At 33.8% G+C, this 64,896-nt stretch overlaps 2 protein-coding genes across 2 annotated transcripts in view; one reads left to right on the top strand and one right to left on the bottom strand.

The window, feature by feature from the left end:
- Window positions 1-3,266, top strand: part of LOC108725661 (dipeptidase 1) — a 109,643-nt gene extending 106,377 nt beyond the window's left edge. The window contains 5 exon segments of the mRNA XM_018452845.1: window positions 38-337; window positions 769-971; window positions 1,792-1,952; window positions 2,247-2,376; window positions 2,804-3,266. Coding sequence (XP_018308347.1) covers window positions 38-337; window positions 769-971; window positions 1,792-1,952; window positions 2,247-2,376; window positions 2,804-2,935 — 926 coding nt within the window. The 3' untranslated portion in view covers window positions 2,936-3,266.
- Window positions 3,267-5,311: 2,045 nt separating this feature from the next.
- CalpC (calpain C) lies at window positions 5,312-39,099 on the bottom strand. Its single transcript, XM_018452492.1, has 16 exons — window positions 38,695-39,099; window positions 25,394-25,537; window positions 22,524-22,593; window positions 17,907-18,189; window positions 8,676-8,862; window positions 8,530-8,604; window positions 8,257-8,426; window positions 7,851-8,023; window positions 7,559-7,653; window positions 7,243-7,475; window positions 6,586-6,755; window positions 6,419-6,477; window positions 5,990-6,137; window positions 5,793-5,909; window positions 5,638-5,696; window positions 5,312-5,536 (listed from the first exon to the last, which is right to left on the bottom strand). The coding sequence occupies exons 1-16, from the start codon at window positions 38,701-38,703 to the stop codon at window positions 5,510-5,512; spliced, it is 2,019 nt and encodes a 672-aa protein (XP_018307994.1). The 5' UTR covers window positions 38,704-39,099; the 3' UTR covers window positions 5,312-5,509.
- Between the last annotated feature and the right edge of the window lie 25,797 nt (window positions 39,100-64,896).

The following is a 64,896-nucleotide window of genomic DNA, read 5'->3' as shown; positions in this document are numbered from 1 at the left end:
CTCTCAGCACTTGCAGTTCGCTGCATCGTCGAGAGGTAAGTGCAGCTAACCGTAATGGGAGTGGAATACTCGAAAATAATGTACCGCGATCGACAGAGTGACAATTGTATTCAACTATATTTCTAACTTCTAGAGATTTTGGAGGCTCACGGGAGGGGCAGAATAGCTTCTCTGATTGGAGTGGAGGGTGGGCATAGTCTAGGAAGTAGTTTAGCCGTTTTAAGAACACTTTACCAGCTGGGTGTACGGTACCTTACACTGACACACACTTGCAACACTCCGTGGGCGAAAAGTTCGTCGGTGGAAGACGACGATGAAGATGGTAAATTAGATACAAGTTTGGAATAAACATTTTCTTCAGAATGAACAGAGCTGAAACTTGCGAACTTAATCTCATAAAGATTCATGAATCCACAAGTATAGTTAAAAAAATTAAATTGCAATAAAAATTTAAAATAAATAAAATATCTTTGATCAACTTTTTTTCTGAAACTGTACATATTTTTAAAAAAAACCTATATGTATAATATTAAAATATTGTATTAAAATTTTTTTTCTACATACAGTTTATCGTAGCATTTTGCTATTTCATCAGAATCAGAAGATGTTATCGAAAATTAATATATAATATTAATAAATAATAGATGATATATATATATTATATACAATATATATATAGCCTTTTAAAAGATTTATATCATAATCTTTTTAATATAGATTCCATAAAAACATAAACAATAAAATAATATTGATTTCAATATTTTTCAGGCGGAGGCCTGACAGCATTCGGCGAGACGGTAGTTAAAGAAATGAATAGGCTCGGAATGTTAATAGACCTCAGCCATACTGCGAGGGCAACTATGAGGGATGCTCTAAGAGTCAGTAAAGCGCCGCTCATTTTTTCACACTCTTCTGCGTTCGCTATTTGTAATTCCTCCAGAAATGTGCCCGACGATATTCTTAAGCAACTGGTAAGTATACAGAAGTTTTCTATAGTTTGTAAAATCCATCTAATATATTGTTTCTTATTTTCCATTAATTGTCCCCATTAGAAGATAAAAAGGATTCTTTAATTACAGTATATACATATATATATATATATATATAATTTATATAATAATAATCCTATAATTTTCGAGAAATTTAAACAAAATTTTTGTGCATTCCTTTTTGCAGAAACTATTTCAATAATTATATATACAACATTAATAATTGTTAGAATATCGTTGCGAGTTAAACGATTTTCTTGCGGTAAAATTCGTGCTTCGTAAACAATTAACGATACGAAAGACCAACACGATGTCGAAGATAAAAATCTTTTTCTTTTTCACTGCCTGCCTTCTCAGATCTTCTTTCAGCGGGCAAATAATTATCCCAGAACGGCGCCAGGAGTTCCAATAGCAGCTCGAAACATTTACTAGCGGCGATTCCTTCCTATTGTCGAGTTTCGTGCTCCATTAAGGAATGTTCGGTTCACTCTAGCTCGTTAAGAGGCGAATTATCAAGGTCGAAAATTAACGGCACCGAGACGACGGTGAATGTGGTACCGCGATAACGAGGTCTCCCTTTCCAGCGCTCGTCGATTCTATCGATCCCTCTGTCGCTCCGGGGGTTATACGTTTCGTTTTCGAAAGGCACGGCTAGAATATAGTTTTCCCCGTGCACTAGCGGAAAATTACGCGTTACACCTCTCATTGAGCTGGCTTGAAATTCCTGGTGCGACGGTGCGAGGCACGTTCAAATAGCGCAACTGTAGAATGACGCGCTCCATTCTCACGTGCTTGTTTCCAGGCTGATAACGGCGGACTAGTGATGGTCACGTTTTACAATTATTTTGTGAAATGCGGACCTCAAGCCAGTGTTTCGGACGTGGCCGAACACATTTACTATATTAGAAATCTGATTGGCGTGGATTATATCGGAGTCGGCGGAGATTTCGACGGCATCAACAAGTACGTTGAAAATGAGATAAGTCAGTGCGAAATTAATTAATAATATCTTTGAAAATATCGCACGCAGGCATTGTGCCTTGATCCTCAAATAATTTGCATGCGCGATGTTCCTTCGGTGATAACTTAAGCCAAAATTCAATTATCACAATCTCTACAACGTTAACTATCGTAAAAGGATTGATCCTTTACCTGAACAAATTAATTTTTAGTAAATTATATTGCATAATTTTTTAGCAAACAGAACATGAAAATTGCATTTCTAATTACGTGTGAAACCTCTTTTTCTCTCCGTAGAACTCCTCGTGGTCTGGAAGATGTTTCGAAGTATCCCGAACTATTCGCCGAACTTCTCCGGAGTGGCAAGTGGGACGTGCTTGAGCTAAAGAAAGTCGCCGGCTTGAATTTACTGCGAGTTCTCACACAGGTTAGAGTCGATTAAGGTTTAAGATATAGTTGTATATGTACCTTATATGGCGCTCCTGCGGGTCTTAATATCGTCATATTTCTACTGTAGCAATGCGTATTGCTAGACTCGCTACATTACACGACTACGCAACTATAGCTTTCCTTAGTCGTACACATAAATTGTCGCTTTTATTTAACAAGCGTGAAAAGAAATGATAAATTTTTATTATACAATGATTGTTATTATTATTTGCTAGCAGTTCACAAGTTTATAATAATCCATAAAAATGATGCAAAAAAATATCATTTAAATATTTTCTTAAAATAAAAAATAGTATAATAATTCTATAAAATATTATTAACATTCTATAAGGTATTATAAATATTATCAATAAGGTAGTACATATTAATATAATGAAACACCAATATTAGTAATTTTGCATCAGGTAGAACGTGTGAGGGATGATCTGAGGACAGCTGGGATTACACCGCTTGAGGAATATCTTCCAGACTCACCGGACACGATTGGCAACTGTGCGCTGGATATTAACTCCGTGCAAAGGGTCACGGAAGTCTGATCGATCGACTGTATGCATTGCCCGACGACACGCAAATTAATCTTATGCCAGCACGACCGTTCCACGCAGACGGGTATGGCCGGAAGACAACCAGTCATGTCGAGAGCATGGATTCAAGGCGAAAATTCGATTATCTCGTTTACTACGATCTGTACGCTTGCGAAAGTTCTTCGAACCTCGTGTGAAAGCTCAATTGAACGTCGACATTTGCAAAAGCTCAAAATAAACCTACCTCGATACCTGTTTCACAAAGGCGACGAGCAGCGGATATCGATTATGCTTTACTTAGAAGAAGGTATATTTGCACGTTATATTAAAAAGTAATTATTAAATTATGTGTTATCAATAAGTAATCATAAAAATATCAAATTTTTAACGTAAATTGTAACAATCTTTTGTACTTAGAAAAATCAAACATTAGTAATAATAAAAAATCTATTTGAAAATAATTTTTTGTGATATGAATCTGAACCATACTTCTTTTGTAACGATTTTGTTTGTAAAGATATAACGATTTTATTTATAAAAATTACAGATTTATAAATTATAATTATATCTGTTCGTCGCCGTTAATTACCCATAATACACAAACAGACTTTTCTATTTGATAAAATTAGCGAATTATAACAGGCTGGTCGTTACTTTAAGATCTATATTATCTTACTGCAAATATCTTCATGATCATGTAAATATCTAAATGATAAGCGATGCGCCATCCAATATTCGCGTAAAGATAAAGCGTCATTTCGCCGATGCACGAGACTGTTTCTAAACTTCGATGTCTTCCTCTCTTGGAAACGATCGTAATATGTGTGTGAAACTGTGAACCCCGGCTGTATACCTTTGAACGTCTTCCTTTCCCTCATTGCACCGACGAAAACACGTGCTCTACGAAGCGAATGTCTGTAGAAGGAAGAATCGATATCGTGTTCCTACGAGCAGCATACATGACGCTCACAATTTGCAGAATTCTGAAATCTCTTTCTTGCATTTATAGACACTTTTTTATTTATTCGAGCTTGAGTTCTGATTCTATCCAGTTGTTCACATTGTTTCAAATTTATATTTTTACATAGAAAGAATTTTTAATGGTATCGTTTCGAAATATTTCGTTGTAGTTTACAGAATTTTTATTTATGGACCATATATACACATAGATGATCTCCCAATTAGATTTAGAATAATATATAAAAATTATTTTTTAACATTAAAATATTTTTTACAGTTGCTTTACCATATATATTTCAAGAATGTGATTTAAAATATGTATGTATAATCAATGAATATAGCATAATAAGATATCAATTATTATAACATTACTTTAACAATTATTTGAAATTACTAAAATCCTTATATGAATTGCAGTAATTCTAAATACTTAAAAACACTAATAAAGGAATTATCTATCTCTGGACTTTCCAGTGTCAAAACTCAAACTTACACATATCAAAGTGAAATATTAAAATTACTCATATTTTATACAGCAAAAAAACATTCTAGTTTTGCACAAATTTCCCACAATAAAACTCGGAGTTATAGAGTTATCAGAATATCAGCTCGAGAGTCACGTACAATTCGAATATGTTGCTCGCAGTGACAGATGTCGATGTTGCAGGACATAGTTGATAACGAACGTACGTGTTTTTCGACGCATGCCGGATTGCAATCTATCGTTACAACGCACCCGGCAGTCTCTTTGATCAAAGCATCATCTAAAGTCTAAAGACGGGACATTTGAAATTGCCTGGAATAATCAATCGATTACGGATAGAATCGCTTTTATGTCAGTTTTGTTCCTGGTAATTTTCACATATCGCCGTCCACCTATCTGTGTCTCGTGTGCACTTATTATATAATTCGCGTAGGATGAAATCCTCGATCAAAAAGTGAAACTGTGTATGAGTTGAGTCGACTCGGACAAGAAATTAATCAGTTTGCGCGAATTATACCTTACTCCGCCGCGTTGGGAGTAGGTGATAAATTCTAGGATATCAAAAGTTTCGTTGTATCTCTCGAACGAATTCTATAAATAAATGTTTCTATTGTAACTTTGCTACATTCTTTCCTCTCCGATATACATGCACATATTATAGTCTTTATTTAATAACATATATACTTGAGTTTAAAACGTTTACTTTTGATAATTAAATAATCTTCAATTGTGAATAGTTTGGTTCTCAATCTTAATATTTTATCCAATTAAACGAAAAAAATTACGTTATTTATATTTACTCGAAAAAACTCATAGCTTATTAAATCTGATTAGATATGTATATATCAAAATCTAATAAAAAGTAAACAAGAACTATGCAAAATAAACTTAACTTTATTATCCGTGCGATATTCTTATACAAACGACGTATTATACATAATTTCTTAATCGTAATATGTAATAATTACATAACGAAATGATGATCAGTGATAATGTAAAAGACAATGATATTATTTTACAAAGTGTAAATAGATGGGCACTAATCGTTAATATGGCTAAAACTTATATCTAACGTCATGAAATAGAGAAAATGTTATTTACAGACAATTCACAAGGTACATGATTTACGCTGACTGACATTTTTAACACATCAGAGACGATCTCAGCCACTGTAAAAAAAAATCCGCAATTAGTATAATTTCTAATGACTTATGACTCATAATCATAAAAATAAATAATAAGATAATCTATTAACAGGATTTTTGTGTACCTCCGACAAGCTTAACTTTATTGTCCCATTTTGCAAAGGATCCTTGCTCTCGAATATTCCTAAATAAATGTAAAACACTCAATTAATACAAAATATTTAAGAACTTAAATAAATCAAATTATATAAGCTAATTAAACGTCTCATAATAAACATACCAAATGCGTCGCTCAAATGTAAGATTGCCGAAACAAAATCGCCAAATCGAAGAGTACCGTCTTTCCTCATGTATCGAAGGATCAAAATGGATAATACATCCGTATTTAATTGAAAACCTGAGATAGAAGGTTTCATTAAACCACGACGAAATAGAATATTTATTTCAAGCACTGTATTACATTTTCTTTTTACGTACCAACTTCCAGTAGAGCATCTCGCAATCTCTCCGCCTTGAGTATACCCGTCTTTTCCTTTGTGTGATTCTTAAAAGCAGCTTGCCAGTACTTTAAACTGCACATAAGATCTTTGAAATCATTAAACTTCAGCCGGCCACTTCCAGAACTCTATTTAGAGACGTAAGAAATGTAAGGAAATTAATTGCTTATTATATATCTCATAAATTACCAGAGAGAATAAACAGACGATTTTATTTAAAATTATAATGAAATAATTAATGTATATGGTCAATTAAATAAATTGAACACGAAGCTAAAGTTCTAACTTTGCAAACAATTATCACATAAAAGCTGTGGTCTGCGGTTAGACTGCACAGTTATGGCGGTCAAAAAAATACTAAAAAATCATTATAGCCTAAAAAAACAAAGTTTTTATTATAAAAGGATACATCCATAGTGAGCACTACTTGTCGACAGACTTCCATGCAGGCACAGCTTTTGATATAATCTAGAAATAAAAAAAAATACATTTATTTAAATTAACATCGCGTAACATTTTAATGCATTCTACTTTTAGCAAAATATGTATTTTACGACGGAGAGAAAAGCATCATACCATTTGGTAAACAAGCTTCTAAAAGCTCCTGCAGCTCGAAAGCGTTTACGGTTCTGTGCTCGTCAGCGAGCTGCAGAAATACAGCTTCGTATTGAGAGAAGCCTTTTCCTTCGAGGGGAGGCGCCTTAACAATTGCCGATTTCATTAACGACGGCGGAGTGTCTAACAATCTGAAACATTAATGGTATAATGTGTAGAAAATGGAATTTTACTGTTCACTCTTTTATTCCAGGATACAAGACATATTAATGTGCAATAATCCAAAAGTGAATATTTTACGTATTTAAAAATTTTAAACAAAGCAATTTTAATGATAAAATATAATAATATTACACATTAATAAATAACATACACGCGCAAAAAGAAGAAAATACAAATATCAATGATAAACAAAGGCAGCAAATTATTTAACTGAAAAAAATATTCAATGTATTGCGTTTCCATAACAAAAGAATGTATGCTCAGAAGAGGCAATTACTTGATGCATCCTTTGAAATATGGTCAAGAAAGGATTTTAAAACTATAGTTGAAGGCGGGCGTATACATGTCTTCACGTAAGTTAATGTATTCTGCACATTAAATGCACCGAGACGATCATTCGATCCTTTGTACCGCCTCGTGCAAACGTATATAACATCAGCAAATGCATATACCTACTTGAGTTTTAGAGGCTTACTGCTGTAGACTCGTAATGTGAAACTCGTTTCTTGAGTCGGCTCGAAGGTCGTAGGTACTAGCAGGTAACCGCCCTGCTCGAGCTGACACCTGTGGCTCACCTGCCGACTATTCGTATACTGAGAATTAACTAAGGACTTGTTCTTCTTAAAAAACTGTTTGTTTATCGATTCGGTACTGTTCTTCGGCAATGTATATGCTGTGAATCCAATTACCTGAAGACAGCGAAAGTTTGATAAGCCAATTTAATTTAACAAAAGACACATTGAATGTACGATATTTTGGAAACACTTCTTACTTTCGGCTCCATAATTGAATGCTGATTTAATGAAACGATGACTTCTTCCATCTCACTTAAAATCAGATGTAATTGTGGATTTATGTGAAAAGTTTCTATATGAGAAAGAAAACATATTCGTTAGATTATTTATATAACTTGGTTGAATAAGTAATATAAAATGCACTCATTTTTAAACTGTTTAGAATCGCTAATATAATTGTAATCTCAATGACAATGTTTAAGATATATAGATATAGATATATATATATATATATATAACGTAGATTCACGAGTGATGGAATAATCAAACCTTGATTATTTCGACATCCTCCTGCGGTAACGCCTCTCCTCCAGCTGCCTTGATACAATTTCATTTGCCAAGTATGTTTACTGTGTAACGACGGCTCATCTCTCGAAGTTTCAGCATCCAGATGCACAACTTCCAGGTGAGTAAACGTCTTAACGAAATCTGAGTATGATATCCTGCTCGTAACAATACGTAGTTGAAACATTTCGTAACTTCACCGAAGTTTGGAAAGCTACCATACTATTAACTGCGGGGACTATTCAACAACATTTGATTCCAAATTGTCCCAATTTATATTTAGTAATAAATCACACAATTTTTTTCATCTAGACTAATTTAATACATTTTCTAACGTTATTTTTATTTGTCTTACATTATAAAATTATACGCTACTGTTTTGTGAACCTACCAAAATTCTCCTTCGGCCATATTTCTCACAGCTAACCGTTCCCTTTCCATTGCTGGCACTTCCTCCCATTCAAGCCCACCTCTCGCCCAGGCACCGACATATTCCCCGCCAGGCCCAAGAGGATTCCTTAATTTTACTAATTGCACTGCTTCCCCTCCAAAAGTTTCCACCTGCAACACGGAAATCGATATCGTTCTTTCAAATATCTTGTATTACTCCCGCTGCTCTTATAAATATAAATTATATAAAAATGCTGGTGACTAATATACTAACCCTTTCAATCGCATACAATCTGTAATTGATTCCCATTTGTATCCCATTAGCGAGTTTTTCTGTGCTGGCACGTATCTAAGGTAGAAAATACGCATGTGAGCAAAGTGTTTGAAAGAATCAAATGCTATCTTTGAAATATCTTGTACCTGCTGTTGTTGATTATTATTTACTGTACAAGTAATAAGAGACGTCATGTCCAAAAGTTTTGACAACGCTCGTCCACAAGCTGTGGGATCCTGACGAATTGCGATGCTTTCGGTAATGCCACCCGTGAGATCAGACAAGCCATCCAGTAATGTACCATATTTAAGTGCCTCGTAAGAACCGTGAAGTCTGAAAACAAAACCGGCATTTAAATTATTTTATATTTATACAGACATGAAACAATGTTTCTCTTACTTAGAGCAGTTACAATATTATCTTTCCCATAATCAATAAAAATATAGATAATGTTATTTCCAAAAAGCATCAAACACTTTGAATAAATTTGTGTAAATAGTCCAGTACATAAATATTACTTAATAAGCTTTATATATGCAAAAATATTATAATAAATAACATAACAAGATATTTTATGACAATAATCTGATATCAAAATTTCGCCAGGCTTAATCCATGCTTAATATTCTTCATCTTTTCACGCATGCTAATTTTGTTAAATCATCTAAGATGTGGGAATAATAAATGATTGAATAGATATACAAAACTAAATACGTAGAAAAAATAACAATTCTCGATCTTGAAGTAATAAATAACGTGCATTAATCATAAGAAAATTGCCATCACTCATTAGCCATGAGTTTATCGTGACAACAAAGATCGATCAGTAATTTCTCATACTATTTTACACTGATACCTTGATAGAGAAAACATGGTATGGACTTTCTTAATCACTGAGTACTTAGTTGGATGAGGGAAAGCGGATGAGAGTCGTATTTTTTCCCCTTACGACCTCTTAGACTCTTAGCACTGACACTACATTACACTATACACTTCCTTGACGCCATTACAAACAACATAAGAATTGCTTTCATCGAATCAATTTGCGAAGAATCAATGTGTAACATCGTAATCGCAGACACGATCAGAAATATTATAGGATTGTTAATTGAATGTTGTTTCCTCTTACGTATAAAGAAATTTTCAATATTTTCATGTCACAATTATGAATACTTTCATTCAAATAAATCTAATTTGATTAATCTAGTGTCTCGTGTGACAATATCTCATAATTAATAGCATTCGTGTTCGAGAAATGTAATACATATTCAAATATTATTTAGTATCACATTTATAATTAAAAAATTCTTATTTAACATTTTTTAGCACTAATTATTTTTCATATTTATAATAAACTTGAAATAAAATTGAATTATTACTATTAGCTATATATATATCATGATTTCACATGTGTAATTATAAATCTAGTCCAATATTTACATATTAAATGATATTTACATATCATATTTTTTCTACAACCGAGAAAGTTCGTAGGCTTTATCTCTAAAAATAAATATCGGTATGTAGATATAATGAAACCAAAGCGTATAAAGTACTTTCAAGCTAATCTTGCGCATGGAACCCAACCAAAGAGGAAACATAATTTTATTAACGTTCCATGATCGTTGGTATTGCAACAATTTCTGATAACGCTTTCAATATTGAATCCGATGGAAAATGTAATCGGTATTTTATGCGGAACCATTCCTGACCTATGCGACGCACGAGTAAAAGGGAAGGATGATGGTAGAGAGAAGTAGAAGAAGAAGGTCACGAAGATGCTCGACGAACTTGTCGGAACTCGAGAGTAAGATCAAGGGAGTGTACATATATGTGTATAAACGATATTATCTTCCTTGCATGTGCCGTTCCTGCGGGAATTAACATTCCGGAGATAACGGAGCTCGCACAGTTCACTTCGTTTCAAACGCCTTTTCTTTGTTATCGCGCGTGCGGTTTGCGCGTGTTCGAGTCAATCTGGAAACCGTAACTATTCACACGCACGATTGCGGGTGTTACCTGGGTATTTTCTCAAGGAAAATATACGTAATATCCAGGGAGAAAGATTTCGAGCGTACAAATAGATCGTTGTTGCAGTCAACTTGCGTTTCTTTCCATTCCCCTCCCTCCTCGCCTTTTCTTGTAAGACCATAAGAGCAATATGCGAAGTTCATTATCCACGATTAATTAACACCATGTTACTGATAATTCAAAGGAAACGATCGTTGCGTGATTAATCGAAGATACGTAGAAAATCGTTAATATTTCATAGGAATAATTAATTGAAAGAAATAAATTGGAAGATGGAGCATAATAAAGATATAATCATTACACAATCTTCCTATAAATATTAATTTTTTACATGTAAATATTATGAATAAATAATTTTTTATGAAATACATTTAACAAATAATAAAATTAATAATGAACTTCATTTTTGATAGATGTTAATACATGGAGAAGCGCATAAGAGTTCAAGTAACGAGGTCACCGCACTTTCGACCGAAGGTGCAACCGCTGTGGCTATGTAATTCTATCTTTGTCACTTTGTGACTCAACGGTTAACAGCACGCTTGCCTGTTGATGCACTTCCGTTTCGCGTTTGTCTAACGGAGCGATGCAGTCGCACGCGTATATGCAACGTCATTGTCACGTTGCTTCGCTCTATTACCAATCATCTATGTCATCATTGTCAATCGCTTTCCGCTATTACTACGTACTCGTTACATCCTACTCGCAGTAGCATCCTTGAGATCATTGCATGACAAAATGTGATGTATAATCACAAAATTACTCTCCTTTCGTTCATAGTGAAGAGTCTAGAGGATAATCTCCTAGGCTCAATTTATTTATTGTCTGTTTAATATTTTTCACTTTTACTCATTTCTTTTTAACGCATTTTGTGATCATTTTCATAAATAGATAATTTTATACAAAAGTTATATTATTCTAATCAAAGTGACACTATAAAAATTTACAAGATCGTGATATATATTTATCATCACGTCATAATAAATAACACAAAACAGGTGAAAAGCAGTGTTTCGTGATAATTACCATTTGAATGTGAAAAATAATAAAACAACAAAATATTAAGTTGGTACAAAAAATGTCAATTTTTCTGTATTGTTATTAAGAGCAGTCGTAACTTCGTTAAAAAATGGATGAAATTTGAATTTAAAAAAAGAGTTTTAAAGCTTGAAATCTCTACTTTCGAAAGGTCACTGTATTTTTTGAGTTTATGTGAGTTTAATCATTTTTACATATAGAAAACTACCAGCTAAAAAAAATGAAAAAATTATTTTTCACTGTATAGATCTGCCCCCTAAAAAAATCGAGAAAATTTTTTATTATCTATTGTGAAAGATTGAAATTTTCTCTACAAAATTGTTTTTTAATAATGTTCCTACGATTTTTTGTTTCTGAGTTACTCGCGGATTAAGTAAAAATAGCATTCGGACTTTGACTGCTCATAACTTTGTTAAAAATCATTATATTGCAATCAAAAAATATTGATTCTTAAAGCTGAAACTTCACTCTATCAAATGGTATAATCGTTATGAGCAATCAAAGTCCGAATACTACTTTTACTTAATCCGCGAGTAACTCAGGAACAAAAAAACGTAGGAATATTATTAAAAAACAATTTTGTAGAGAGAGAAAACTTCAATCTTTCTCACGATAGGTAGTAAAAAATTTTCTCGATTTTTTGGGAGGCACGTAACCGACCTACAAAGTGAAAAGAAATTTTTTCAATTTTTTCAGCTGGTAGTTTTCTATATGTAAACATTATCAAACTCACATAAACTAAAAAATACAGTGATCTTTCGAAAGTAGAGATTTCAAGCTATTTAAAACTCTTCTTTTAAATTCAAATTTCGTCCATTTTTTAACGAAGTTTTTTACGACTGCTCTTAATAGCAATACAGAAAAACCAACATTTTTTTGCACGAACCTATTAAAAATATTAAAAACCTAACAGCGAAATATTAATATGTATATGTATGCATAAATGAGAAACAGAAATTAGAAATTCAAGGCTGTATCTATTAAAAATAGTAGCAAAATATATTCACCAACCGATCATATAAACACTGTTATTTCCGGCCTGCTGAATCATTAATAAGTTCTTTGCAACATCGACAGCACTTTTTACTTGCATATCGTTTCTCGACCGACAACTTTTCATACACGCGCACGTCACGCGATTTGATCTGTCAGATCTCGCTTCATTTTTTTTCTTACGTAAACGGTTGGTATATCTTTCTCGCGCGTATAGAAAGCGGCGATCGAGAAGTAATTCGACCGCTTAGCGAATCTAGCGTGCATGATGACTCGCATGATTTTACGAACATGCGAACAGCGAGATCTTAATGATACCGAAGAGCCGAACGGGGCAAGATCGACTTGTAGCTGTCCGCACCGGCGAGCATCCACCTTCGAGGGATTATCGGCATGCTTTCGCGGCCGTTTTACGCTGGCCGATACGAGCGTGGACTGTGGTCACCAGTGCACTGACCTCCGATTCATTGCTGGCAAGCAGCGATACCGACTACTTGCCGAGTGAAAGTATCGGGGCCCTGTGTACCCTCACCAAGCACACTCTCGCGTCAAGCGTGTGCGTGCACGCGAATCACGCACGTTCAACGTACGATCGGGCAGACGAAATATCTCGGAGCTGCCTGATTTCTTTTCGAGTCGAGTGCCTTCGTTGCGAAGTTAAAATGGAGAAAACACGTGCTAAGAACTGTCACGGAGATCCGCTGTTACATGTATCGCGTTTGCAAGCATATTAGTACTGAAATAAATTACTTCTTACATAAAAACGTTTCTCAGTAATATAGCTTCGCGAGAAAGTGATTCTATATAAAAAAGATAAACCCAGAATAAGAAGTTCATTCTCAACGGAATTTAATAACTGTTCATTTTTACAAGAAATATATTTTTCTGTGCTAAATCGAACTTCAATTCTTACTTCAATCGCTGAATAAGTAATAGCTTAAAACTACGAAGCTACAATAAAATTACAATTTTATTTTATTATGTATAATTTATAAAAATAAATATTTTTTCACACTTTGAAATTTTAATTTTATATACCGTATATAATTACATTCCATTCCACGGGCATGTTCGCGCAATTTGTGATATTTTCCAACGACTTTCTACAAAACGAATGAAATATACGATAGGGGTCTGTTCGGCCGAGCGAGATTCGAGGGGAGCCTAGCGATGTTTTCTAATGGAAATCGATGGAGAAGCATGTTGCGCATATATTCCTCTTGCGCATATTGGCACGCGAAAGAGCGCATGGGCTTTCTAACCGATTCTCGATGCCGCTACTGGTTTAATAAAATTGGCCAATCGTTCCGGATCGGCCAGATTTACAGGGTCGCGGTGAAAGAGGAAAGGTCGACGAACGAGTCTGTTTCTCTCTTTCTTTCTCTCTCTTATTCTTTGCGATTCTCCGATCGATACCGGCATGGATATGTTGTCGTTGAGATATTTACCGGTTCACGTATACAAAGTGACACTGCTTGCAGAATTAATTCATCGTCGACATATCGCGATTCCATCGAAGAATATATGGCACTGATGCGAAAGTGTGTCGATACGTCTAAAAATTGAATAATGATATAATATTAATCCATATTTGTTTTGCGTTTACAGTTTGCTGCACTGAAAAAAAATATAGTCAATTTTAATAAATATTTAGTTCAACACTGCCAACTAAACATTTACTTACAGTAAATAGATATTTGTTCAGTAAAAAGAATAATTGTTAAATCAAATTAATGTTTCTTGTATTAAATAAATATTGTGTATCTTTATGTTTAATAAATATTTAGTTGGCAGTATTGAACTAAATATTAAAAATTTGTTAAAATTGACTATATTTTTTTCCAGTGTGTGCATGCAGCATAATCACACATTTGTTATGACTGATACATAGCGATCTTACAACGTTTGCGCGAATAATTTCGCAAAAACCAACACAGTTTGCAAATATATATATCAAAATGTATATGCTATTGATAGATTTGGCAATTAATACAATCTTCTCTAATGGTTTAACACATATCATTATGAGACACAAAATGAAACTACATTGTGACTAAATTATTCAACTAATGCTTGCACGATGCATCGCGCGATTATTTCATACTGTAATAACTGAAATTACGTTATAAAATTTTTTACCGTGAAAACTACCAGGCATACGCATGATGCGATATTTCCTGACACGGAATCATAAACATTATCGCGTTAAACTTATTACGCGTGCATAACTTGCAACATGCAAGTATTACACCACTTGTGCAGGGTCACATATAATATTTTCATCATCGCGCAATCATTATTGTAATCGTAATTACGATCGACATTTGCAGTAGAAAATTACTTTTCCGTGAGTAAAGTCATGTTAGCAGTTTCAAATTGCGTTTTAAATCGAAGCTGTGGCATCAATTAACAGCACTGCATATTTCAACGTTGACGAGCGGAAGTTGCTAAGAATCTACTACGTGCGATCAATTATTAACGATTCACGACCTCGGTATGATGTTTCATAATTGACGCAATATAATGCGTATAACATATAAAAAATGAAATACGTATCAATTATTTAATTTATGTTATGAAATTCAAAAATTAAACTTGACTTATACATTGTAAACATACTACTCGTAATAATATGTTATCAAAATTTATGAAATTCTTATTTTCATTTTATAAAATTGAAAAGACTATATTATTATTATTAATTATAAATGTAAATATAACATCATAATACTTAACTTTTAAATTCCATGTAAATTTGATATAAAATAGTACATCGTATTCTTTTGTAACCATAAAAATAATTTTAAATAAAAATGTTTATACAGTTGCAACATATATTATTGCGCCCACCCCTCCTGAAAAAAGATAACGCAATTTTTCCCGCTTGAAACCCGTCATCATCCTGTTCTGCTTTCACCACGAGAGTCAAGGCGCAGCCACGCTCTCTCATTACGCACGTGTATGCAGTATTGTGACGTAAAAGTGGTGCGTTTGATGATGAAATTATAGCAAAGTACGTTCACGGTTGTTAGCTGAGAACATATCACTATTTGCCAGCATAGTGTTTTCTTAGACACCGAGATTTATGTGGATTAATATTATTTAGCCAATTGATGCATCCTTAACACAAGAAAAACCAAGTCTTTTTTTATTTTAAGCATCCATGTACGTAAATCTCCTCGAGCGTAACGAATGTACATATTCATGAAACTCATCATTATTTAAATAGATATAGTTAAACAGTATGAAAATCCTGCTATTACTGACTGATCCTCATTTAAAACTTCTTAACAACTTCTTTAAGAACTTGTTAATATTTAGCAGCGATATGTATAAGCTTCCAGTATAATTTAAATCTATTAAATGTAAAATTTGAGACATTACTTTTTTAAATGTAGATTCTCTGTACCCTATACAAAATGCCATATACTTTGATTTAATATTGTTTTCTATAATTTTAAATAAGTATTATAATCAATATTTCGTATTATAACAAAATTACTCAAAATTTAATTAAACATTAAATAGAAAATTATTTTGTATTATTACAAAATTATTCAAAATTTAATGAAACATTAAATAAAAAATTTAGTGATAAAGAAAATATATTTGAATAATTATATACGTATATAAATATTATATAATAATAACGTAAGAATGTTATCTGCAAGATAAATTATATAATACTCTGAGACTAGTTCATTTCTACTGTGGGGATGGGAAAACTATCACTCTTTATTTCGAAGTAATTGTTTCTCTATTGTCTAAAGATAATAGATAAGTAAAGACATATAATGGAGAAATACACGCGAAATTTCGCGCAAAAATCGTTAAATAATTGTTTCTCGATCGTCGTTTACTTTCTCGGATCTCTTTTGTCTGACGAGAGACGAGATCGTCTTTCTTTTTGATACCATCACCTTGCAAGCAGTTTCGAGAGCAACGCCCAGGCGAGGGTTTACACTCACGATGGGGCAAGAAATCAAGAAGAAGACAGCAAGAAAGGAGGAGAAAGAGAGATGTGCAAGACTGGGATAACGAGGGAAAGGAAATGGTAGAGAGGATGGTACGTACGGTCATCAGAGAAAGATTAAGAAGAGGAGCAAGGACCTCCGACAGAACCGGTCATCGTCGTCCATCCGTCCACGTAAACTCATCTTCTATCTCGTGGCGAGAGATCGCGCGCCTCGATTACTCGCGTCATGGATCTCAACGTATCGCGAAATGATGTTGCGGGATGAAGTTTCTATCCATCGCCCCACAAACGGTTCAATATCATCGTCTCTCTTCGCTCCGCTTGTCAAAATACACGACAAGCCAAATCACAATATATTTGTTCGATAATATACATTAATTACACATTATACGTTAATTATATATTTGATGCATGCAAAAAATCCTGTTTCTCTGTAGTCATGTAAAATTATTTCAGACGAAATTATACAAACTCGTGTAATGACAAGTTTCAGTCTCCACTCATTTGATTTTGTTCCAAACTATATTTTTCTTGAAGATTATTTTTTAATTTATTTAATTCTATATGATAAATAATAATTTTACAGAAATTACAGAATTGTGATGTAAAGGTATCTTGTTATATTTTGAGAAAATATTACTTATTATCAGTTCATTTCCTTATACGGTTCCATCTAACGCGTTTGGCCAAATTTAGAATAAATCTCAGAGTCCGGTCGAGGCACTCGCATTCACGCACACTACATCCACAGCGATGGTGATCGAGGTTCATCGATCGAACGCACTGAGATCGATCTTCGCGCGAGTTCACCTTGAACAGCCACCTGGTGAACGCCTACGCCGCCCACGGCAGCTCGCCGTTTGTCTCAAACTGGCTCGAAAACTACCTCCGTAGTAAGAAACATAATGTCTCGTCTTTCTACTTCTATGGTCTTATGCGAAGATCAAAGATTACGAATGTGAAAGTTCTTGTTAAATTAGATAGATAAAAAGTTCCTTATGAATTAAATAAAATCTACATTCTCTTTTGCCATGAAGATTCTTTATCATTTAAAAATATCACTTATTCCACAAATATATTGTAATTTATTATTTATATTTTATCGGTATAGTTCATTTAAAAAATTCGCTAATGATAATATAGTAATTTCATCAAGAAGATTGAAGTCAGGGCCACATAATCGCTCAACTCATCAATAAATAACTTTCTCAATTACTTGTATTATCTGGGTCAACAAAATACTATGTTTATTGTAGATGAGATTTTTCTAGTTTATCTACCTGCGGATTCATTTGCCCGTGAAGATTTGACATAAAAAAAATTACCGAAGAAAACTTACTTAGCGTACGCTTTCTCCAGCAGCGCCGGCCAGAACTGATCGCTATGGCGACTTTGCACGAAAGCTAGTCTTCCGTGAACCGCTGGTAATCTGTCGTCGACCAGAACCTCCACCCATGCACCACACCACCACAATCGAAACCTAAACACCCCGGCGTATTCTGCAGTCGGTGAGCCTGGTGGTTCTCCACCGCTGCCGAAACCTTGATCAGCCGGTACCACCCTGTAGAATAGACCCTTGCTAAGGTGCAGCACTCCCAAACATGACACCAGCCATTTGTCACCTGTAAGTGAAACGATAATATCTTATAAAATGACCTGTTTGTAAAATTTAAATGTTCCATAAAGCAAGAACTAAAAAATTTTAAAAACATTTTATTTTAAACAATTCTTAGTAAGAAATTATCCAAACATGGACTTCAGCTTTTTCAAACTTTTTGCAACTACTTTCTTATTATTTTGTCTTTTTTTTGTTCAATAATTTTAACAAGAAATCTTGCCTGAAAATAATTTACGTAAAAATCTGTAAATTAAATACGGTAATTAAAAAAGATTGAAAAAGTTAAAAAAATTGTCGATGTAATATAATTATTTCTGTTATATCTACTTTTATAATTGTATTTCAAAATTATTGTATTATCTAAATTCTTAATAGATTACGATAAATTAAAGGATGAGATTTTAATCTATCGCAATGTTCAACATTCTTTAAAACATTGGCAAATTGCATGAGTAATGAATTTTCTTTAAAGATCATTAAAGATGATGAAAAATGGAACGATTTAGTAATGTTCGTCGAACGTGTCTTAATGTCGTGAGAAAATTGTCTATTTAGGATCCAAGAACGACACTGCACTTTATCTTACTGCATTCACTCACTTTACTTTCGTTTTCGAAGGTCTAATCGCTGATCGAGCGTTCGGTTTTACCGTGTTTTTGTCATTTGACGGAAGGATAGGAAAATGGGAACAAATTACTCACGGAGTTACATTGCCCACTTTCGATAATGACCCTTGTGTTACATTTGGATCAGCTCTAGAGAAGCATTAAGAGGATCCTAAAGTCGTCTGTATTACCGACTAAATCATATAATTTTTGTATAACAAATACTCTTTTTCTCTTTCACTGATTCGAAAATTCTTTTCTAGGATTAAAGTATATGCATTAATACGTGTCTGTGAGGTGGAGTTTATGCTGAGAACGACCAAAAATTTCGAAATTAATGTATTTTTTTACCATATCTTAGTGTAACATGGCGTCTCAAACAAATTGTGACAACATTTGCTTGATACGAAAGTTTTATAACCTGTACTTACACCGTTGGAAAAAATGTGTCGAATTTAACATAAACCGTATGTCCCAAACGGTCCATTCAAATTTTTAAGTTAATTTTACATAAGATGAATATGTAGAAGATAACATAAATATTATGTAAAAGAATAAATACAAAGAAAGATAATATCGACACAGTCTGTAAACAAACCGTGGGAAATTTTTTTTTTTTTTTAGAAAATTAACATTTATGATATGTTAAATTAACACATATTTAATTCATTTGTCTTAGAATTTACGTTTTAAAACACATTATTTTTATGTTACTTGCTCATTTACTCATAAATTGTGTCATTTTGATACTAAGAAACGTTGAATATCAATTTTAAAAACCTTTAAATAACATAAATCACATTATGTTAAATTAACACTCAAATATGTTAAAAAATTCAAGACAAACTGTTAACACAGAACGTGAGTGAACCGTTTTCAACACAAATACACAAATGTTTTTACTATGTACGAAATAGTAATCCACAGACACGTAGTTCACACTAGAGTCCTATGCTATCAAAGAAACGCAAATGGGTTTCGCTTGCTGAATAATAATAATTTAATTTTATAGTTCTAAATAATAATCCAAGATAAAATCTGTTATATCACTTTCTCTTATTTTCATTCATTGTCATTTTAATCTTATAACTATTTAATTTATTTTCTTATCATTTAATTTATAATAGATATAGCATAAATAGATTTTTTCTCAATATTAAGTAAAATAATTTTATTTTGATATATAGTATATAACTTCTTATAATCTTTCGTTCTCCGTATGCTACGTTTAAGTCAAGATATGCTTGAAATACTTCTCTACTTCGATTAAGATTTATTATAATCGATCGAAAGACAGATGTATCGACACATCGAACCGCAAAGTTTAATCGCCAAATTTTGCCGTACTGCTATGTAGGTCAGTACAAATTATTATATGTCGTCATCTTGCTCGGCTGTGCGTGCTGTTGCGTACATGTTGCGTACAACGGGACACGCACTTTACAGTGAACGCAGTTATATCTTCAGGAATGCGCCTGCATGGCTTACTCGAGGGCGCTCGACTTCCGGCGGCTCAGTACAACACTTGTGAATTATATCCGAGCCACGGAAGAGATTACGTCGCAGAACGTTTCATGGTGCATTAGCTTGCGTCCGAGGTAAAGTCGTACTCCGTTTTAATTTCCTGAATAGGTTGCAGTCATGAGCATTCGCAGGCAGAGCGAAATCCGACGAAAGCAAGATTATTGTTGCAGCGTATTATAATAAGCAACAGGAATTGTACATCTCACTGTACGATGAAACTTAAAATTAAGCTGGTAAAAAGCTGAAGTTTTCGGTAAAAATAATAATATATAATAACTGTATAATAAAATAAATAAAATAAATAAGTTGCATAATAAATTATATTTTATTATATATATATATATTTTGATATTCGTGATTAAATATAGTTTAAAATAGAAAGCGTAAATCATAATTATAATTAATGCACTTAATAGCATTTGGAGCAAACTCACATCTTCATTATCTAAAAAGAAAATTAAAAATAAAGTTTTCTTCTCAAGAATGTGAAATTTAATTATAATAGTCTTGGCGTACAATAAAAAAGTGTCATGATTATTATCTGTCAAATCTGTACTAGTAGCAAGCTGGAAACTGGTTTAGTTTCCTTTAAATCGATTTCCTGTTCTCGACAAAAATCGAGAATTTCAAGCGCAATGGTTTATCTGCAATGGTTGACCGACATTAACCAAATTATTTACATTTTATTTGATGATATTTTCGTAGTGTTTATACAGCAATATATATATAGCAAGAAAACAAATATAATGTTTAATATGATACGTAACATTTAACAAGTGTTACCATCTTTATGATTTAATAATTAACGGAATAAGTTCTGGAGTGAGTTGCGCATTCAAATACTCGACACAGATGCATAACTTTCTAATTTATTTAATATATATCGTGCTCTATAAATGTATATATATATATATATATTTCAAATGTTATATCCGTGTCTAAGAATTAGAAAATAATTACGAGCGTATAAGTTTTTACTACAATTTTACTGTTAAGGGGATCCTAAAGCCGTTTGTATTACTGACTAAATCGTAATTTTTATATAACAATTACTTTTTTCCTTTTTTACAGATTTGAAAATCCTTTTCCAGGATTAAAGTATACGCATTAATACGTGTCTGTGAAGTGGAGTTTATGCCGAGAACGACAAAATATTTTTCTTAAGATTTCAATTTCGAAATTTTTTGTCGTTCTCGGCATAAACTCCATCTCACAAACATGTATTAATAAGTATACTTTAATATTGGAAAAGGATTTTCGAATTTGTAAAAAAGGAAAAATATAATTGTCATACAAAGTTATGATTTAGTCGATAATACGGCTTTAGGATTCCCTTAATGATATCCTAGATCATTTAATTGTGATAGTGTCTACTTTAAGTCTTCATAATGCAACATTCTCTCGTTAAAAATAAGTAATATCAATATACTTCTCTTTCTTAATTGTTTAATTGATATTACCTACAAGAATTACAATCATATACGTACATCTAATACGTAACAGGATTGCTAATGTTTTTATATCACTGCAATTAAAATTCAACTCTTGCTTTTCTAGTTACAAAAACTACACTTATAATATCTAAGAATAACAAAGAAGAGTGTTCCAGTTTTTTTTTTGCAACATATATTGCAACACATATTACGTGTACAGAAATAATAGCTTTCAAATTATTGCGTGTATATAGTTAAGAAACAAAATATCTTCGATATTTAATAAACAAGTAAATTTTTAAAAACTACAATTTCTTGAATAATTTTTTTCTCGATCAATTAACATATTATAAAATAGTTTCTTATATAAAAAATTATAAGGTGATACTCTCTCAAGTTGTAAATAATTGGCGGCTCTGTGAAGATTTAATATTCGATTACAAACTTGTAGTGAACTCGCATAACCTTTCGTCGCGTAAGAAGAAAAAAGGTTAGATAGGAACCAAGGTTTTCAAACACGTGTAAGAACACAATTACACAGCATATCATTACGTCTGTCGAGGGAATTCCGTACTGCCAGGATAAGGAGGAAAGGCAAGAGCGGAACGACCAGTTTTATCATATGCGGATGTGCCTTTCTTACGTTTATTTATGTACATTTTACTCCGGTAATGATTTTAAACCTATTCCTCTATATCCTACTCTTCTCTCAAATTCTCCGTAGTAGTTCACTTATAGAGTTCAATTATCTTTTATAAATTACATTCGACACTTACCCATTTTGCCAGGAATAACATCGAACTGAGCCGGTGCATCGCTGACGAAGATAGGACGATTGCACAATTCCTGCAAGAAAAGAAATTATCTTTATTCTTGTTCTATCTAATTGACGTTAATAATTATTAAAATTTTCAGTGATTAATAAATATAAATTATTTAAATAATGTAAAAAAGAAATTAGAGGTATATAACATTAGCAAAAATAAAATATTAAAATAATAAATGTAATAACAAATTTGAGAATACATATAAGCACGTATGCACTTATATCTAATTATATAAAATATTATTATAATTAAAAAATATAAATTAGAACGCCTGATGTAATTTAATGTTATAATTACATAAAATTGTATTATTGTATTACATTATACATTGTATTACATTATGTATGTTATATGTACTAGGTACTTATTGGGACGTAACACATTACTTGTCATTGCATGAAAATTCCGTTTGCATATTTCCATTTTCTCGGTATAATAGAACAACACAATGTGAAATAGGTTCTGTATATATTAAATGAGTTACGAAGAATAGTGATTCTCGTTGCATATTTTACTATTGATTCATGTTCATGATTCACGAGTTGTGCTATTAATTCAAGATGAACATTTCCGGCAAAATTCCTTCAAACTACATGAGTTACTTTGGTTACAATTCATTACATTTTAATTATGATTAATTAACCTACTCTGAATTTCACTGTTTATTACGCTTCTACTGTCGCTATTATCTTTTATTATTCGTGGGTTAGTTCTCGTTAAAAAAAAATTATATTTCATTAAAAAGAATTGTGTTTATAAAGCAACTTTATTTATTTAGTAATAATTCAGGTAATTATATTTTAAAAGTAATAATTAAATATTCATAAAGTTATACAATTAAAAAATACTGAATCATAATACTATAACTTACTAATATTGTTAGTAACAATAAATAAAAGTACTTAAAAATACTGTAACGATTAAGCATTAATAAAATTTAGCATACTATGTCAACAAGCATATATGTAAGGCACAAATATAGAGCGTAAACTAAATCCATTAAATTAAAACCAAAGTAAAAAGAAATCTCATCTGCAAAGTGGCTCTTAGATATCAATCCTTAATATCATAGTTCAAACTTATCGCCATTAATAAAACATTGCAGGGTCATCCACGCAATAATTGACAAATGTAATTTTTATGTCTTGTAAAAAAAACTTTTATAAAAGCATTTACATTCTATTAGCATTGCTAAAATGTATATCACAATTATATAGCCCAAAGAAATAATTATCTATTAAAATGATCACGTATACGCCACGATTATGTTACCTTGTGCCAAATGGAGAAGTGCTAGGTACTAACGATGCGAAACACTGTATAGCAATAATCGGGCCATATTAAATAACTGTTCTCCAACTGTTGCATTCCGCGTGCTGGCGTAACACCATCCTCTTTCGGCTCGTGTTTCCGGTGGCATGATCATGATGAGAATTACAATTCGAGGACGATCTTTCAGTAACTGGGTTAAAAGCGAGACGCACACCACGCATGTATTCTCCACGCAATTGTTGACCTTGTCGTAGAAATGTGTGGCTGTCAGTGACTTTTATTGTAATTATTATACCCGACGCGACGATGCACAGCCACGCAATGTCTTGTTCGATAAGTAGAAAAGACTGGCTACGCGTCGATGACTTCACCTGCCGCCCGCTCATTTCCCGTCTCATCGTGCAGATTGCGTAACTAACACCGTGGATCATTGATCCCGCTAACTGATCCTTGCTTTAATATTCTATAGAATCACGATTATTTTGATTGAATTTCGAAAGACCACGTTATACTCAAGAAAAATAAAATTCGAGGAGTTCAAAATAAATTCAAAGCTCTGAATTTATTCTCATAATTAACGCAGATCAAGCCAAAGGATCCAAATATTTTTATTAATTTTCATAAATTAATTATTCACAAATTTATATGAAGATACAAATAATTAAAAAAAAACTAATCGAGAGAAGTTATATATTTCAGATATCTTAAATATATTTATAAAAACAAAATGTAACTGCTTTTACAAAAAAAACGCAATAATATATTAGTAAGATAATTGTAAAAATATGAAGATTTTGTCTGAATGATTCCGTTAGTTTTGCTCTAACTAAAAGATGCTGTTCCACGATTATAAGCACACAGGCGACAGAGCTACGTGTCAAGGTTGCGAACTGTTTTCGTTACGGTTCCTAAGTTCCACGTTGCACGTCTTTCCGTTCTTTAGGAACTGGAGCGAACCAAAGAAGCTAATTTAACTCCAAGTTGCTCCCGAAAGAATAATTTCATTGCATCAACTAACAGAAGATTAAGTGTTTTACTGTTCATATCCTGATCGCAAGAAAAAGTATTGTATGTCATTTTTGATATATTTTTAATTGATGGAAAAAAAATTTGAATACATACAGATATCAAAGTTAATTTAAATCTAAATTTTAATTTTTGTAAAGTGAATAGTGAGATGTTAATAAAATTAAATCGTATGCAATAAATAATAATATAATTGTATATATATAGGATTAGGGCAGCGAGAGTTGCAAATGTTTTAATATAATGAAAAGAGTCACATATATTTATCAAATTACAAGTATGTTCGCAATAGCACTCTGTCGATTGCCTCGAGCGGTCGGAGTATCTCCTCGCCATGACACGTAAATACAACGCCACAGTGTGGTCGGTCACAGAAATGAAGAGCCAATAAAGCACAGCTAATAATACGCGACACCGTTACCAATACGGTAATTATCTTACGTATACGTATTTAGATAAATAAAGAATACCGTCAAGAGCAATAAAAACTATGTTAATAAAAAGAAAAAATGGTATCTTGCCTTCGGCCTTTTCCATTGAAATTGGAATGGCGGTGTCTGGTGATAAAAAACTGATGCTTGGGTCGCTGGAAATTCTGGATCCTCCCAAAGTTCACCTCGTTTCAAGCACGAACGCTTGATTCGTTCGTACTCGCTCATTACGTCCTGAAAAATAACATAAATAGGCAATTTTAATAAAATTAGAAGTTAACATCACTGTTAATTTAAGTGACTAAATATTTTTTATATTATTGGAACTAAAATCATCTTGTAATTAATGATGTTCAAAACATAAGATATAATATTTAGATCTAATAAATAAATTAAGAGGTAATAATAAATTTAATAATAAATTAAGGCATATAATAATAATAATAATATACCTTAATTTATTATTAATTATATTAATCAAAACGAAAGTCACATATACACACATACATATATGATAGCTATTCCCTATAAATTACAACTGTTTGGAATTTTTGTAAAATTAATTTTAGCTATTTATAAGTACAAAGACAAAAACATGATATGTATTCCCGACAGAAAACTCCCTGGTTAAGTTAAATTAAAAGATTACGCGATCTAATTAATATTAATGGCTCGTTACTAATAGAGGGTGAGAATTTAACAGTACCTCTAACCGCATCGTATCCTCATTCTTCTCTCCATCTCATCTTGTAATTAAGGCACATCTTTACACATAAAGTATAGGATAAAAGAAGCTCAAAACCTTCTCTGAAATACCGCAGTACGGTTTTTGCGGCGATTAATAATACGCATTAACAAACGTCGACGTTTAAATTGCGCGAATGTACGATCAACTTCCTACATTCTCAAGCAAAATAATACATTTATTTAAAATAAAACTCGCTAGAGATAAAAAAGTGTAAATCTATGGCTATCATAAATACACGATATCTCGTAAATCTTTATTCCGAAATATTTCAAGAATGTTAAAAATTATATCCCTATGATCCTCTCAAAGAACATCAAGCACATAGAATATTAGAGAATATTAATTATAGATTCTCTTAAGCATTCTTAAGAAATTTTTCGCCTCAGGTACTGGTTTGACACTTTTCGGGGGAACGTTTAAAATTCTTTTGCATATCCTTTCCCACGCCATGAGCGTATCTCGTTGACCTCCATAGATCCCTCGATAGCGATCTCAATGAGCGACCTGCAAAATTTTGCCTCTTGTAAAGTAGACGCGTCATTACTCCTAAAAATCTCATAATAACACCTTGTCAACCAAGCAAGAACAACAAATCACTTTCGCAGATATCCATCGCGCATTTGCTAATCGACGGTGCGTTTGTGACCTCGATGTGCGCGTCGATAAAGGTTTCAGCTCATCGAACATTGTATCCAGGTCGACACTCTCTCTCTTCGTTGAGTTTTCACCACTGCGATGAACGATTCATCGCTGAACGATTCCTTTTCTTTTTCTTTACGCGATATTTGGCAAGAAATAGAAGTCATTGACACCTCCTCTATACGAGCTTTCCAAATGAATTATGGCGATTAGCTTCGCCTGCCATGTCCGTAATACGTGATTTTATGCACACTTTTTCCAGACGGTGTAATCGGTAGCTCGTATAATCGATTATAGTTTATAGTTTACACTAAAGCGATGATGCTCGCTCATCTAATCGACTTTAATGATATAGCGTTGACACAAAACACGAAATTAAGAAATATCCTGCCAGCGCGGCGACGCCGGATATTCGAGCAGAATATTCGCCTGCAAAACACGTGCGCTATACATCGTAACTTGGGAATTCATTAATATTAATGCTGTCGTGATTATTAACACGTTCGATATTAACACATTCTACTAATACCTCGTGCTTATGTGATAAATCAACATAGGAACAAGGAAGTTCCTATCTTACAAGAAAAGAAACATTTTATTTATGTACATAGAATATATTTATTCCTTTACTTTTAAATTACTGTGAAATGACAGTCATATTTTAAAATATTACATAAAAATATGTTAATATAATGTTTGCAAAATATTTTTTTTATTTTGTTACAAGGTTTTCCGAACGTAACGCCTGTTTTTCAAATAATGAGATAAAAACATTTTTATAATTACTAAATTATTGATAAGAACTTAATATTACTGATGCTAATCAGAGCATCTTTAAAACACTATCGAGAGTTTATTATTAAAAAAAATACAATAAAAAAATAATTTATTTTAAAAAATAATTTGTGACATTATGTACTCCAGCTTCAGTTTAGGACTGTTTCAAGATTGATACAATAATCAGCGTACAGTTTGCTTGAACTGGAAATTGTAAAATTCATACAACAATATTATTATAAGTGTGGCCTTCCTTTAATTGTATTTAAAATTTCTCTGCTGATTTTCACTTAAATATTACATTAATCCTTTTGTTTCTATTGTTTTTCAAATTTTATTTTACAAAATTCACTGTTTGCAAATTCTTTGCTCGATCGTCTCTTGAAAAAATCCAATGCATATTTATTAAAAGAATTCTGCTTTACAAAGCATCGACATTAACATTGTATTAACACCTTGTATATTCGAAATATCAGCCCGTTCAAAACAGACAGCCACTCATTCTATCCTCGCCTCTTCTTGTTGCGAGATAAATGTCGCCATCAGACAGTGATTGGTCATTGAATCGTTTCTGTGACGGAGGAGATCCGGAGATGTCCTCCACGCCTCAGTGAGCCGTAACACCGTCATTATATGTATTTTGCAACGACCGTTGATAACATATTTTCACCGCGTAGGCGATAATGCGAGAGAAGGTGTGTGCGCGCGGTCGTGAAAGCGTCACGATTGCGAAATACTCAATTACACTCATCGAGGCGCCGCGTTCCGGTTTCGAGCATTGTTCCGAGGCCAGCTAATTCCACCGAGCGGCATGGTGCACCAATTAAAATCGTAATGAAACGGCAGCGGATAATTAGCACGGGTCAGAGGTCCTTCTGTCATGCTCATTCCGCACGAAGTCACCGCGTTTCCTTCCATATTTTTTTCTCGGTGTTCTTCTCCCTCTTCTTCTCCCTCTTCTGATACTATGAGTAATCCTGTTTTGTCGCATGGAATTGCCTTGGCACATACCAGGTTGAGGCGTGCCATTTTGCATTGTCGTCGCTTGACAAAGAACTATACGTCTGAGCTATCTCTTTCGTAACAGATCGATTACGAGACGGTTTAATGTTTTTCGCTGCACCTGCATTAGATAAACTATTTGCGGAAGTTAACAGGAGTGCTTAAACGTTTTCACAATATTTTACATTTACTTCTTGTGATTAAATTAAAGCCATTCCATTCAACCGGAACTGTAAAACCGGTATAATAAGATATAAGATTAATATTAGAAAGCTTTAACGAGTCTCTCGCGATAGTGTCATGATCAGACCTATATTGCTAGAATAAAAAACACAGAGAAGTTAGCATAAAGTTAACATTTTTGCACGAATCTCGAATAAGGAAATGTTCACTGCAAGTGGTCTGTTTTTCGCGTTCCTGTTTCATAAATCTCAAAAAATGGCCCTTAATCTACGTCTTCCGAGCTCGGAGCCACTTTATCTGTCTAAGAACAGCACGAAAGGTACGGTTATAATGACTGAAATTGCGGAAGGCCAAGGAGTACTATCGTGGATCCGCAGTCCACGTCGGGTGAGGTAAGCTATAAAGGCTTTCGCGACGACCACCGACACACCGTGTAGTGGTCCGTGCGCCTCAAGGCCGCGAGAGAACCAAGCATGAAACTAGTTCGACCGGTACGAGAGTATATGGTAGCTATTATATACCTAACGTGTACAGTAGATCGTTCAAGTGTTCGCTTTAGCGGAAGGTGGTTGCTCGAGAATTCACCGCGTAAAACGCTTCGGATACGTCTTCTAGATACCATTCAAGAAATGTGACTAGATATCAAAACCCATTCATTTTTATACTACGACCATTAGTCATTCAATTCTTCGACTATCAAAACATTTTAGAACGTTTTTACAGGTTCAATCAATTTTAAATATCTTATATGGATCATTCTTATATACATAAAAATTTCATACTGGATAGTAATGATTAATTATATTTATTTTAAGTATTAAAAGTACTGAACAGCAACTAAAAAAATAAGTAATTTCTAGTATTAAATTGAATTTCTTTAAAGACAGCGAGCATAATCTTTCCAAAACAACTTGTTTAGCCATACATATTATATATATTTACTAATTACTATTTTTAAAAAAGAGAGAGAAAGTTTCTTGTGTATGAACAATATTAAGAATCTTTATTTTAGACCATTTATGTGAGAACACAATCAATACTAGAAATCAAAATGCCTATAACGGTCGAGACTGGATCTTTAATACTTAAATAATTCAATCTTGAATTACTATATATAATATATATGTACTTGCATATATATCATTTTGTAGTCTTTCGAACTGCGTGCCGAATTCTTTGTCCGGACTATATAAACGCAATTAAACTACTGTAGTAAACTCACGAATTAAATTGACAAGCAATTTTAATAATTTTGATACTCAATCAGACATCATATTATAAAGATATTAATATGCTGAAAAACTATAAATAAATTTATTGCGAAAAATATTACCTCTCTTGTATATATTTGTATTTACATATATGCAAACACACAAACATATTTATACAATAAATAATAATTTTCTGTAAAAACAGATCTGCGCAAAGGATTGTTGATGACTAATGGTATACTTTCTACTGGTCAGTGAATTTTTACGCCAGGCTTGCATATATGGCCTTGAGACTCAGACGCATCCAAGCGGAGTGCTCGCAGGGCGAAAAGCATGCTCTTTCGTCGTGACTCTGCAAAGTGGCGAATGATCGTGCGGAAATACGAGAGCTTTTGCGTTCTTCCTGTCGCGATTCTTGACGCGTCACTCTTTGTAAGAACGTTTTAGACTTACGAGTCTCTCGGACGGAAGAATTTTACGTCGGTCACGTGTTCCAAAGACGTACTATTACATTCACTTTATGCCACAAAATGAGCAAGGCCAACCGTTTGATTGACATACACATTTGATCGCCAACAGGTGACTAAGCTGATTGTGCAAAAATGAATTTTTTTACAAAATACAATTTATAAGTGAATTCACAGAAGTAAATTATAACGTACCAAGAACATTAATTATTTTATATAATAAGAGTTTCAAAATTCTTCTTCTTTGACATATATTTTGTAAAAATAGAAATTTTAGAAATATAAAATATATGTTAAACATTGTATTCTGTTAGTGTATTTCATATTAAGAATCTTTTAATTAATCCCTGTCCAATTTTTATATTATAAAAACAAAATTTAGAATTAATTCACAATATTTGGCGTTAAATATTATAAAAAGTTGCCAAAATATATATTCTTAGAAAAGTATTTTTATATCAAAAGTAGAGAGTTATATCAAGAAAGAATCTTATATTATAAGCATAATAATAATCTTATTTTTAGTAATAAAAATATTTATTGGCTTTATTAACGTTATTTTCAAGTTGTGGTGAATAAGCCAAGACGCATGTCTATGTAACAGTACTCAGCAAAGAGCACTCTCCGTAACCTCATGAACTGCGACCCTAATTTCCTCTACTCTATTATAACTTGCTCCATTTTTTCCCTTCACGATTATGCCGCCTCCGTAGATTCCGTTGTCTAGCTCATCAAAACATCAAAGTTCCTTTACTGTTACGTAGTGCAATCATGAAGCAATTAATAATCTGCCGTTACAGATTAGAGAAATATGACTCTTAATTTTTCATTAATTATAATAACATGTACAATTTTTTTTAAAGTATGAGAATAATTTTTCCATTTTTAGTAAATATTCAAATATAATATAATATATACAATAATATATATATATATATAATATCATTGTTTTAGATTTTCATATATTATTTATTTTAACATTAAAACTTTTTTTTAAAAATTATTTATATATATATGTAACACTCATATATAGAAAGAAAAAGAAAAAACAAAGGGAAAGTTGAAATAAAAAATTAATAATTTCATACTTGAGTATGATAAATTATTTTGAACTTCCAAGTATTTTTCGTTGAACTTTTATCGTTGCTTGTGAGATGGTATTTCAAGGTACGTTTACGATTGCGAATAAAACCAACCACGTGATGGTTTCATATCACCAGTACAAAGCGAAATGGGAAAATGACGGTAATTTCGATTACACATAATTTGTTGGATCCTGTCAGTTATACTGTCTCTCAGCAAAAGCACTTTCTCTCCTCCAAACATTTCTTGCTCTTATGAGAACTGCTCACTGCAATTTCGAAACGGTGTTTCGCACGACGCAGTGGCATTTTTTAACGTCTCAATTTACCTGGAAGTCGAACGTAATAGTGTCTCGCTTTAACGTCACCTCGGATAATCAATTCGATCGATTTTCCTTCCTATAAAATATGATCTTGCGAGTAGTTTTGCATAATCGACAATTCATGTATGCGATTTCCCTACCGGAAATCCGAGGCATGACACTTCCGCGGCGCTATAGCGTTTTCACTTGTGTGTGTGGTGCGAAACTAGAAACTTAGAAAGTTGCCACCTGACGTATTCAAATGTCTAGTAATATAGAAAATCGAGTGAACACTAGAACGTTTATTAATCTTTTTGAAACGAAAAAATTTTGTAGACGATAAACTTGTTACATAGAAATTAATCATTAAATTAGAAATACTGATAAGAAACAGGGTTAGATAAACTACTTTATGAAAGTAACTAGTTACAGTCTTTTTTCTTAAAAAATAATTAGTTACCGTTACCAGTTACAGATTTTGAAAAGTAAGACGATATAAACTAAAAATTACCGATTCTGAAACGTAAAACATACAGTTACTTAAAAAAATAACAAGTCGTTATTTTTCAGTTGCTTTTCTGTTAACTTTTTTGTAATGTCATTTTAAATACAGGAATCTTATATATCTCTAATATTATTTAACTTATTTTACTTATTTTACAAAATATATTCAATTATATTATTATATACTATCTTATTTATAGATAATATATGCACTTGGAATCAAAATTTCAGAATCAATATTATAAGTCGTTCACATACATATTAAAAAGCTTCTAACTTAATTCTTAATACAGATATTTACAGAATGTAATGATTTTATCAGGGATAAAAATAATTATATCTCTCGTATATTCCAATCACACAAGAAATAATCATTAATTATTCACTGAGCAACTTCAATTCAGTCAGCCGATATGTTGAAGAATAAATTTGTATATATATATATATGTATATAAAGTGTACTATATATAAAGAATTACTAAAATTAGTTATTAATTTCCAAAAATGTAACTAATTGTAAGTTAAATTACAGTTATAGATGGAAAGAAAGGAACAAAATTAAGTTATAATTATTGTGAAAAAAGTAACTTTACTGTAACTTCGTTACAAGTAATGAGTTCCTAACTCTGATAAGTCTTTAGCAAAAGAAAGTTTCTATATAAAATATAGCATGACAGCAAATAGATCGTTTCGAAGAAGAATATAAAAATATCTTTCTTATATTAATATAATAATTTTTATTACCTTTCAATTTAAAGTAGACTGCCATTATTGTTTAAAATTGATATAAAAAGTATCAAAATTTATAAAATTTGCAAAACTGCTAAATAATCCTTCTTTATTTCCAGTAATTTATGCATATATCTAATTTTGAATTATATAATAATTTAAGAACTAATCTAAAAAAAACTTGGATTTTTTATATGTATAATTGTGGGACATTATCTTGCTCTTTATAACTCACGTCAATGTTTATATAACATTTTGTTTAACATCAGCATTTCTAAATTACAGACTTACACATTGACATCAAAAGTGAATTCACTTGTAAATTTTCCCAAACAAAGTTAACGTGACAGCAAAGCACATAATGTATATATATAGAATGCCTTAAATCTTAGACTTTCATCCATGTTTTCATGTATGTACGATTTCTTTGATTAACAAAGTAATTTGGTTATAAGAGAGACATCGACGTAGTCATAATTTTATTAATTGTAAACGATTAAATGAAGAAGATTTTACGAACTAGTTTTACATGTTCCCTTTAGTGTAACTTTTGTGTTAACAACACGCGTTCAAGCTTTCCTCCTCCCTGTTTGACGTAGTTTATCCCGTAATTCTTTGCACGGGGTTTTTTATTTGCGATCCCTTCGCACGATAATCAGACAACCCGTAAGCAACCGCTCGTGCTCCCACTCCCTTGACAAATGCCGGAAATTTGTGCAAGCGTCTTTATGTTATCACATGGTCGATCGAGGAACGCGACTCTTGATTTTCCACGCGCGTCTACTACCTCGTCATGGTCTGTAGATCTTTGTATATACACTTCCATTCCAAGTCTGATGTACCAGTGACGAGGCTTTCCTCGACTTATCTCTCTTTGATAAGCTCCATGTATCATCACAACCTTCGGTAAGTACAAGTATTTCTTAGCTTCAGGAAGTAATAGATGAAATGTCGCGTGCAAGTTATTATTCAATGTTACGCATATTTACTACGCAATAAACACTATTAATTTATACAATCTGACTGATTTGTTAAATTTTAACATACAATTTTAATACAAGAGATAAATGTATAAAAAATTATTACAAAATTACAACTCATTATAATTTCGAATAAATATATTCTCTAAATAAAGATATATTATAATATAATTCAGTTTCATAATTAAATAAATATATGAAATATAATAATTCACTTATATATCGTATGAATGTAAAATTTCATTAAAATTTTATTTTCATATTAAATAATTTTCTACTAAATCATTTTCATATTAAATAAAATTAGATTCAAATATTAAAAGATTTTTCAGTTTTGTTATTATCACATTAATTTGCCTAGAAAAAATATTTAGAATATCTTTTTCATTAAAATTCGTTATACTAATAAAATCTTATGAAATTAATGTTCTAACATCAACCTCGTGATTTCATTTAAACTGTTTGACATTTCCGCAAATCTATATCGGTTCTTACAGCTAAACTAGTTGCATTCAGGTTTCCTTTTTCAGCACGCTTCCAACTTCCATTTAAAATGGTTGGATGAATCAAATGCGAACGATGAAGCAGTTATTTATGAGAAACAAATTACATTGGTAATGCCATCGTGTACTCATAAGAAGTCATAAATCGTTGTTTTCTTTGAAACGCGTGCTGCTTAATTCCATTTCGCCAGGCACTCGTGAACGAATCCACGTTCCCCGGCATCACACAGTATCCTTTAGCTGACACTAATTTCATCTCTCAAACGGATACTGATTTACAGGGACTCGCCCAACGAGTCGAGTTTTCTCTGCAAGGGATCACTTATTGTTAGTCATTTTCTGATGTTCTTGGAGGGGTTGCCGCTCCCTTCACAATCGTGCTCGAACTCTTCACCATGGTTCCTGAATCGTAGAGCTTCGCTGGAGTCTACAATTGACTCCTTCGACCCTGAACGATCCTCATGTTCCGAGAAACACTTTCCTCGAACAGCCTAAGATTGATGACTAATAATTTCCGCAAGTTAACGAATTTATCGATATATCTAAATTGATTCATCGTGTTTCAATTATAAATTTAAGATTCTATCGTTTCTCTACGAGTCTTATCTATAATGTTTCGTATAAATCTTACGTCAATTTCTTGCACATCACATATAATAAAATGCATCAAGTCATTATTATGCCAAATTTCTCAACATAATTAATCACGCACGCTGTTTTCTGTAAGAAAAATCTCAAAAAATTCTGTTTATATTAAACAGATATTTATATTTAGTAGAAATTTAAATTGACTCTGCTTCTATTTTCCTAAAAAATAGAAAATAATACTGAAAAATTCTGACGCAAAAATTAATGTAACAAATTGTTATCTCAAAAACTAACTTTTTTTATATTATTCATTGGGTCGATAAGGGGAAAGGGCGAGAGTTAGAATCCTTCGATGTCCTTGAATTTGCCTCGAGTTCACATCTCGCATCCCTCTCTACTTTATTCTCCGTCTCGAATTGCAATTCCTTCTTCTCCTGTTCCTTGCATCAAGCAATCCTCACACTGAATTATTTTCACACATTGCTTATAAGTTCACAGTAACTATAAACCTAAGATCTCTAAAGATCCAACGTATCCTTACAGTTCGAAATGTAATTTTACCTATGTTTATAGTGAATATAATAAGGGATAATTCGAATTCTTCTAAATCTAGCAATTATAATAAATTTTTATAATGTACAGAGATAAAAATTACTGCAAATAATACGACAGCACGACCCACTAAGAAAACCACATCGCCTACACGAAAATGTAAAACTCGAATCCCGTAACGCGACATGTGCAAGGGCTGCATCATTCCATTTAGCAAACATGACTAATATATAGTGGATTAATAAATCTCAAGACGTAAGACATTCTTTCATACTTTGCATTTTAGTTTAACTCACAGAGAACGAAGAAGGGTCGCGTCTATTCCAGGTAAATTCCAGGTGTCAATGAGGCTGCAGCTCTTTATCCAAAGATAATTTTGAATACAACTTCTCTTCAACAATTTCATAGATTCGTCGGCTAAACTACATTGTGTATAAGTACGTGACATGTGTATATGCGCATTAGTGTACGTTAGTATTGAACCTCGGTCTCTCCCATCGATGCTCCCGTATGTGCAACGTCTACGCTGTTCGTAATTTGTGTGTTTCGAGGTCGCGGAGAGAAGACCCGGTTTTGCAGGAGCAGAGAATCTCGTAGCAACAGAGAGGTAGAAATGCGCCGGTCGACTTCGAGGTTCCTCGACCATGTCGGGAACGCGAAGGAACAGGTGAACAGGTCGTCTTCCGTCTGTCTTTCCCTTTTTCTCTCTCTTTTTCTTTCTCCTCTTCGTTTCTTCGTTTAGCAATCGCATTACTTTTTGACACGCATTTTATTGCCGCAAAAGTGCAACGAGCTATTAGTGCAAATTCGTGACGTCAATGCTGATTGCTGGGATAGTGTGTAATTGATTCAGCCAGTTGCCATAATTATACGGATGAAAATTCATCAAGTAAAACGTGAAACGTTACAAGCAAAAAACGTAAACATTGTTTTAAGAATATAACTATTACATATATTTTTTTATGTTGCTTTCATAAAGATTTAATATTCGATAAAGATTCAAAAGTACAAGAAAAATCTTGTTTATGACAAAAGAAGATGTGATGTCTTAATCGTCTTCTCTTTCCTGTATAGCATAATATTTTTGGACAGTAGGTAGTTACGACCCACAGATTATTACACTATATACGGCTGTTTGCTTATAAGGTAGGGATGACTGACCTAAGCTAATGGACTTCGAAACGGAATTTGAAGACGTAGGTAGGGTTTTGCGGTTTATGGGTGACGCATTCGAAAGTAAAAATGCTTCAGGGCCGTATGGATTCTTTCACAATAGTAATGTCCTTCGTTTGCTGGCAACATTATAGTAATTTATATTAAGTGCTAAACAAAATTACTGAGTTACATGCAATTGCTGGGACAGGAAAGAGTCCGTAAGTATCATTCATACGACAGTTTGTTTTTTTAATAGTTACCTATTCATATAAAAAAACATATTCTTTCTGAATTTTATGCAAATAAATTAAATAAATAAATAAATAAAATAATAATTAAATAAATAAAATTAAATAATTAAATAAAATTAAATAATAAATTATTATTAATATAATGATCTAACATAAAATAAGTAGACGATAAAAATATAGACAAAAAATAAACGATACATAAATATATTTTCAAAACTAATTTTTTTGTACTTACTACTTGAAACATTAATATTGCTAATTTTACGTGCAATATAAATTTATTAATTTTAGAAACTCTAATAGATTAAAGTATATTTTTTATAGATAACATAATATAATAATTGCGCATAAAGATTGAGAATTATTATTGAATTTTTAATGCAAAAATCATGTATCTTTCAAGTATATACGTGTATATAATTTGATAGAAATATGATAGATAAAGCAAACAACGTGCGTGTTTAATTGAAGACCCGCCGCACAAAGCGTAACGAGTCCAAGAAAGCATTTCAATAGAAAATTTTCTATTACTCTTGCAGTTTGAATACACAAAAACCATATATTTAATTTTCCTCCTATTATAATATTGCAGATAATTTGCCGTGAAAATGATTGATGACATCAATTTATCTTTCTAAAGAAAATACGATATAATCTAATTTTGGAATCATAATGGTGAATAATTTTGTTTTGATTAATAGTCTTACACGAAGTATTTTCTTGTGTATGTAAACATCTAGACCGTGATAAAATTAAAATTGATTAGAAAATCAAAATCAAAATTAATTAGGAATATGTTTTCATAACTTGATACTAAGATTTCGCATTTGAAAGTAAAGTGAAAACTACTAATGCTTCACTGTGTTAATATTTGTCTTCGCACTCGAATTACTATCCGTATTTATATGCCACGTGGATCCAATAATTTCCATTTCACTAGTTGAATTCGGTGCAAACAGAGCGGGATAACTTTCTTGTAAAGAAATCATTCTGGTCACATAATATACCGCACCTTACTAGAAATTCCATAGTAAACTATCATTGAAATGGAGATGTGGGCAGATGAAAACTTTCGTAAGAGAAGTTGTAACTATCTTTACATACAGAAGATAATGTAGGCCAGCGTTCTTGATATGGACCCTAAATAGGCAATCATTAAATTTTCATATACAAGATACATCGTCTCTGAGCCATTAATATTTTACAATTTAAAGATTCTAAGTTGTATTTTATCTTTATGTTTGATTTTGTATCAATTTGTACTTAATATATTATCTTAGAATTAATTTTTCATAAAAAATAATTGAAGCAAAATCTACCAAGTCATTCCATAAATAATGTTCTATATAAACAATTATTTTTGATAAAATATTAGAAATACATGAAATGCAAATTATTTTATAATTGAAACATTAGTACAATTATGTATATATTTACTTTTTAAGTGTATACATTTTTAATTATTATTTCCATGTTAGTAATTGAATTGAACAAGAGTATAACAGAAATATATACTTATTAAAGCTTATATGTAGATACTTATCTACACATGCTACTTAAGTATATCTTAATTCAACAGGAGTTAATTTAGCAAAGATGAGATTAGCAAATTTAAAATGAACAAATGGAATGATTAGAAGTTAGTGTTATGAGTATCAATATATATATAAACCTACTGCATTCTCGCACGTAACCCTCGCACTTAACACGATACTCACGTTAACCATCCGTAGTCAGGTTTGTGCAGCTTCTTCTGGAATATCGCTTCGCGCCAACAAGGACCTGTTCGAGAACCTCTCTCAAACTCTCGCAGCGCAGCCGACACTTTATCACTTATATATCAGAGAAGAACGTCTTCATCTAGCACTCGATATCGAGACACTCCGCGCACTTACTGTTAAGTTCGCGCGCTACCAACCACTCCGGGGATTTCCTGAGTCGAACGGACGATCGCGTATCTCGTCGCGGAACGCAAGCCAAGATACCGTACCGTCGAGATTTCCGACAGACGGATGTGGTAAACGGTCAAATCTGTTTTCTGAGCGAACCGAGGCGCGAAAGAGCGCGGCCCCGCGAACGGAGCTGCTCTTCTGGTACCGACTGACTACAACCGACTGGTTGAATTGGTGACTGCGCCGGCTACCCGCGCCATGAACTGCCACTCGTGGATCCGAAGGCGATCACCACCATCCTGGCCAGTTTTCCTCCTCCTTCTCTGACCGTCGAGCTACCGCCAGCGATCCTCTCTCTTTTTCTCTCCCTCTCCCACTCACGAGCGACCGTGTCGCCGTCTCCTTCCTCGGCGAGGAAAAAGACTGAGTATCGTTTAAATGGCTCAAACATGATATATTTATAGAGCGGATAATTATTTTGTCTGTGCAATCAGCTGATAGAGATTTTAATGCAGCAACACATTACGCAATTACGTAATAGCCGTTCTACATTATGCTCTTTGTTTCCTGTTTCTTGCCGTTTGTCTCTGTTTGTCTCTTGCCTTTCGGTTAAAAAGACAAACATCAAGAAACGAGTTGTGTTTTCTTCTTGAGAAATGCATAAAACATTGAGACAAATGACTATTATATATAAAAACTAACAGAATTAATAAGTAATTAAACTTACTTCAAGTACTTTGAATTGTAAATATTAATCATAACAAGTAATATAATTAAAAATGCAAAAAAAGAGCACTGTTCGTAAAATATCTTTAATCAAAAAGTTAACTTTATTTGATATAATTCAGAAATATTATATTTTAATCTACATATATACAGACATATATATTCTAATCTTTAAAAAATTTATAATTTTTTTCTTCTCTCTTTCATATCTGCAATTTACTTGTATACTAAAAAGTTAAATATCAAAGTTACCAGGTTTGTATGACAACCTGAAAACGTTGATCGATATGTTGCTTGCTTTTACTTTCCTCGAGTCGTATTTCGCGTTTTACGAACATGTAATTTAAAATGCCTCATGCACAAATCTATATAGGAGGAGATCAAGACGGAGATAAGAGTATGGATCATAATTACGGGAACCAAATGACAGGATTCTCAAAGGAGCTCCATGTGATCCAGGAAACAATAGCACATGCAATCAATGACGATATCAAATCGTTCGCGATGACAACGTGATTTCCATCTATCGATGCCGTGGAAGCGGGTCGGTTTCGTCTCGGTCGCAAAGTGGAAAGTGTGCGAGAGAGGAGGGTGTTGCTAAAGAAGAGCGGGAGGAGAACGGTTGAAGAACACAAGAACCGATCTCGAAGAGAGCGACGGAGAGACCCGATCATAGCTTGGAGGTATAGCTTGTCTGGTGAAAGCTTGTACACGTTGACTTTACTCGAAAGGTTCACTCCGGCGTCACGCCAGAAACTGTTCTCTTCATCAAACGTAGCAGCTGATTTCTTTAAAATTCTCTTCATGATATCTGCATTGGACGTCTTCATGTTTTCATTATTTTACAGTACACGACGTTGAACCCAGAGAACCTAGCAATATCTTTTCTTTTCTTTACCGGTACCTATTTATCTCTTCATGTATGAATAAGTCTATATATCTTCGTCTCTGTTTGATATTTTCTTTCAATTTATTATATATACACATGAATACTCTGTTTTCTCTTTTCTATAACATTTATTTCTGTAATTTCAACGTTAATCATATTGGAAAGCTTTTATAATTTAAAAAAGCTATTAATTTCATTGCAATTTATCATGCATGTATTATAACATTTAATTTAATATATATATTAGGCAAGATCTATTTCTTTTACAAAACTTCTGTCTTATTATAGAATTAGAATCACATTATTATAATAACAACTCATACAATACAGAATTTGCAGCAATACCGCTACAAAATCTCCGCAATATTGCTGTAAAATGCAATGTTGCAGCAGTGTTACTGCAACTTTTACTATAGGGGAATATTAAAAATAGATATATACTGCAACAACATTGTATTAAACATTTAAATTATTTACCGTATTTTACTGTATATATATATATATATAATATATATAACAAATTGGAAACATTGGAAACTATATTTTCAGAATACGATAAGTTGGAAAACTTTAAGTGAGAAGTGAATGATCAGCTTCAATAAGAAAGGTACAGTTTTTGTCGACATCTAACGGATATGTGTGAACTAAAGACCACTTCAATAGTCGAGATGAAGATGCTTTTATGAAACATCACCGACGAAGCAATATCAAATAACTACTGTTGATGTTCTTATATTTAGCAAGCAATAAAATAAAATTTTAAATTAGCAATTATTTATTACTTTATATATATCCAGAAATTATATCTTTTATTTTCTTTAAAAATGTATTCTCTAATTTGATTTGTCTTTCATGTTCAGACTGATTATTATTAATATTCTTACCGCAATCACATCCTTTATTTTTTATATAAAAAAAGTTTTCATAATTATTTTAATTTCAATATAGCATGTTTTAAAAAAAAAAAAATATGTATTTCAGTATTTGACATATCTAGATCCAATATTCTTCTAAATTTACGTTAATTTATTTATCTCATTTTAATAATAATAATAATAAACACAACGATTGATTCCGTTAGCATCTTTCAATTTTTGGGTTTATTAAACCCAAAAACTAGTCAAACATGAAAGTATATCCACAGCTGAAAAGGTTTAACGATATGTTTCTCGTCGATCACTACAACCACTATGCTGATAAACCAGGACCAAGTTTCAAGCGTAACTGAAAGATGGCAACTCCGTGTCAATTTGAACAGATCCGTATCAAAATTTCTAAAAACAATTATACGAAATAATTTGATCACGAGAACATTTTCTCTCATTTCCGATTACTTAAAAATTTCTTCTTTACTGTAAACATTTAATCATAGGAAGTTCATAAAATCACACCATACAAACAATCGTGGCGGCACTTCTGACGGGTCGAAAGCCGTCCAATTGTAATTTAAAGCGACGGATGCTAACTCGACTAACGGTTTGAGAAACGGCGCTTTTGGCAACGCTCACACCGTGGAATTTCACGACTATCCCACGCGAGATTCCTCGCGATCGTAACGTGCTAACGCGCCATCCAGCCCGAACCTTTACGATCGGTAACGCGTTGCCTCTCATTAACGTGTAATTTATTCGAGAGAAATACAGAGAAACGACCGACGGCGTTGCCACCCGCGGGCCTTGATAGCTCGCGGCTTCTTGCTCACTCGCGCCGAGAGCTTGTGCTCGTGGGAGAGACTCATGTAGAAAAAATTCATAAGATTCTGGAGATCGTCGGCGAGATAACAGGCCGCACTGACGGAAATCCATGGAATACGATAATCCGACTTGACGTTCGTTATCCCACTGCTCCTCACGACTGTTTGGGTTCCCCGTTACAACTCCCACTGAGCGGTCTCGGTATGCACATATCTAATTAATAATCTTCTAATTCCTCGCTAGCCTACCGAAGGCCGGGCCTACACTATGCTTCTGTCAGCTGGAATTCAATAAATTGTCATGTTAGCGTTCTATAAGATGTGTGAAGTATATTAATAAATTTTAATGATCGAGAAAGTTATAAGTTAATTATAAATGTGCTCGTCACAGACTCCTCGTTTGCATACACAGAAATTTTTATGTTATGATGGCTATATTCCAAAATTTGCTGCTAGAACTGAAAATTTATTGCTTACATTACGTGTACTATAAATTTTCAACACTGACAGTGAATTTTGGAACACAGCCATAATACATAATATTGTACTTTAATATGACACTTTAAACTTAATTTTTATTTTATTATATTATTCATTTTGCTGTAAAGTTATAAGACAGTAAATGCTTCCATTTTAATAAGTATTCTCTTATATTCTAAGATCTCAGTTCTTCACTAAACTTATATTTTCTCCCAAACTATAACTCTTATAAATATATTTTACAGCAAATAACATCCAGCAATATAATCCATGTAAAGTGATTACAAATCCAAATCTATAATCGACTGATTATTGAATCGTTATGACATCCTTATGTAGTACCGCTTTTTCTCGATAACTAATAAACAATTTGCATAGATTATGACGTCACGACGCGCGACGAAGTGAACTTTTTTTATGCTTGTAAAATCGCACTCTGCCGTAACGACTTCAGAAGCGCAACTCACATGCAAAAAGAATTTAACGCGTGCTCTCGCGCGACGCGCACACCACGGGCGCGTCCCCATTATCTCCGGGCGTGCCGAAGACGCCTCCGGCGGTTCTCACCGGACGACGAGAAAGACAAGACAACGGTAAGCGGGGTATATGACGGTGTGTACACACTTCGAGAACAGTTATATTCGCGCACGTACCAACGACCCTTATTTATGTCGTCGCTGCAGCCATCGTCGACGGCGGACTTACACCGGTCGTCCTCCTCGCCCTTTTCTCGCCCTTCTGCCGCCGTCTGTTCTCTCTTACTCTCTCTTTTTCTCTCTTTCTCTCTCTCTCTCTCTCTCCGCGTATTATCGGGCGGCAGTGTACTTTTACGGTCGGCATATATCAATGGTCGGCCTAAAGGAAGATCCATGGAACGGCGATGCTGGCAGGTAGGGCTCTGTGCAAGATGGTATGGGGCCCGTGACAATGCCCGGGATATAAAAACTTGCGTAAAGCTGTCCCACTTACGTAGGACCCCGCGGGACCCACCGCCTGTGCTGAATGGGGCGCAATAACCTTTTATTTATCGACGGCTTAAACAGCGACCTTTCGCGTCGAAATTGAAGCCGCGCGCCGAAGATCGAGAATGTCTTTCGCCGTACGGGACTGTAAGCCGAGTGGAAATCGTCTCTTGGTCGATTCAATTAAACGATTTAATAGCGTGCTTGATCGCTTTGTGCGATTTCTCCTGTGCCACCATTATCACGCCTTTTTTAATTACATGCTCAATTACGCTAGGTATTCGCTCGGATTGCAAGTGATTCCACAGCGCTGTTCATGTCGAGGAACGTTGTGGAACGCGAGACGAATGATAACTCCACCTGCCATCACGATCACGCTTGAAACCATTTATTCCGATGTGTTCAAACATCTAATGTACATTATTACATGGAAAGAAATTTTGCTGAAGTATCTAAAAGTTTAACTAGATACAGATCTGAAAATAATTTTGTTGAACCATGAAAATAATTATGTAGAACGTTTAAGCATTAATGACAATTAATGCTGCAAGAAGTTTTAACATTCTAACAACCAGTTTGAGCGTCCCACATAATTATTTTGATGGTTGAAAATTATTTTCAGATCTGTATCTAGTTAAATTTTTAGAAACTTCAGCAAAACCGTTCATTTCGTATATTTTTCTTTGCTATAAAAAATCAGCAGGACAATATTGAGCTTTAACGTTTCAAATATTTTTTAAGAAGAAATCAGAATTTAAATTTTATAATTTTTCCTTCTTTATTAGTTCTCTTCTGCATGGTTCAAAAAGATAATAATTGTAATAATTGTATCATCTAAAATTTTTCGCAGTCTACACATCTTCGCGTTTCATTTTCGAATCATTAATAACCATGAGTCTTAATCTATTACTTTTTCTCATAAAAATCTCATTACAACGGCTAGAAAACATCTTCTTTCGGGACATTCTTTACACTTCCATGACAAAGTACGTAGTTACTCCGATCTCTTGTCCCAATCACAATAATGATTGACACGCCGTAAGCCAAGCGACGCACTACTAAATCACGCGTTATTATAAACGCGTAATCCTGTGTAATATTTATGATACGCGCGACATGATCCGTATAATGTTGCGTTACACGATGTAGACCACAGCGTGGATTGACTCGCCGACATAGATCCAGTGCAGCTGATGAGCGGCTTCGAACCCTCGCTTTAAAAGTGGATCCTGTGCTAAAGGGTGGGTGTGTACGTCATGGACGATCTTGGAGAGCACCGCGCCTATCTCGGAGGGCCCACCTTTTCCAGGAGGACCGCAGCCCTGGGCCCCAAATTCCTGCTCGACTATTACATGCTGAAGAAAAAGCAAAGAGAGAGAGAGAGAGAGGGTCGAACAGGCTCCGCCACACGAGCGCGTTCTCTCCATTAGAATTACAAATATACGTGCCACACGGCACGCGCCCTGGGCGCTGAACTTCGTCGTAGCTTAATGTCAGGCATTTCGCGAGAAATTCATCACAAGCCCCGCGGCCTCGAGGCAAGCGAGTCTTCTCTTTACAGCCGTTTCATGGCTCCAAGGAGGCGACCGAGAGTGGTTGCGCTCTCAGGGACGCGAGCCAAGTCGCAGACGCCAGATGGTGGAGCCCGTTTTCGCGCTTTTTTGTAAATTACAGAGCGTTCTGTCGGGTCGCGGTGCGCCGCTGCACGGATGCGCCGAATGCATCGAGAAAACGCTACTGATTCCCGATGCGCACGCTAGACTGCCGTATACGAGTTAAGAACTGGCCACAAGGACTACCGTTCGTATACATATAAATGCACGTGATTGCTTCTATTAAAGATCTGAGAAGATTGCGCGATTAATTCCGGTGAAATTACAGGGTTTGACAAGGATGGGTGTGTGCGAACTAAAATCGACGATTCATATATGCGGCAACCCGATAATTACGATAGCGAGGCACGCAGCGTCTATTAACGGAGTTTCAGAAAATGTATAACGGTATCTCGTACACACAGAATATTCTTTACCTGTTTCTACTTTTAAGATCCATTGAACCGTGTTAAAAACAGAAGATTTAATCGCCGAAAAAATTAATCAATGAATTTTGAGACACCATTGGATTAAGATTTCTCTAGATAGAAATCTTTACGATATTTTATTTCCATTCTTAATTAGGGAATAGTCATCTGGGATGTTTTTATACTCCAGCAGCGAGAAAATGTGAATTACAACGTTTTGTATGGATATTGATTAATATATTTTTTTAAAAACAAAATTATATTAATTAAAATCTTTATTTTTTTTTAAATGCTCTTATGTCATGGTAATAATGTGATTATTCCGTTTAATATTTGTTTTCTACTTACTTTCTTCAGAAAATTGTGATTAAATACATATTCATAATGTTCTCAAATACTATTAAATCGGGAAACAATCAATAATATACAATACAATTTTGTTACACGAAAAAAAGGGTTTGTTAAAACAATTAAAAATTTTACTGGTTCAGCAAATCTACAATCGTAATATACGTACAACCAATTTTTTGTTAGTAGCAAAGATGTACAGCTGAATAAAATTAGTGATTTAGGTAATTTATTTGTTATAATAACACAATAAATTTTTTAATATACAACAAAGATAACTTTCTATGAAAATCAATGCAATATAGAACAAAATGTGCTAGCGCGTATTTTTGCTGCTATAATGAAGAAAACTTATTACATTAGCAATTTTCAGTGTAATAAATAATTAGTTGAATTAACATACTGATAATTCAGCCTTTCAGAATGATTGTGTTGAAAGTCCGAAAGTTATCGGCGCGCAATCATATTTGGAATAAATTGATTTAATAAAGAATATATATGTAATGTATTTTTCGAAACATCCAACTTTGGTCGATCATGGCTTTTTTTATCGTATTTGATGTATTCATACATATGGTCGTGCCTAAAATTTGCATGTTTATACTGATAATTGCTTATAGACATAATTTTTTTGTTGAACCATCAAATTTTTTTAATACTTATAGATATTGAATTCTCTCAGCAAGCTACATAGCGAGGGGGTAACTATTAGGTGAAATATTGTCCCACAGATTACATGATTTCATATGATTTTATCTGATTACAAATAATTTTTTCCACTACATATGAAGTAATTTGGTAAAATATACGATTTTATTTAATATTATATAATGATTTCTCGTGGTTTTATATGTAATTAACGGATTATGCATAGAGATTTCATACAAATTTTATAATGATTTCGAGGACTCTGTCCCACGATTACATTAAGTGGTTACCCCCTCGCTACATAGCTTTGCTGAATTATTTAATCTATATTTTTCCGTGATAATAATAGTGATTTTAATTGGGGTGTAAAAACAGGCGATCGTTCACGTGAAAAAGAATCCGGTGACAAAAAATTCCCAGATTAAAGTTCTAAGGCAATATTATTTTGAGATGAAATATCGAGTAGATTCCACGGAAATGGGATGTCGATCCCATCGATGAAAAGCACGTATACACGCGTAATCGCGCGGTCAGTATATCCAGCCGCATTATACTTTCGAATTTGTGCACTTTCCCATGAAGGGGGTAGGAGCACGCGGTGAAAGGAACAGGACAACGCTCTTCATGCATGAACTCCTCTCTGTTCGAAGTATCGCGCGCCGAAATCAGCAAATAACGACGGTATCGACGGAAAAAAAAACGGTAACAACGACGTCGCGTTGTCGATTTACGATGCGATAGATCTCCGCCGCCGGTTACGAAAGCTTCACCGTGGGCATACTACATCGTTCTTATAATCTAAACGGAGAGGGGGAACACAAAATTCCAACACGACCCGCAGACCGGTCGACTAGATGTTTCGCGCGATTCCCTTCGGGAACTGCCAGCAGCAAAAAATCGTTATCATTCTTACGTCGACGCGATAAGACCCCTATTTGCGGTTCCCACGCCCGCTCATGCACGGCCCCCGTGTACACACATGGATTTTTCGACGCGCTTTCGCGCTATCGCCCGCGCCACACTTATCGCGATAGCCGACGCCGTCGCATACGAGACGCCAGACTGCGTCGACGAGGACGATCGCTAATACTCCCTTCATCGTCTTACTTTGCTGATGCAGTGGTTCTCAGTGATGCGTAGAAAAAAATAAGCGATTATCGTTTACCAAGAACTCTTCCAGGAAAGGCTCACCATTAGACAAAATAAAAATGTGATAATCGAGGGAGTAATCACTAGCTGAAATATTATCCCACAGATTACATGATTTCATATGATTTCATCTGATTACAAATAATTTTTTTTCACTGCGTATGAAGTCATCTGCTAAAATATACGATTTTATTTAATATTATACAATTATTTCTTGTAGTTGCATATGTAATTATCGGATTATACATAGATATTTCATATGAATTTTATAATGATTTCGAGAACTCTGTCCCACGATCACATTAAGTGGTTACCCCCTCGGTGATAATAGACTCTCAAATAGTAAAAAAAAATTGTTTTTTCTTAATCAGAAATAGAAGTCTGCTATTATGAATTTAATCGCCCGCGAAGACGCCATTCGCGATTGATAAACACCAGAAATTGCTTGTTTCTTACCTTATTGCAACATTATAGAAGATATGATGACGAAAGTGACATTTCGCTAATAAATCAATACGTGTGTTTGACGCGCTCAATTATCGCGCTTATTGCTAAGAGTGTCGATTTGTGTTTCTTATACACTCGTCTCCTCTCTTCTAATTACAGAATTTTCCTTACAATAGTGTGTAATAATAAGGCGTCGAGTTTTTTTCCCCAAAGTACTTCAGTAAGTTCTAAAAGAAAAGAGGCCAGGAATTCGTATTAGGAATTAACGTAAAAGAAGAGACTGCACGGTGAAGCACAATTAAGACGAGACGCGTGCGGTGCCTCAATAAAGCCACGGTAAGATTTACGACTTTTTAATAATGTTTTGCGAACCTGGCAAACGCGCCCTGGCAATCGCCCCGTGTGAATCAACCTTGAAGATGGTAGCGTCCCGAGCCGGTTGCCTCACGGAACGATCGTCAACGAGCAAAAGGAGCACACGAATACGACTAAGACTTAATTAGCCGGGCAGAGGCCGGTCCAGGATATCCCACGTCGTTACGACAAAATCATTTGTGGACGTTGCTCTTCGGCTCTCTCGTCTCTCAAGCGCGTACGATTGGGCCCGATGCGACGATTTAATTACCGGTGTCTTTACGTCCTCTATCCCTCCACATCGGCACGTTCACTCTCGATAATTAATCGATCGCTTAATTGATTAATCGATTAATGGCCGAGCATTATCGAGCATGCCTAGATACCGCAGATAAATCGTGCGAGCAATCGGGCTGCCGTGGCTTGGATCTTTTTTTCGAATAATGATGCGACAAAAATACGAACTCGCTGATAACATTCGTCGTAAACTACCTATGGGCGAACTATTAAAAATCTATTTGTGTTGCAATAAAAGGGATGAATATTTTAATTTAATTGAATTTGGGTGAATCGACATACAATTGGCAGTATAAAATATTGGTTGAATACATTAAATGAAACAATGTATTTATATTGTAGGATATAAGTATAAAAAAATCTCCTAAAATAAAGTAAAATAAGACATTATGGAGAGAAAAAAAAAGAAAAATTTATATACAGTAAAAAATAATAAAGCAGAATGATAATAAAAACGAGATACATTATACGTATAACACTGTTTAACATCTAAATTCTCTCTCCGAAGTGCTCCGAAGTATCATATTCCGAAGATTTTTTCGCACTGAGTACAATGTCGTCATCAGAATTAGCGTAACACATCAGAAATTTTTGTAAACTGCGATGTGATAGCAAATTGAAGATATAATGATAAACTGGCTATATAGAATAAAAATACCTTATCAAAAAAACTACACACGTGTTGGGAAAAATTAGTTTATATAAAAAATGCGACAGTAACAAAATCATAAAAGTAGTTGCACAATATTTACAGAAAAATAGTTTTACAGATTTTACGCAGTCGTTAACAAAAGGCTCAATATTGTTTAATAAATTAATATTATTTCGTATAAATCAAGTTGATAAAATTCTAGGAAAAATATAACTTTATTTATGAAACATATCTTCACGGTGACATCTCATTTTCAAATACATTAGCGGAGAGAATTAGTACTTGTAGCAATATCAACTTTGTACCCCATGATGAACTGACTCTGCCGGGCTGAGTAAGACGCGACATTACATCAAGGATTTTTCGCAGCGGCATCCCGCGTAATTACAACAGCAAACTTTCGGACACCAGTAATTATCGAATTGTTCAGAGACTGTCGTCTACACGCCTCTGTACCCGGAGACGAGACGTGCATTTCCCGCTAGTACGATTTCGACCGGGAGAGATCCGATCTCGTGGTTTATGCAGATTTCCCGATTCAAGAGTTTGATTACACCGCGGACCCTTCGGCTCTCGCGGCCGGAACTAGTTTAGCAGTTGGTTTACATCCATCGGAGGATGCACCAAGTCGGTTACATTCACGTGGCGAACCAGTTCCGAGGAGACGAAATGCACGCGCGAGAAGAGCAATAACACGAGTCGTAACGTCGTGCTTCCGATTTATCACGCGTAGTCCATTGCTCGAAAGCAAAAATCAGGTTCGTTGTTAATCGTAAGAGTAATTAAGCGACGCGATACCGCGCGACGGCAACCGGGCATTCGCCACATATATTTCGCATGCGCAAGAATACAAATGTGAGTATCGCGAGAATAAACGATCTCATCTAGCGATGGTATGCATCCTGTATTTATTATTTGCATGTGACATCCGTTAACTAGAGTAATATTTCATCATATTTATGTAATATATATCACTATTAATTGTGCGTACCAAGATAGTGCTATGCTATTACACTGTGCTCTCCATGATTCTTATATGTAGCATTCAATTTGCGCTATATCTTGTTTTAATGATTGATAAATTTTCTGCAATATTTTATTCATAATACATACTATATTTAACTAAAAATAAGATTTAGTTATATATTTATATATACAATTGCATGAAAATCACAATACGAGAATTATTATTGATTATTTATATTTTGAAAACCTAATTCTGTATTTTGAAAAACTAAAAGAAAAAGTGAATTCCAAATTAAATAAGGTATTTATTATTCTGAATATGACAAAATATTTTATTTATCATCCATGTTTGTGTTACGATAATTTTTTAATTTTTAAATTACTCATAAGCAATTTTAGAAGTGCAAATTTTGTTGGTGCAAAGTTACAGTAACGAATTCATAGTAATTTAAACTCTACCGTTGCGCTGTGGTGTGTCCGACTCTTTCCAATGGAAAAAATAATCGGAAATCTCCCCCATGTCAGGGTGAAATCCCCGGGTGAGTTCCACGAGTGTCGCAGTAACGAGGTGGAGGATGTAACAAACATCTGAACTAATCTCATTTCCGAGAAGGTTCTGGATACGACGGTATTGACCATGATGGTACTCCTTGTTCCGCGCGTAGGAATTAGTTTCCGAAACAATTCGGAAACGAGGTACGTGCTGACCGCTGCCTCAATAGCAAGTTTGCAATTCCGTGACTTTATATCCGGCAGTTATAACAAAAAACAGTTTCAATAGTTATATTTGCTAAATGTCATAAAAACATATTACATAATCATAGCGTGTTTAACATGATCATATTTTATATATGATTATGTTAAAATAAAGATATATTTTAATAAGCTTTATATACAAAAAATTTCACAATAAAACTTCCTCTATTATCACTTAATTAAAATGTTACTACGACCGAATAAATCACTGTTGCTCTTCTCTATGTGCTTGGTTTGCTTAGAACGTTACAATGGTCCGAGATTTCATCAGTCGGAGGTCAACTCTGAACCTTTGATCTAGATGAGCCACGCGCGAGATTTAGTCTCTCAGTATTTCTAGTTTTTGCCTTTCCCAAATTCCTAGATTCTCGCTGATGCATTCAACTTAGAACGTACCGTTCTAGATCGTGAACGTGACATAACGAGAATGTCAGATAAAAGAGACTTCTTTTAATATATAACTCTGTGAGAAATAAACCGTTTCTTTATGCAATTTTTTGAAAAATTAATTTTATGTATAAAAAATAAAAATCGAATACATTTGTATGTATTCGATATTCATATTATATTTTTATATATGTATATGTTAAAATAACTAAGAAAAAGTAAGTGAAGGGTTGCTCATTAATCATCTTGCATATCTTACAAAAATATTTTAAAAAATTTCATCTTTAATGAAAAACGTTTAGTAATCATATAAATAAAATGATGGAACCTAAAATCTATTTCCCCATCGAATTAAATCGAATTATTTTTGTTTGAAAATTACGTCTGATCTTGATATGATTTATTTCGATATCTTAGAAAAATTCGTTCATAACGAATCATCGTACGCAAGCGCTGTATTAGGCGATAGATGATTCGCTTTTTAATCAACGTATGATCGTACATCGTAAAAATATAATTTATCGAAGCAAGAAAAGGAAAGATATAAAAAAGAAGAGTAAAAAGGAAGAGAGAAAACATACAACGATTGAGAAAACATACATAGGCGTGAATGAGAAAAGAATTCTTTATAGGATTCGATGAGCGCGGAGGAAGGCGAGGAACAAACCAACAACAAGCGGCGCAACGATGGATATGTAGAATTTATTACGACAGTTTAAGAATATAGGTAATTATTTACGTTTATTGTTCGATCCTGATGTTTATGGTTTATGTAAATTATGCGCCATAATGGGTTGCCTATCCGTTGCCTCTTCCTATACCTCCCCTTCATCGCGAAAGTTCATCTTTTCGCTCGCCGGAGAGCTTAAGATCGTTTTGCGATATCGTCACGGATCCAATTCGTGCGTAACCAGCAACGATCGATAGTATATCGTTCATTAATCACACAGGAACGACTTTCAATTCGCGGGTAACCTCGACGTTATGAAAGCGAATTCTCGTCTTAATAGCATAAATTCTTAATAGTCTATTCGTGGTGATTAGAACAGCAATTAATCCTTTGTAACTTCTAAAAATTTTATAATTTTTAAGAACATGTCATTTATATTCTTTTTTATATATATTTATTATTATACATTATGGTAAATATATGTTCTATTGCTATGCGCATAAATTATGAATTATTTAAAAAAATCCAAAATAACTAAAAAAAAATATTTGAAATGTACTTAAAAAGATATATTAATTTTTATGTTTAACATGATTTAAAATTATTCTATAATTAATACATCTCGAAAATATCAATTAAACAAAAATTGTGAGTTGCGATGATTATAATTAAAATAATACATCAAAATTAATTATTATCAATCTAATTTAATGTTAAAACCAAGAATTTAGATGTGTATCGATAATTTAATTTCCAATTTTGAGATACCAAATTAATTTTCAAACATGTGTGCGCGATTCAATATTAGTTTCGTGATGTACGGTACGACGTGGTCACTTTCATACTCGACTGGTCTACCGTAATCTCTCGTTGTGACTGGTATCCGAGATCAGCAATCGAAGACGACGACGACGACGACAACAACGATGGCGGTGGTGGTACCGGTGGTTGCCGACATCCAGAGAGCTTTTAACGTCGCGTTTGCAAATTGGAACATAAAATCACGGTTGTAACGGGCATCGTTGATTGTTCGTTACCACTGCTGCCTACGCATGCGAGTGTGTGCGTGTGCGCGCCACGACGATGCATGTTGCGAAGAACACGCGTGTGAGTGCACGTACAACCAACCGACTGGCGGAGGTTAACTACTACTGGACGTTGCATATAAAAGGCCGTTCCGATATTTCATCGAGTGGTATGCGGTAGAGCCATCGGAGCATGTGTATCGAGGGCGAATCGATTTCTCGAGAGCGAGCCGATCGTATGGCGAACGCGTCCCGCTCGCGCTCGCTTCGTCTCAATCTCCATTCTAGATCTTCATTCGCAATTTCGACTCGAAGTATTCCGGCTATTTATTATCTTACCGTCCGCATCTGCCGGCGGACCGCGAGAATCCGCAGCCTATTATATTTTTAATTAATCCGTAGACACATACGGTATCAAGCGTGGACGATCTCGCGCCTGTTCTTCAATGACTGCGATGCATCGAGAATTCAAAGTATTCAATTTCGTCGATTCTCTTCTTTCTTCGTAAGCTGTCAGTACATTATTACATTAATTATAGGATAGCTAATAATTTTGAAAAGTTTAACACTGAAATCAATTAGTAAATCATCGACCTAAATGAATTTATAAAGAATTTTTACGATTAAGTAGTGATTATACTAATGTAATATATTGTAATACACAACATGACATTTAATCTTTTAAAAATGATAAATTAAGAAATCGGATATTTATAAGATAAAGATACGCACTCGTGTGTTACATGTGTATGCAAATCTATTGTATAATAAATTGTGTAATAACAGTTTCAATAAGAAATTGAAGAAAGCGAAAATTATTCCTAAGCACAATATTCCTTATTATCTCGGCTCCATCAATCTAACATATTGCATGATTCTAAAGCCACATAAGCTTAAACATCAAGTCACTCTTTTTGCATCATTACGCGATTATTTCGCATATGGATGCAAAACTGTTAAGAAGGAATCTCGTTGTTGCGTGAACGACGCTGTACTGCGAGCAAAGTCGGCGTCTGTCTGGGTAATTACGCGAAATAGATTCGGTATCTCGATGTCTCTCGACGAGGTCTCAACCGATCGGTTGTTTCCCCTCTTAACAAATGTCCATTACGATCGTCCTCGTCGTCTCCTTCTACTCCTCGTGCTCGTGCGTACTTAGCCGGTTGACGTGCTCGGGGGCGGTAAGGGCCGGAAAGAACGTTGCCGCTCGTTGCAGTATTAGCTGCCGAAGGGTAGGAAGGGGGGCCGAGGGTCTGGAGGCTTTCCGAGGCACAGAGAGCCCCCGCCGGGTTGCTAATTGCAATCACGATCAACAATCTGGCGAGGTAAGAGGCCAACGGATGCATTGGCGAAAAGAGTCTGCGTTGGAAAGTACTCTTCTGTCGTGCCAATCAAGAATTAAGCTGCGTACACAATTATTGTGGTATCACAGAAACTGTGACACCTGTTCATGCAAAATTGAAGTTTTTTTAAACGCTTTAAATTTGCATTGTTAAGTGAAAAGAAACAAGTTTCTTCACGTAAAATGTAAGATAATGATAGATACCGTATCACGATATAGAGGTTTTTATGTAATAAAATGTATTATATATGTTGTTTTAATATTCATTGATCCAGTACGTCCAGTTAACGCAAAAAATAATAATTATTAGCGACGATCTCTTACGCGGTATTTTTTTCATATAATAACTACTCTAAACGACTATAAAGAATTAACATAAACACAGAGTTAACAGTTTATTCTCGGATCCCGATTATTTTCTGAAATTTATACAAACAGATCAGAATCTATACCAACGGATGATCATCATACTAAAGATTAAATTTAAGTGTTACATTATTCAGTGATATAATAATGCAACGAAGCTTTTGCTGACGAATGCATGTCAGTGAAATGTGCCTGGAGCCAGCAGATTGGCCGATAGTTCGTTCGGGGCTAATGGGTACTCGCGATGGTTACTAATTGGGTAGATCGTCGTTCGTCGATATTGCAACCGGCAGCCGGCAGCGGGATCCAAGCTCCGGCAGAAGGTCCAATGGAATCTCTCTATCGGCGGAACTGACGTCGGCTTTTGTGACCGCGGCTCCGCGTACCTTGGAAAAACATGTCGAACGGCGGTTCCCTCTTTCGCGAAGTCGAGGGCAGCCCTTTGCTATATTGCCGATTCGTCGGGGTACAAATGGCTCTCCAGAAATTCCATTCTGGGGGAACATTCGGCTACCGCCGAAGTTCTTGATGTGCGATTAATCCCGATCCCCAACAATTACATATCTAGTTGGCGCTTTTTGGGATAATTTGCGGCATAATTTTTTTGAGAGAGATTCTTGAAATTTGTCGACTGCTTCATACATAGGACGAGAAAAATAAAGCTGGATAATATTAAGTTCTATATAATTAGTTTTATTATGCTTATCATGACATATTCATGATAATGAGAACATGCATCTTTTATTATTATTCGAAGCTTAAGTCAGTTTATTTTGATTCTTTGTCAAATAATTCAAAATATAAAATGTAAACGAGCTCGATGAAATTCATGTTCGATTCAACAATGACGTACGTAAATTAAAATGTAATTAGGTATGTATATATGTAAGTACAATACATTTAAGTAAAAAGTGCCTATTTGGAAAGCGTCGGTTTCGTAATTTTCCTAACTTGAAGGTTGTTTCGGAAAATCATTCAATGTCTTCTCGAATCTTCCTAGAAATTCCTTTTCTCTTCAAATTTTAAAACTAAAATATATTTTGTCCGGTGGATATATTTTAAGATACCACGCAACCGGACCAGCGGAAGAGTTGTCGGACCCTTTTAGATACACGAGTAAAATATTTACTGTAAAGCCGCGCCGAGCGATAACACTCTGATACCAATCTAGCATGACGCATGGTGTCCTTCCGAAGAGTTATGTTGCCTGTGAGTATTTATTGCCAACGGTACGCACGCGGCGAATCCGAGAAAGTGCTTCTAAAAGAAGAAACGATAAAGGACAAATACTTTTATTTAACCAAATTAATCCGACAACTGAGCTACGATTAAGGATGATAGAATTTTCAATTGTGCTTTGAGAGCGTATCAACAATCCGATCCTTTTTTTTTTTTTGCGGAATGACGGTACACGAGAGAAGCCGATCCTTTACAAACACTAACGCTAACGTAACCGCTAATCACGGCGATACCAGACGGATACTCCGCTCCGCAAGAATATCCTCTTCGATGAGCGGCAACGTCCTTGCGAGTCTCGGCGAACGGCCTCGAGAGAACCTCTTGCCGGGTTTCCGGGCTGCGAGCGATGCACGGCGATGTGTGCCAGACACTCTCGCACGCCTAGGAATTCCTGACCCTGCCCACCTTGACTGCCTACCTACGAAGTACCTAGGCAGTTGCCTGGAAGCGCGAGCCTCCGCGCCAGGCTCCGCGCGCGGAAGATAATCGCGGGCGTGAGCAGCGCGCGCGTGCAACACGCCGTGCGCACACGCGAAACTCGCGACCGGTCTTGCATGGGCACGGCTCTCCGGCTTCCTGGCATCCCTTTGTTGCACCTACTACCAGCCGACTATTTATAGTTCGCGACCTATCGCACGCGCGCATACGAATGCCTATAATACTGATTCTTCTCAGAAACGACTCGAAATTTGCGACAGCGTCAAATCAATTTGGACGCAGAATGGTGCAGCAAAATAAAATGATACAATATATGACTACGCCATATTTTTATTTAATTCTAAGACCATATGAAATAATATATTTAGATAGTTAAGAGAAAGAATTACGTTGTACTATCTCATGATTGTTATATAGTATATGTTAGCTTCAGCTGAAGCAGCTTCAGAAACGATCGTTTACTGAAGGTAGTTATCATTATATTAAGGCTATGACGCACAAAGAGATTTAAGAAGTAAACAAATCAACATTTTAAACCTGCTATTGTTTACATTATTGCCCCATGTTTCTACTGTGTGATTAGCCAATTCGCTTACTGTTTATATCTTATGTTTATATCTTATTGTTTTACGTTCTTTTATGTATTATAATTTTTATTAAGTTTTCATTCTTCTTTCATAAATAATTTTAAATAATGTATTTTTTATGTAAAGAGACAATAGTACTTGGAAATATTAGTAAATATATTTGAATTAAACGATGTGTGATTTAGAAAAGAAGTTGAATATTTAGCGATGTTTTTAAATCGGTCATTTACTGGTATGTACATCATGTTATGAAGATATAACGATTAGAAATTGAGAGTGAAATATTAGTCTTTGGCACTCCTTTGACTAGTTTTATTGCTATAAGCGGTGATTTCAATAGATTAATGTGAAAGAAAGCAAGTAATGCGTACCGCCATGTCAACGCACTGTTTACAAGTGCATTTTTTACATTAGAATTATTGCAACCTTAACGTATTGTAGTTACGTCGCGATGTTATTATGTTAATACGGCCTGAATGATAGCGATGTTGCAATGTTGCAGCGCGATACTCGAAGGAAGGTTATTGAACGTGATCGAGTTATAGGCAATAATTTTTGTGCTCAAACGAACTGTCGGCAAATGTGATGAAGGCATACTATACTGTAGGCAGTCAATTTATTGGCAAACAGAGTCCTCCCCCTTCGGAATAGTATATCAATTTTTGTTTATATTAAGAAGTTTTTATGTAGAACTTTATCATGGATAAGAATATTATGGAAATAATTCTATAATTGAGACAGGCACAAATTATCCGATGCTCTAATATCAATTGCTTTAATATAATTCTTGTTTGTCGATTTATATAATGGTACATAAATGGTATACATACAAAAATAATAGTCAGCACGTACATCTAATTTTAAAAGCAGACTGTGTTCTGAAGATGCAGCCGGATAAATTAGCATTAACAGTAAGTGATTCTTTTATTATGATTGTTGTATACATTTAGAGTACGTTCCGTTTTCACGCTCACACGCTGTAAGTATCATTCTTGTTTCGGCCTGGACTCTGGTGACTCTGGAGCCGAGTTGCACATTTCGACAGATTTTGTCTACCGTCCCTACTCTTTTTGTCTCATAACATTTAGACTGCGCGCGAAGACATGCAATCGAATTCAGCGATGATATTAGCTGTAAACCGTATAAGGCACTATAGGGCTATAGGACTTTGAAACATATTACCCCGCGTTCACTGTTTACGGAGTAAATTATTTTATTATTATTATTATTAATATTATTTGGATGTTAGAAAATCAAAAGTAATAATTCAGAATACAACGAGTATGTTAATTAAATGGAAAAAAATATGCCTTAATTTCGAAAAAATTTTAATTAATTTTAAAAATATATTGTACAATAATATAATATAATATTTATACAAATATTTAGTATTTAAAATATTTTTTTTAATCAATTGAAAATTTTTTTTAAATTCAGATATTTTTTCAGTGTATACGCTTAGTTTACTTCAAAATAGAACATACCTGTTTTCTATTTTGAAGTGTTACTTTTGATCTTCTAACATCCAAATTATATTAATAATAATAATAATAATAAAACTCTGAACGCGGGGCAATATGTTTCAAAGTCCTATAGCTCTACAATGCCCTGTATGGTTTACAATTAATACTTATCATCCCTAAACTCGATCTATGTCGCGCGTAATCTAAATGCTACAAAAGAAGAGATGATAAGTAAAATCAGTTGAAATGTACAACCCGGTTCCAATAAGTAAACTGGTCTAGTAAGTATTAAACAATTACAAATAGACTTAATCGTCTATTCCGTTGTCAGTCGAGGTTTGTTATCTATTACGGTATTACTTGTGTGACCCTAAAAAATAAATAATTTGTTATATATTAAATGTGTTGTGACCTGGTATCGCATGTGTTTATGAAGTACTAATTTTTTCATATAGCCTTTGCCACATACCAAACATTCATATGGCTTTTTTATCGCTATGTACAGAACTGTGTCTGTTTATATTAAATTTAATACTAAAGATTTTACCACAAATCTAAAATGGAGCACATTTATAAGAAACGTAAAAATAAAAACGAACAAATGAAAAATAATTTAAAAAAAAACTAACGATAATTTTAAAGCACATACCTTACAAAGATATCATTTCTCGCTCGTATGTCTTTTTTTATGCCGCGTAAAGTTGTCAAGACGGTTAAATATAATTGAACATATGTCACATTTATACAGATGTTTCATGGTGTGCTTCGTGTCTAAATGAGTATACATCTCCTGTGTAGTTTTGAAACCCTTCAAACATTCTTCACACTTGATATTGCAAAACATACTTTCCTTGTGTCTATATAGACTACGTATATGTCTGCAAAGTATTTATCATTTGTTACCAATTAATTCCGAAAAGATCGAATTCTCAAATAATTCCTAATAATTTTTGTTACTTATTTAAGTACTCACCTAAATGAATAATCACAAATCTCGCATCGATAAGGTTTTTCAATTATATGAGTTGTCTCATGATAATGCAATACTGATTTCCATTTAAACGCTTTACCACACATTCCGCATTTATAGGGTTTAACTTCAGTATGTATCTCTTTGTTATGTCGTTCTAAAGCGTATGAGGAGGAAAAAGTTTTATCTTTAATGTTAAGGAAGATAATTGTTATAAAACAAATATGAAAATATTAATATAAAACGAAAAACTGTTGAAATAATACAAAGTTATCAAAAACACTAAAAATATTAAACATGAACTATATAAATCTTATCGTATTGTTGGTATACATACTCTTTCGTGTCACTGTGCCTTCGTTCATGTCGATTCAAATATTGCGGATTTCGAGATTTAAATCTCTTTTTTTAGATTCAAATTTCAAACTCTTCAGGGGTATTCTCAATTAATTTTATTGTAATTTCCTGAACTCTTTTCGTAGTTTTCACGGTCTAAATTTGTTACTTTCAAGTTTATCTACCTAAAACCGTAAGAAAATATAATTTTTTACTATCTTTATAAATTTTTCAAAGAAATTCAAAGAAATTATGTCACGAAAGATCACCGTTAATAATTATTTTATCCTATTAAACTACTTGAAACACTTTTTGCAAAACGACAGGAGAATATACTGTTATAACAATGTCTAAAAATTGATCTAAAACAGAATGTAACATTCAGAAGTTGGATATAGAATTATCAAAGGTATGTGTCTTGTTTTAGTAGATACCCAATTTTACGTTTTCACAATCAACACTGTATGAAAACTTTATCGAAGTCGGCCATCAGCTTTTAGTACCTTTGCTAAATTGATATATTATATAATGTTAAATTGATATATTAGATACTGCTAAATTGATATATTTCATCATTAGTGATACTAAATATGTAATTTGGAACGTTAATTCTATACACGAACGTTTCTTTATTTCCTTTTCTGATTTACATAAATAAAATATTAAGTAAAATGTTAGATTGAAAATATGATACGTTGAAAATCAGTGAAAATAATTAAACGTAATTTAAACTGAATACGAATAGGAACATGTAAATAAGAAACCGTTATCAAGGTTGAAAGCAACATTTTGTATAAACGATTAATAAATATGAAAAATAAAATATTAAGAGTAAACCGTATAATTGCTTGTCATATTTTAAAATCTGATAAATAGAAATTAGAGAATTCAGTGAGCAATCAACAATAGTCAAAATCTATTTTACGTTCGATGGTGAGAACAGATTAATACCAAGCAATAAAATTATAATAAAATGATAGCTGATATGAAAAATAAAACGGAAGAAAAGGAATGATATGTCAAAGGCAGACTAAATCATAAAGAAAGAGATCTATATAATTAGAATGAAGCCTGAAGTTAGATTATAAAATTGAAATTTTTATGATTTAATAACTTACATGCAATGCTTAGATGTATTAAGATTATTACGGTTGAATTTCAAATTGCTGACAACTAACCACGTCAAAATCTTGAAAACGACTGAGCCAAGGTTTACGTATATGTATGTTTATATATATATATGTTTACATAATATATATTGGGGAGTACGGGGTCACAACGCTCAACGGATCGAACCGATCACCTTACTAGAATTCTAAAGAATAATATATAATATATTTCTTTTTATCTATTATAATATGTTTTACTTAATATAAAGTTTATCTAAAATATAATAATATATTATTAGGCATATATGAATAACTACAAAAAAAATACATTCGATGAAAATGTAAAGTATTAAAGATCCAGCTTCGACCATTATAGGCATTTAATTTCTAACATTGATTGTGTTCCTCAGATATGCGGTCTAAAATAAAGGTTCTTAATATTGTTAATTAAAAAATTGTTTAATATATGGGTTTATGGCAACACGAAGAACGTGCTTTAACGAAGACATGCTTTAACAACGATTATATTTGCAAGGACAAAAAAGATTGCAGATGACAACGGAGATATTGGAGAACAAAAACGTGATATACATGAAGCATTGTAATAACGAAAAAGATTTTAAATCAGTCTATAATTTATAGATTAATGATATTTAATTTATATCAATATATGGTGTCTTAAATTTAAGTATGTAACAACTTAGTCATTTTTTTCTAAAATAAAGTTGCAATTACGCTCATCATATCATAATTAATACAATCCCTACAGCACGAAACATTTTTCGTGAAAATAAATATATTGTTACGACTGCGCGGACTTGAGCGCCGCTGTCGCACGAAGCATCGAATGGTTCGTTCGCTTCATCAGGAAGCGATTGTCGTCTTGGTGCGGCACGACACGTGGGACGAGAATCGTCGTAGGAGCGATCGTCTGGACAGACTTTCACCGGCATTTTCCTGGCGTAGCTACACCCACCCGCGTCGCGTGAACGCGCGCGTTCACGCGGCAATCAGCGAGGAATTACGACTCGGCCGTTCTCATCGGCGCGATATATCTGTTGCGATAAATAACGCGTAATGTAGGTTTCGCATGACCGTCCTAAATTTGAATGAACTGTCATTGCGTCGACTTGTACTGTTGACAACTGAAACGCTAACCAATAATCCGTTGGCAGAGATCGCCGATTTAATCATCAATTTTTCACCCCGGAAACTGCTGGCACTCGGACAATCCATGTCGCAAACGGTACGAATAGTACGCGGATGTCGCTTTGATGGCATGCAGCTGACATTAAATATAGGCTTCAAACTTACGTAATATAACAGTTCTATATGAAGAAACTGTTTCGAGTGGTGTAAATCAAGTATGAGAATTGAACGAGAATTACGTATGTACTAGAAAGAGTTTAGCTTTTAATGACTACAACCGTCTAACTATCAGAACTATTAAAAATATATTTATGATTAGTTGCTATAGGATTATGCCATTTAGTGACGTTATAAGTTATGTAAGTGAACAAAAACAGCTAGATAATTTTTTTTTAATTTAAACGATTTAACTATACGAACCATTACGGTACCTAAAAATTAATCGATTAGATCTAGATTTAATTAAATTAATATTAAAAAATTTACATATAAATATTATTAAGCACCATGATCCTCTTCAACTAAATATAAAACTTTTTTCTCTTATTTGTATTAAATTAATATATTTCTTGTTTCATAAATCGTCTACAATCTCTAGACAATCTTAATCAAACGTATCAATTGTTGTCATACTGTTTTAAACTTAATGATAACGTTTACCAAGAGCGACAAAGTCTTAATGAATTAAAAGTACAATTTTTCTTAATATGGCATAAAGCAAAAATTATTATTATGTTTCTGCCAACTGAATGACATTTGACATAATCGTGTTGAGATAATGACGTGATAGGTTTTATTTCATCGCACGAAAGTGTTGTTATGCATTAACGTTTATTATCGCAACGGTTGCGTGGTTTATGGTATTCCTATAACACAGTGGTATATCAATTCCGGAATATATACCTGCAGGTGGTCAATAGATATATAATAAAACGTCAAAGGCGAGAGAGTATCGCGAATGACGACCTAGCAGGAAGCAGCGATCTTTCGAAAGAGAGCCTCATCGTTTACGAGGTTTCTACGAATGAATTTATAATACCCAGTATAATTGAATAATTTATTGAATTGTTGAATTTTCCGGCAATTCGAATTTCAGTGCATGCATTAAATATATAGGGGTATTGTCGGTGTGTCCTGAATATTTGATTTACGATAAGTCATAACGCTTGTAATTATTAAAAGGGAGGAATATGAAATTTATACTATTCTTGCTTTATATCTAATTAGTATCGATAACCCGATAACCTCGTTCAATGGCGAATCACCCTAAATTAGCTTTGTCATTTAAAATTCTATTCTGCATTGACTATAGAATAGTTCCAAATTTTGCAAGAGATAGAATTTTTATTAACGCACGTCAGCTTATAATTAAAACGTAAAAGGTCATAATATCATACAAAAATAGTTTGGTAATATAAATGTGTTTGTTAAATAGATCTTTATTTCACAATTTATTTTACACTTTTGTTTTTCTATACACTCCTATCTTTCTAAATAAATATATTCACTTCATTATCATTAAAAAACTTATTTTTATAACTTACGATAAACACTCTAATCTCAGCATGTAAATCTCAAACGTTCATTTGCTCTTCCTTCATCGTGATAAGCTCTATCTTGATTATAGCGGAAGACACGAACAAGTGGCAGCTGACTTCCCAAACGATAAGACGACCGATCAAACCGACATCTGTCGCGCAACGTGTAATCGATCGATTAATTAGTGTGAATGAATCGGCAATCTTTATTAGCACGTAGTCTTTGTATTTGCAATGATTGTATAATTTATAGCATTACAATATTTCAAATCGGATTCAGAATGGACTAATGGATGCTCGACACACGTAACCATATTCAGAATAAAAAGCCATTGACGTGAGGGTTCGGCCGGAAGTAGCAGCGCAATTGTGACTACGTGCGTAAGTTCTCTGCATTTACGAGGTCTTCGCATGGAGGAGTGGCGGTTTAGCGAAATTCATTACTTCGTTCATTACTATCAGCTCTTCTTCCTTTTTGTCCTCCCCTCATCCTTTGCTCTCGGTTACGTGGCTGCGCCTTCGGATCGTCGTAATTTACGAGTCTCTCTTCCCTCCACCTCGTCTTCCCATTCGTTTAACATTCGCACTAGCATTACAGCGTACATTGCACGCACGATCGGTGTATACGCTCGTAGTTAGTATAAAGGCGAACAAACCACACGCAGTTAATGTATAAATTTATGTGGAGGGAAAGAAAGAAAGAGAACCAATGTTGAAAGAAGAATAAGAATAATATATCACATATGACTCAAATCACTACAGACCACAGACAATCCATATCCCTCTTTTATCTCATTTTTTCAAAACGAGAGAAATTTAAATATTTAAATATTTGTACTAAATATTATTACATGTTGGTGGAAGATTATATTACTGAATATATTACTGGATTATATTACTGAATATTAATAAAACTTCGTATGACAGTTAATGAGACAGTCGACGTATAATTATTATAATAAAATATGTATTATAATTATACCGTGAAATTAAAATCAGACATTATGTTTCAAGAAAGAGAG

This window comes from Mycetomoellerius zeteki, unplaced genomic scaffold (genome assembly GCF_001594055.1).
Source record: "Mycetomoellerius zeteki isolate Tzet28-1 unplaced genomic scaffold, Tzet1.0 scaffold35, whole genome shotgun sequence".
In the NCBI taxonomy this organism is placed as follows: Eukaryota; Metazoa; Arthropoda; class Insecta; order Hymenoptera; family Formicidae; genus Mycetomoellerius; species Mycetomoellerius zeteki.
Note: the sequence above shows the minus strand (reverse complement) of the source record. Positions and strands in the feature narration are given on the sequence as shown.

Coding starts and splice junctions, on each gene's coding strand:
- CalpC (XM_018452492.1), bottom strand. Junction 8,024..8,256: donor ATGGCCGAAGGAGAATTTTG/GTAGGTTCACAA, acceptor TGTTACGAGCAG/GATATCATACTCAGATTTCG. Junction 7,654..7,850: donor AGGATGTCGAAATAATCAAG/GTTTGATTATTC, acceptor TTTCTCATATAG/AAACTTTTCACATAAATCCA.